This window comes from Cygnus olor, chromosome 1, assembly GCF_009769625.2.
Source record: "Cygnus olor isolate bCygOlo1 chromosome 1, bCygOlo1.pri.v2, whole genome shotgun sequence".
Taxonomy (NCBI): Eukaryota; Metazoa; Chordata; class Aves; order Anseriformes; family Anatidae; genus Cygnus; species Cygnus olor.
In genome coordinates, this window is record NC_049169.1 from 166,746,250 (window position 1) to 166,818,338 (window position 72,089).

The 72,089-nt window shown below is 36.1% G+C and overlaps 1 long non-coding RNA gene across 1 annotated transcript; it reads right to left on the reverse strand.

Annotated features, from left to right (window-relative positions):
- Positions 1–32,912: 32,912 nt before the first annotated feature.
- LOC121061553 lies at positions 32,913–46,158 on the reverse strand. Its single transcript, XR_005815152.1, has 2 exons — positions 45,871–46,158; positions 32,913–34,115 (listed from the first exon to the last, which is right to left on the reverse strand). It is a non-coding gene; the product is annotated as an uncharacterized LOC121061553 (long non-coding RNA).
- Positions 46,159–72,089: the final 25,931 nt, after the last annotated feature.

Here is a 72,089-nt window from a genome sequence, read left to right on the forward strand (position 1 = left end):
TTGTTGTTTTTTTTTTTTTTTTTGGTCCATGAGAACTGTTGAAATGCTTTAATATATGAATTTCGTCTTCATTATATTAATGTGAATTTATTGTGGCAACACTTTTCAGTATGCTTACCTTCTTTGGCAATGGACAAGAGAAATCTGCTTGCCCAGAAAACAGCCTTGTATAACATTGAGGATGAGGTGAAACCATAAGATGCATATAAAAGATGACAGATCAGTGAAAAATAATTTACTTTCTTAGGACAGTTTTTACAGTTTAGGACAGGGTATATTTACAGACAACCTCACCTTAAGCATAGAAAAAGTTCTAATAATTTACTTTCACACTGTGCATTTTAGATTACTTTTGATGCTTAACTTCTTAAAACTTAGATTTTTTAACTTTTGCTTTTTCTGTTGCAGTGTGAAGAAACTGTGTCTGTTTGGGACTTGCCTGCCAAGCTCTCTCTGGTGTATTTGACTTCACTTAAGATTTGGTAAATCCATACATGTAGTTGTCAACAATTCTGGGCAGAACTGATCAAACAGATACTCATTCTGGACAACAGAAGGAAACAAATTCTTCCTGGTTCATGCAAGGATGTGACAAATAATGACCAACATAAATTTGATGCTGCATTTTTATTTTCTTATCCCTTCTACTTTCTGATTGGTTGGTTGATCCATAAAATAATGTATTCATTTTCCCTCAGAGCTAGATGTTCTCTGGGAAGTCTAACTCCTTTGGAACTGGGCTGCCTTTGATACAGGCTAAGTAGGCTGTTGTCTATGGCAGAAGAAGCAAAAATCATTTTCTTACTTTCTCAAAGAAGTTTGTAAGGCTTATGAAGGGAAAGAAAAAGAAAAGAAAAAAGAAAAAATGAAAAGAAAATGGAATTTGATGGAGGAAACCATCCTGTGTTGTTTGTTTGTTTGATTGTTTTTTCTTTAGTGGTAAAGATCAAAATTCTGGGCTCTGTTTTCAATGCTGATCATGCATGCATTTTACCCAATGAGTCTAATGTAAAACGATACCTTAGATTGGAAACCAGTATTCAGACTTTCTACCACTCATAAAAGTAGAATCAAGCTTATTTTTTGTTGCTCTTTGTCTCTACCAACATAGTTAACATCACCATGGAAGTTACGTTATTTAAGATAAAAGTTTATAGAAGGTCACATAAAACATATATATAAGTATAGAAAGAAAAATTCAAGCTTAAAGTTTCTTGCTATGTGAATTATTAAAATCACATTGTTATTTTATTTAGCAATTTATGCACTAACTGTGGTCATTATGATATCACAGAAAATACAGAAGAGTGCATTTCTTATAAGCAGAATACATTATTTAATTATATTCAAGTAGAAAGCTACTGGTCTCTCATTATTGTTAATAATTACTAAAGTGTTGTCAGAAACTGCTTTTCAATCTATAAATATAGTAGGATATTGGGGCTCTGTCCTGCAAGGTTTACAGTTAGAAAAAGGTACAGGAAAGACAAGATTCCCTAAGTACTACAGTAGTAGGTAACTATTTCAGAATATTTCCCCTGCCTTCAATTTCTGTTGTTATTTGGTGTGTTTATTAGTGAATTTAGATTAGAAGAGTGACTACAAGAAGCTCTTGAGTAACTCTTCAGGATTTTAGTTTATATAGGATAGTTTTCTCAGTCCTCCAAACTTTTGTCTGTTCTTGATTCTGATAAACATTACAGGTTATTTGTCAACTGAATTAAGAACATAAAAAGGATATGCTTTATGTGAAAGTAGTTGTACTTATATGACAAAAAGACAATGAAGGAGAAGAAATAACTACCCAGGCAGATAGCAGCAGCAGATGGTAATTTCTACTGGGAAATGAATAAAAGGATTCAGAAATTATGTACAGTATTATGGTACTTTTAAAATCCTATAGCAACACTAACATCTTTCAAAAAATAGAAGTTGAACTGTATCTCAATGTTTTAACAGAGACAGGGCAGTTAACTGAAAACAACAAACAGTATATAGATAGCTTTGAATTAGTAATCAACCTGTCTGTCATCTACGCCAAACAAAATACTTGCTGGAGAAGGCAACAACTAGCTGCAAAATGGTTGAAACTAAAATAGAAAATTTGAATGGACATGTACTACACAAACTCTGTTGATGGAAACTCAGCACAATCAGGGACCAGTGCTGGAAGTGTACTATAGAGTCTCTAGGTCATGCTGGCTTTGCATTGGAAGTAGAACTCCCTCCTCCAAGTTACAGCAGCTCAGGGCTGATCCGACTTAAAGAAAACTGTTGTGGAGGCAAGCAGCACGCCTGTGAATGGCATAAACAGTGCTAGCAACCTGGCTGCTCCTTCTCTCTGCCAAGATTCTCCTTTGATTTTAGTGACAGAGAGAAAGTGTGGCAAAAAGGCTTCAACGCTGACTTTGAAAATACACTTTTTGGACCAACATGGACTTTTCAGTACAGGATATACCATCATGAAAAATAATGTCACTAAAAGCGCATGAAAGCTGGCCCTTAAAGAACAATCTTTCCAAGTGTGTGTGATACACCAACTGCTTTGTGTTCTTTTCCCTGTAGTTTACTTGAGGAAAGACAGTTATAATTAAAACAACTGCTGTGAACATCCTAAACTTTCTGTTGTTCAGAAATATTTCCTGTTAGTTTTCCAAGTTCAGAAATGGTGCTACTCTTATTTGCGATTGCATTGCCATATTCAGGATGTGACATTATCTTGCTCTATTCATTCTCAGTTGTGACCACCTTAAAATACATATATTCCTAACAAACACAAAAAGAAAGTATAAAAACAATCATTAAATCCTAAAAATCCAGGTCTGACTTTTAGTTCTGATTACAGTGTACCTACACTTTTACATGTTGGAATGTGTGCCTGAATATTTAATCTACTTTTATTAAAAAATAATAATAATAAAAAAGAAATAACTGTCAAATTCAGTGAATTTACTTCCAATACTGTATTCCTACACATCTTTTTAAAATGATTCTTCATATAGTGAGGACTTGGTTGTTTTATTTACACTGAAATAATCTTCCATTGCATGAAAATTGTAGTGTTTGTAGTCTCTTGAGTTCAGCTTAACTTTAATGCTGTTCCAGGTACACTAGCTTCACCTCACCTTCTTTGAGGTAGGAGTCATCTCATTGATTGTCTTGAGTAAAAGGAAATGGCTCATGCATCTTTTGTACATTATAACAAATGTCCTTTTGCATTATAATTGAATGGTGATTGTTGTGTTCAATCAATGAAAAAGGTTAAAGGAGCTTCTCTGCCAGCATTTTTAATGGAGAAGTCGATTAAGATTCAGTTAATCATTCTGGCTGCTTCAGAATTAAAGCAACAAAGACCATCAATGGCACTATAATTACCAGTCTTTCTGTAAGTTTACACTGCTATTTATGCAGCCATAAATTTTGTTATAATGCACAATGTGACCAGGTTAACTTGCTTTGTTTGTAATGCAAAATATTTCCCTTAATTGTACTGTGGATAAGAAATTGTTGTGATGAAGTATATAATTCAACCTAATAAAAGAATAAGAAAAAAGTTAAAAAGAGTCCCTTTGTAACATCTGACTGAGGTGAATCAGCCTGATAGCTTGTGTTAAATAGTTTAAAATCATGGATTTAACCTTGGGACATTAGAGACATATTTTACTTTATTGAACATGGAGACTAGCATCACTCCCAGGTGAGTAAAAAGGGTCAAATATATTATTCTAATCCCTGTTCCAAACAGAGAAAAGGTCATTATACAATACCTAATGCATGCTGCCAAAGAGTGAAAAATTCACACTGGGGACATGGGTGCAAATTATTTTAGACTTGGCCTTTAAAATGTTACTAAAACGAATGATTAACTGGCTTTGAACAAGAAAAAATCTTGAAATTGATCTCATTTATTAATTAGTTTGATCTTATAAAGGTCTTACTATAAATAGTTAGAAGACTAGAGAAATTGCTCATTTCAAATAAGAGTGAGTCTATCAAATAAATTTGTTTTCTTGTAACATTAGTACCTGTAAGTATGGTTATCCATTTCATTTACTTTTGCTGAAAGGAAGATGACAACATATCTTGATTTATCCAGGATTTTTACATGTCCAACACTTCAAGCTAATTAGAGGTGGTGTACCATTGTTACTCTTCCTTTTTTTTTTCCTTTCTTTTCCCTATTTTATACTCTCAAAAGAGACTGAAGTGTTTTTTCTTGTTTTTGTTTGTTTGTTTGTTTTGTTTTGTTTTTTTCTCCACAGAGATGGACTATTTTTGACAAAACTTCTCACTAACACTTAGAAACACACTTTCTTCACGCAGAAACACAATCTCCAGAGATGTGACAGTGTAAAAGAGAAAAAGAGTCCTTCAGCCTTCATAGTTAGGAAGAGGGCAAGATTGTTATTTTTATTTTTCCCAAACTCATATTTTCTTAAAAGCTCAACTTCCCTGAACCAAGTACTGTGTTGTATTTATTTATTTATTTATTTGTTTGTTTGTTTATTTTATGTTAGCTAGTAAAGCTGTTTGCAAAATTCCATCAATACCAGAAACAGGACTGTATTTCAGAAGTAGAAAGGGTAGCTTCCATGTGGAGAAGAATTGCAGACCCAACGTCAACTATAGGCTTCAGAGATTTAATTGCAAACAACCAAAAATGAAAAAGTCTTTCCCTGGGATTTGAAAAAAAAAAAAGTCTGTACTTCTTCTATAATCTTTTGTGATTCTTTATTTTTATTGATAGCATACTTTACATCTTGTAGCTGTCCTTACCTAAGATGTATTGTGTTGTCCATTAAATTTGTAGCTTGCTGTTGTCTTAGAATAACTTTTCCTTCCTTTTCAGCAGATCCTAAACTAGTATGAGAGGACTGTCTGACTAAAAGCAGTTATTGAATGTCAATTCAAATAAAATATAACATCACGAGAAAAAAAAAATTCAGTGTGCAACTCCTGAGCTTCCCATTTGCTACGTAGTTTATGCTTCTTGGAAAGCTGGGCTTGAAGGTGTAATCAAGGTATCAATATATACAAATCTGGACCTCCTACTGGCTAGAAAACTACATGAACACATGGTAGCAAGATATGGTTCTTTAATGTATATCTGTATCAAGCCAGCTCTTTCAGTAGCAGGAAGTTATGAAAACAGCTAAAGACAATTTAAAAATGTAACTCCTAAAATCTGTCTCCAAAGAGGTAAAGACAAACATGTAAATAAGCTGTTTATGAAACATTCATGTTTGAATTTAAAAGGCATATCAGTATACAGTGAGCATCACTGATATTAAAGTCAGAAGCTTAATCCTCTAAAGAAAACAAAACACATACAGTGCGTAGGCAGCCTGGCACAGTTCCCTCAGGTTTTATACATGTGTGTTAGGGTGCAGAAGCTATACTTAACTTAAAAATAAGATTGACTAACCTATTTGAGTGCTTACTGCCTTGTAAGCAGAGAAAAGAGTAGCGTGCCAGAATGGAAATCATACGGGCCGGGAATTCCCCTTCTGTTGACCACAGAAGGTATAGGCATAATCCATCAAGAACAGAATGCATGCCATACTTTGTTCATTAGCATTTAAAGAGGCTGTTTGGCATCAGACAACAAATACAGTTCTTGCAAGAACTTGGCAGCAGACTGTCAGTTAATGACAATCCACAGCTTTTTCAAGGAAATACTAAATGTTCCCAGGGCTATTTCTGAATTCTTTTCAGCATGAAACTTGAAGTGAGGATAACACATTTGTATAATGGTGACCAGCTTCCAAAAGAAAGCATCAGTTCTGAACCTGAAATCAAAACATATTTGTTGGCAACACATCAACAAATTTTGATGGAATAACAGGATATGTGATATCACATATCTTTACATTTATGCATTTCCTAAAATACACCAGTGTACTTAGCATCTCCATAGTCTGCAGTCTGGAATATACCTTATTCAGGACTTGAATATCAATGCAACCAGTGCAATAAAACAAAAAGAGAAAAAAAAATAAAAAACTAAAGTTTTTGTCTTTTTAAGTTAATTATCAACATACATTTTTCATTAATTGCTCTGCTGTTATCAGCATACCAAATTCCTTTCATTCTCTGTCACAATCTTCACATGTGCTTAGAATCATAGAATGGTTTAGGTTGGAAGAGACCTTAAAGATCATCTAATTCCAAGCCCTCTGCCATGGGCAGGGAAACCTTCCACTAGACCAGGCTGATCAAAGCCCCATCTAACTTGGCCTTAAACACTTCCAGAAATGGGGCATCCACAACTTCTTTGGGCAACCTGTTCCAGTGCCTCACCACCCTCATAGTAAAGAATTTCTTCCAAATATCTAATCTAAATCTACCTTCCTTTAGTTTAAAAACATTACTCTCTGTCCTATCAACACACTCCTTGATAAAATGTCCCTCTCATACTTTCTTGTAGGCCCCCTTTAAGTACTGGAAGGCAACCAATTCCTTATCCACTGAGTGGTCCATCCATCACATCCATGTCTCTACAATTTAGAGGCAAAGATATTATGGGGGAGAGTAACAAATGCTTTGCACACGTTCCCTTAAACTAAAAATAAATAAATATTTTTAAGATGGGATCCAATTCCAGTCATAGACAACTAAATTTCAATTTATATAGGTGAGTCTTTCTATATGAGACATCAATGGGACTCAGTAGCCTAAACATATGTATCTAGTACCATCTGAGATTCCCTACAGTAGCTGAGACATCCATGGAAGCCTGGCAGCTATGACACAAGATAATAAGGAATTAATATCCACTGGAATGGCCATGTGGGATGTGTACCTGAGGACATATTGAATAGAATTAAACATCCATGTTAAGGCAGAATAATCACAGAATGGCTTGGATTGGAAGGGACCTAAAAAGATCATCTAGTTCTAACCTCCCTGCCATGGGCAAGGACACCTCCCACAAGATTACATTGCCCAAAGCCCCATCCAACCTGCACTTGAACATGTCCAGGGAGGTGGCAGTGCCTCACCTGTTCCAATGTCTCACCAACAGCACACTGAAGAATTTCTTCCTTTTATATAAAGTCTAAATATCCCTCTTTTAATTTAGAACTGTTCTCCCTTGTCCTGTCCTGTTTTCCTTGATAAAGCATCCCTTCTCGTCTTTCCTGTAAGCCCCCTTTCAATACTGGAAGTCTACTATAATGTGTCCCTTTCTCTATAACAGTCTTCTCTTTAAATTAAACAACCCCAACCCTCTCAGCCTGTCTTCATAGGAGAGGTGTTCCAGCCCTCTGATCATCTTCAGAGCCTTCCTCGGGACCTGTTCTAATAGGTCCTCGTCTTATGCTGTGAGCCCCAGAACTGAACACATACTCTAGGTGGGTTTTCACGAGAGCAGAGTAGAGAGGGAGAATCACATCCCTCGACCTACTGGCCATGTTTCTTTTGATGCAGCCCAGGGTACAATTGAGTTTCTGAACTGCAAGCACACATTGTTGGTTCATGTTGAGGTTTTCACCCACCAATACCCTTAAGATGTTCTCCTCAGAGCTGTTCTCAACCCACTCATTGCCTGCCTTTATTCATATTTCTGATTGCCTCAATCCAGGTACAGGACCTTGCACTTGGCCTTGTACTTCATGAGGTTCACATGGGCCCACCTCTCAAGTCTGTCAAGGTGTCTCAGATGACATCCCTACAACATGTCACCACACCACTCAGCTTGGTGTCATCCACAAACTTGCTGAGGGTAACTCACTCAATCCTACTGTCCGTTTCACTGACAAAGATCTTAAATAATACCAATCACAATACATACCCCTGTTGTAGAAAGCAACAAAATTTGTAAGGCACAAATTTCCCCCAGTGAAGCCATGTTGGTTGTCATCAATTATCTCTCTGTTTTTTGTGTGTCTTAGCATAGTTTTCCAGGAGGATCTGCTCCATGATCTTGCTTGGCACAGAGGTGAGACTGACTGGCCTGTAGTTCCCAAGGTGTTCTTTTTCTCCCTTTATAAAAATGGGAGTTATATTTTCCTTCTTCCAGTCACTGGGAACTTCATCAGGCTTCCATGACTTTTCAGATATGATGGAGAGGGGCTTACCAACTTCACCTGCTAGTTCCCTCAGGACCCTTGAATGCGTCTATCCCATCAGATTCCATGAACTTGTTCAGCTTCAGGTTCCTGAAATGGTCTCGAACCTGATCTTCTCCTACAGTGGGTAGTTCTTCATTCTCCTAGGCTCTGCCTTTGCCTTCTGGGACTTAGGCTGTGTGGCTAGAGTACTTGCCAGTGAAGACTAAGGCAAAAAAGTCTGAGTACCTCAGCCTTCTCCATGTTGGTTGTAGCCAGGTCTGTTTCACGGGGTGGGTACAGTTTCTTTTCTCTTCCTATCTTGCTCCATGTAATTGAAGAAACCCTTCTTGTTACTTTTTAAATCTCTGGCCAAGTTCAGCTTCAGTTGTGTTTTAGTTTCCTGATCCCCTCGCTGCACTGCCAGGCCATATCCTATGATCTTCCCAGCATGTATATCCCTGCCCTTATCTATGCATTTTGGTTTTGTGTTTTAGTTTGTCCAAGAGGTCCTGACTTAGCCAAGCCAGTCTCCTGCCTCTTCTGCCCTACTTCTTTCATTTTGGGATTGAGAGCTCTTGTGCCCCAAGTGTGTTTAAATATCTCCCAGCTCTCGTTCAGTCCTTTATCTCTGAAGTCAGTTTCCCAAGGGATCCCCCACAGTAGTGCCATAACCAGCTGAGAGTTTGCCTTTCTGAGGTTTAGGGTCTTGACTCTACTTTTTGCCCATCCTGTATCACTCAAGTTTGAGAATTCTACAGGGCATGATCACTGCAGCCCAAGCTACCTCTGTTTGTCACAGAACAAATTACTAAACCCAGATGTAGGCCTAATGCATAGCTGTGATGTTATAAAGTTAGACTGCTTTATAAGTGTTGTATTGTGACCTACCATTGTAAAGGCAGGGACAATTTTCTATCTCAGAGGAATGATTTTGAATTTTAACTTTCTCTCCCAAAAATGATATAAAACTATTAGAGAGTGTCCAAGGGAGGGCTATGAAGATGGTGAAGAGTCTAGAGGGCAAGACATGTGAGGAGCAGCTGAGGTCCCTTGGTTTGTTCAGCCCAGAGCAGAGGAGGCTGAGGGGAGGCCTCATGCAGTCTGAAGCTCCCTCACGAGGGGAGCAGAGGGGCAGATGCTGAGCTCTGCTCTCTGGGGACAGCAACAGAACTTGAGGGAACAGCATGGAGCTGTGTCAGGAAGGGTCAGGCTGGATGTGGTGGTTTTACCGTGCTAGGCAGCTGAACACCACAACCGCTCTCTCACTCCCCCTCCTTAGATGAGGAGGGGAAGAAGTAAAGGAAAGAACAACTCACGGGTTGAGATAAGGATGATTTAATTAAAGGAAAAAAAGAAATAATTATTAAGGAAAGATTATTATTAATTAAACAATTTAACTAAACAATTTAACTAAACAATTAACAATTTAACTAAAGGGGAAAAAAAAGGGAAAGGGGAAAAGGGAGGGGGAAAGGGAAAACTAAACAAAACAAGTAAAGGTTATGTGGAAGTGCAGAGGAAAGAAATTACTCTCCACTTCCCACAAATGAGCGATGCTTGACCACATCCTTGAAGCAGGGCCTCAACGCATGTAGCCGGTGTTTGGGAGGAGGACAGATGTTTTCACGAGAGCACCCCCCCCCCCATTCTTCCTTTTTCCATCCTTTATTGCTGAGTGTGACATCATATGGTATGGAATATCCCTTTGTTTGGTTTAGGTCAGCTGCCCTGGTGATGTTTCTTTTCTCACATTTTTGCCCACCCCCTAGGAGGGTTAGAGAGAGTCTTGATGCTGTGCCAGCACTGCTCAGCAGCAGACACAACACTGGTGTGATACCACTGCTGTTTTAGCTACAAGTGCAGAGCACAGCACTGTATGGGCTGCTGCAGGGAAAGTCAACATCCCAGCCAGACCCAGTACACTGGATGTTAGGAAAAGGTTCTTCACTGAGAAGGTATTCAGGCACTGGAACAGGCTCCCAGGGAAGTGGTCACAACACCAAGAAAACCAAGCCTGACAGAGTTCAAGAAATGATTGCACAATGCTCCCAGACATATGTTTTGATTTTGGTTGGCCCTGTGTGGAGCCAGGATTTGGACTCAATGATCCTTGTGGGTCCCTTCCTGCTCAGGATATTTTATGATTCTATGACTCCATGATTCTAAGCTTCAAGATATCAATATAATTTTTTTTGCTTTGTTTTAAATTTCTACAACTTCATATTTAGCCTGCAGGGGCTGAAGTCCAGTTGCTAGTAACAGTGAGCTTCAGGAAGACTGAAAAACAGTTGTTGGGCTGAGGGTACTGGCTGGTGTGATTCCTACTGACCAGTCCAAAAGTCTAATGAGACTGGAAGAATGAGGAAAAGGTAAGTACTTAGGAGGCCTAGAAAGAGATGCTTTGTTTAAAGAACCACAGCTCCTATAGCAAGTAACCACTGGATACTCTGCAAGGTAACTTTTGAATATTCGTAGTTGAAGAAATATATTAAGCAGTAACATAAGCAAGAAACTGACAAAGGAGTTCTTATTAAGCTTGAATTGTAAGCTGCATTGCTGAAGTTGCATATTGATTGTAAACTGAAAATGTACTATTGTCAGTTTTGAAGATTTCTCTGACAGAATCTTTCCGGGGACACTATCAATAAATTATATTTGCACACAGTTGAAGATACTTTTACATTTCAGTAGTTGTGGAAAAGAAAAAAGTCTGAGGGTAACTGAAGTCCAGATCCAACATCGATTAAAATTTTCTATCACAAACTTCATTTACTGCATAAATGATTTAATAAATATACACTTTTGTCCTACAACACATGGACTTCATTGCTAAAGAGGGATGATATTTTACTGAATCTATTCAGTAATGTTCTCTCCTTCCACATTTTCTACAACATAAATATGGATTACTCACAGTTCAGAAAGTATGTTGACTGTGAAATTAAAAACTGATTGTAGGAGATACTAGTATAACCTTTCTAGTTGGTCTGCTTCATGCAGCAGAGTAGTTGAGGTAGCATTTTCACTTGTTGGAAGCTGGAATATAACTAAGAATCATCATTATATACACCAACATTTAGATTACTGGTATGAGATATTTTAGTCTGCTAATTTTTTCTGATGATGTTAATTGTGCTAGTCAGGTTTATCTACCACATGCTACAATCACACTTCCATTTTGCTATAGAGAAAACTCCTGTGGAGACCCACACTGCAGCAGCTATAGGACAGGATGCTCCAACTGAGAATTTAGAATCCCTATCAGCTCACAAGGGAAGACAAGTGTTCTACTACTGCATGAGAAGCCATGCCACTACAGCAACAAAGCAGAAAGAAAGTCATAGCAAAGTCATAGCGGAGAAAATATGATGTATGGGTTACTCAGCCAGCACTTAAATGGAAATTAACTGGGCTAGGATTTGTTCCTGATTCCACTACAGACTTCCTGTGCTGTCTTGGTAAACTGGTAGTTTTCCTTCTATCTCACAGAAATAGCAGATCTTCCCTTCTGCACACAGGTATGGAGAATAAAGATTTTAAAGACAGTGAGACACTTAGAAGTTACAATACTTCAGACCATGGATACTGATAACATAGAAAGACATCATGTACAATGCAAAAAAAAAAAAAAAAAAAATGCAATTAGAAATTTAGAGGTAATGTGTTCAAATCTATCCAGACAGAAATAGAGTGTCTCATTTGGAATGAGATGTTCTGCTCCGTTGCTCTCCACTGACTATAAAGAAACTGCAGTCAGACCTCAGATCTACACATATACGCTTAGATGAATCCAGCCCTCAGGCTGTAAGAGGAGCTTGAGCACAGTCCACATCCAAGAGTTGCCTTTCTGCAACATTTTGTTACTGCAAGGTTTCTTGTAAGTCAGCTTGCTGAGTAATGTGAGACCTGGTAAGACCTCAGTCTTGAGCAGCATTTTAAACTCTGGACTATGGAATTTGAGGATCTGTAGAGAGGAGTTTGGGAGAGGTATATTTGCCTTCATATGTTGGCAGTCAGAAAAAGCAGCACTGATAAGTTAACTTGTTATGGAACTAATGAAGTTCTATATGTATATATACATCCTTTTTAGCCCATGCCATTCACAATAAAATCATCCTTTCATGTTAATAAGAGTCCAATAGTGCACACATTGAAGTAAAAAAGAGTTGAAGTATATTATGTAGAATGACTGGCAATCATAGGCTGAGGTAGACTGATCATCCAATTAAATCATAGAATATTAAAAAGGTCAAAGTAATATACAGCTAGTCTAATTAATAGACAATGAAATAAAATTCTGATTCTCACACTCTTGAATATAAGCCCAGTCCTGAAAACAAATGACCTACTTTATTTATGAAATCAGTTCCTTTGACTTCAGGGTACTTCATAAGGGCATGTGGATCCTTGCCTATAGATTACCTTGAAGAATAAGTGCCTAAGTCTCTAGTTCTTCTATCCTGTCCAGGTAGTTTTACTAAAATATTTATTTATTTTTCGTTCTTTATCTGTATCATACAAGGAAGCTCATATCATCCTTTTTGTCTTCATGAACAGTAGATAAAGATTCAGCCCTTTAAAACTTCATTAATATGTTGTCCTAATGATATCAAAGGTATAGTATAATTCAAACGTCAGTTCTATGTCTGTCTTCTGTGGTTTATGTGGATTTCTATTAATATTTAATTTGGTTCATTACCTAATTTATTGTGTGTTGGTTAAAGGAATTCGAAGACAGAAGTGCTGTGTTAGCATAAAAGTCTCCTCACACTGAAGCAGGAACCAAATATGATGCATGCACAGTAATGCTGGGACTTTGTTTATAATAAACATTTAAATGACTGATTTTTTTCTCATAAATACTCTAAGTAGGATGATCTATGAGATTTCTAATTTATTCTTGTTTAAAATTTAACCATGCTTTTTAAAGCATATCAATTTTGTTAATACCATGTAATTAAAACATGTCAGTGCACAGCAAGTTTTAGGTCTAAATTAATGACTATGAGAATTATTTTAATTAAATAACCAATTATAGAAAAATCGCAAGCATGAGAGCTGACATTTAAATGAATTTCATTTAAATTGCTTCTTAACATTGTCCCATCTAGGACACTAATACAAAATGAACTATTGTATCAACATAGATTATCACTATTTTTGTATGCACATAATGTATTCATATTCAATCACTGGAACAGAGATGAATATTTTGTATTGATCTGAAATGTCTATGAACAAAATACAGCAGAATAAGCTGAAGCACAAACAAAAATCTCTTGTAGTTCTGTGACACAGTACAGCTGTATTTCTCTTGCTTGCACAAATATTTCATATTTCCATTCTTCATACACTTATAAATTTTCCATTTGATTGAAAGTGAATTTCTAAAATTACTTTGAATTCAAATGATGTTGAAATTCTAGCTCTCCTATAAACACATGTGTAGAATCATGATGGGCTATTCAGTTTCATCCTTTCAGATTTAAAGGGAAAAAAAAATAATCTTTCTTCTGTTAGAAGCATTTCCTGAAATGTATCTTGCTCACTTTTAACTGGAAAGTAAGAATGGCTTACATAGTTAACCATATTATTCTGCACTGCACAAATCGTTACTGCATTTGTCTAACAATCACATTCAATTTAGTCAGATGCATGGTGCAAACAGTGCCAGGAAACTCCTAAAGCTATTTTCAAAAAAATGACTAACAGTATAATACATTGCAAATCTGTTCTTCTCTACTGCAGCTTTAAAGATGTCACAGGAAAAGGGGGAAAAAAAAGGCTTCTGCATTTTTGTTCATTGATTAACCAGTAATGTTATGTATAAATAATGTATCTGACAGTATGGCAGCCCACTTGGGATATTGTGCCATTTACTACAAAATAGGATGCAACATGCAGCTGAGCAGCAAGAACAAATTAAACATCTTTCCTTGGTAACTTTAGCATTTTTATTAGGTGATAAACATCACAGTGAGAAGAAAAGCAGATGTAGATATTTCAGCAATATTAACCTTAATCTAAAGCTATCTATAGGCACGAAATAATATTTATACATTCCTAAAAAATGCTTAAATTGTGTCCAAAATATGCTGTACTGATCTCTTTATATTTTATGGGACTCCCATGGAAAACAGTTGATATGATCATGGTGTAAAACCAGGATTTTTTCCAGAATACTATAACTAAATTCAGTGAAGTGTTATGTACAATCTTATCTTGTTAACTCGTAACATAGGGATATCACTGCAATATGTACTGTAGAGCATTTGCAATGTTAATATAGGTGAGTATTTTAAAACTATTGCCCTCATGAAGTGTTGGTATTCTAAGTCTAATTAAATGATTATAACTAAAAATTTCACAGGCTTTCTGTGTTTAGGTTCAAAAATGTTTATGAAAAGATTTTATCAGTAGAATATTAAATTCCTTTAAAAGCTATGATTATATCATTTTGAAAGTTACCTAAATCAGCTCAAAGTGTCCTTGGGTCACTGAAAATACTTTAAATGAAATCAATGAGACCCCTAAGAAGAGCCATAGAAATTGCAAGGTAAAGAATGATTATATTGTAAGTAAGGAAAAAAAAATGCAAAGGAAATTTATTACATCTGATGAAGTATAGCTTCATAAGCGTATATTTATTGGTATGTTCACACTAGATCAGTTTTCATAAAATTATTTTCCACCCCAGGCAAGTACCTGTATTCACTGATTTTGATAGAAAAAAAAATAAATAATAATTAATTTTATTGAAATAAAAACTTTTAACATCAGTATTTTATAATTACTAATTTTGAATTATCACTAATAAATACATAGTAATGGTATTTATATTCTCAAATTAATCCAGAGGAGTTAGATAGCCAAACCTTAATGAAAATTAATATGAGTTTTTAGCCCAAGCCCCTTAGCCTGCTGTGGTATTTCCAATAATTGCATTAAATACCGTTAAATGGAACAATTAAGTATTATTCAACATGATTCAATACCATACACCTTGAATTTGTAACTATCATTTCAAAATCACATGATCACTACATCTTTCTGTGTATTGAGCTAAATACCCAATTTAGACTCTCTGTTCATTGTCCTCTTTACAAACTGCAAAAGCTGTAGCAGTTTATTTCACATCTACACAATAATTAATATAATATCCCTCATATTTAATAGTTACAATGGTTAATGTTTACACCTGAGGTAATTCCCATTGCACAGTGAGGAAGATTATCCACTTGATTAAAAATAATCTTTTCACCCCTGCACTTGATACTGTACCTCCCTGGGGAAGCTGACCATAATTCTTGCTTGCTGTACCTCATTCTACAAATGATGAGCCCATTTTCCATGGCCAATACAGAATGTAGCACTGGGGTTTAAACAGGACAGTACTGAATGACTTTTCTATACCAACTCCATCTGGAAACAAATCCCAGTTATTTACTTACTTCTTGCCATTAAAACCCAATGGCTGCCATGTATTTCCCAATATTATGGCCCATGAGATGATACAATTAGTATTTTTAATCTCAAAACAAGGAATAACTTCAGCTGGAGCAGAAATAATGAGAAGCAACAAATAGAAAATGGTTGCTGAAAGACTATTATACAGTTTCAGGTACTGAGATACCTGGAACAGGAAAGACCAGATAGCAGGGACTGAAGGGCCCAACAGCATGAGATTGATTCAGGTATCCAAAGGAGATAAGCACCTAAATTGACATCCACAACAGCTGGCACGTTTAGGCACCTAAATCCCATGCTATGCATCTCTGTTAATACTGACCCAAAAGCAGCACAGGTGACTAAGCATGTTAGGAAGTAATCATTAGTCTGCAAGCAAGCTCCTAATTGTGACTAACCAGTGCTGCAAAATTCCAAATGGTTTGTTGTACCTGGCTGCATATATTTCATTTTCCATTGTGTTAGACTAGAGATGCTACAACCACGTCAAAGGGACTCATGTTTAAATTGTTTCAAAGGAAAGACAGCTTCCTTCTCAACTGATAGAAACCCTGTGAGTCATATCTGTCTGCTTCAGAAACAATTGTGTTTTGACTTTGACTTGTAACTTTTTTTCTTTTTTTTTTTTTTTTTTTTTTTCCTGCCTAGTAGACCCAATAGCTCTGGGGGAGTAAGCTGGATTCTAGTCAGGCATGTATGTCATCAGTGAAGATATTCTATCTCCAAATTTCCCGCTGGAATGCCAAATGCTGCCTTTATTTGCACCTTCACAATCCCACTGGAGACAAAGTGTCTACTCAATTGTAATAATCTGGCCTGAGAGAACTCTACTGTTGGCAGTGACTTTCAGATCCCAGAACAAGGTTTTCATGTCTGGCAGTTAAAAAGAAAAACATTTTCGTGCTTAATTTGAGTAAAACTGATAGAAATTCACAGAGATAAAACAAATAATGAACTCTACCATTTGTTTTTGCAACATTTCTTTTCAGAACTAGAGCTCCTCCCTCATCAAAAAAAAAAAAAAAAAAAAAAAAAAAAAACAGCTCTGTAAATCACCTCAGGATGAACATTTGCCACATGGTGATTTTTAAATCTTTATGATTTGTACTTTATGTAAGCTTTTGAAAGTATTAAGAAAACTATGTATTGTGCTGCTATATACTCATCCAGAAAATTATCTTTGCCCACTGAAAGAACAACTTAATCTTAATAACAGATAAGAAAACTTTCATAATTTTCCATTATAGTTGACTATTATGGTAACAAATTAGAACAGATTTTCTGTTGAATAAAAGTGACCTCCTCAGTTTTATTACCCAGCTCTGCTATAAGTTCATATATACTGCAGCAGATGGATGCTATGTAAAAGTTAAAGAGAGAAAATACTAACAGCATTAACTTCTGCATGGGATTCTTACATTTAATAGTTTAGACCACAATGGGCAGAATTTCATGTACTTGTGCACTTCTGCATAAGTGCCAGGTGGTAGATAGATACGCAGTGATTTTAAATGAGAAAGCTTGACAATCTTGATAACCTCTAAAGAATGCCCGAACTAAACAGTGAGCACCAGTGTTTAGGTTCATCTTATGGAGACCGAAGATTGACAAGGGCAGTTTTATGGTCATATTTGAGCTATATTTGAGTTTGTGAGGGGAAAAAAAATCTTGCTATCTCCATTTTTATGCTATTCAGCTGATGTTACCTACATATTCACTGCTAATACACTACTACCTTGGCAGTTGTAACTGTCTACTATAGTATCCACAATACTTTGAACAGATTTTTAGTCAGCCATTCAGGGAGCAATTTCATAATTTATGGGTGAGGTGGAGAATAGACTTTAGTAAGGTACCCAGAACTAATACAGACAACTAAAGTGATAATGGGAAATATAAAAGATACTTATGTAAGTTCTCTCAAAGCTCTTAGGAAAGCATGCTTTGTTTTAAAATGGAATTGTCTACATTCAGGTTTCAGCTATATGATCTTTTTTCCATCTCTCCTGCTATATTAAGAATCCTCTTTACTTGCAAAGGTCTCTTCAACTTATGAGGAATATGCCCATTACATTCATGCTGAGTTTTACTCTTCTAGAGAAATAAAACAGCTTGAGATTTTTAAGTTTACCACTGTTTTACTTCTCTTTGTAGCTCCCCTCAGATCTCTCAGATTGTTATTGCAACTGTAAAATGTAACAGCAAAAGTGGACATTGTACTCCTCTATTATGCATTTTGTAATGAAGAAAAAAGTCTTCCCTCTCGTTGTCTGCCTGTTGAAATATTTGGGGATTGCAATCTCACACAAAGTTCATAACAACTTCTCTCCCTCATTTGGAAATTACTGTCTTGTCTTCCTGAAACATGACTGCTCATTGCGTACATGATCCTGTTTTATTGCAATATGGAGTAAAATATGTTCATTTGGGTCAATTACTGTCTTCTGCCTGAGGCACAACTATTTTTCAGCTGTTCCGATGAGGCCACAGAAAATTAGATTAAAAACTCTCAGATAAACCATCACACTGGATGGCAGCAATTGGTTGGTTTTCTTCTTTAATCCCTAAATCATATCAGTCATTGGACACTGTTTTCTTTTAGGTGTGAGCTTTCTACTCTATTTCTAGATGGCAAGTTTGCATTTGATTCCACTAGACAGAATTTGCTCTGTAGGAAATGATTACTATACTATGTAATTTTACAACAGTGTTTATATTATTACTGTCACTAGTAATATGTATAGATATATAGACTACTATACAGAGAACATATGGCAGAAGTTTGGGGCTAAGTGCAGTAGAAAACATACACCTTTTACTGCTTCCCATCTCAGTTAATGTTGAATTATTATTTATTTATTCATTATTATTGTATTAATTCCTTTTTCCTTTCAAATGTTGCAAGGAATAAGAATTCTGCCAAGAAAAGTTTAAACAATGAAAGCCAGATTCTGACATAATTATTTATTCACACTAAGTAAGGGTACTTGACTGTTAACTTGAACACATATTTTCATCTTAAGTGAAGACCTTGACAAAAAATTAAAAATTAAAGATTTTTCAGGATATAACTATATATTATATAACTATATGTTATAAAAATATTCTTGTAGCCTTTCCCACCTATCTGGATACCCAAAGCATAGATAAGTAGTAAGCAGTAGTCACTTCCAGGTGGAAATTCCAACTTTACCTTTTAGGGCTGAATTGCCCTCTGGATTATGACTATCATTTTCCATTTATGCTACTAGTAGCCTCTAGCTAGGTTCCCAGAATCATACAGGATAAAACAAGACTCCCATGCTTACACTTGAAAATTTTTCATAGGTGGCTGAAAAAAATATATATATATTTGTATGTGTTGTGTTTTTATATATATATATATATTTTAGCTTAACAACAAAAAAAATACATATTTAAAAGAAATTTTATTAATAATCCTAGAACAATCTTATATGGTTAAGGTATGCAGTCTCTGACAAAAATTAACGAAGTGCCCACAATTTCCACAGAAGCTATTAACTTCCACTAGCAATGATTTTTGACAGTAAAGATACTTGTTATGGATGCAGAAATATAAAGCAGGGTTGCAGCTCTTCCCATTGGTAATAAAGTATTCCATAAATAAACATTTGCTCTGTTTCTTTTTAGCAAAATTACCTTTACCGCTTGCATAGATTTTCCAATATATAGGTCAATCTGTCCTAACCTTTTCTGAAGGAAAATGAGAAATGTTCCCTATGAACAAGATAAGACTTCCTGTGTCTAACAGCACTATTTGCAAACACCAAATAGCAGCAGATTCAAGAACTGCAATATAAAGCTATCAATTAATTTTGTTGTAACTGTATGCACCTGTGAACAACTGCTTAATTAAAGAGGCAAACAGAAATATCTCACAATAATGCTTCAAATTACTTGCATTTATGTGACTCAATTAGTTGGAGTGGATAAATACAATTGGAAAGCTGCCATGCGGACTTCTGGAAATAAAAAAAAAAGATGGAACTGCAGAGATACAAAACCAAATGGGAGGATTCAGGCAGATAAAAACAGATTATTCTCAGAGGTTCATAGGCCTATACAAACAGAGAAGATAAAAGAAAAAGATTCTGTGTAAATATGTATAAATATCTATCATGGTTTTGGCTGGGATAGAGTTCATTTTCTTTATAGAGGATCATGCAATGCTGTGTTTTGGATTTTTGATGAAAATACTGGTGATAACATACTGATGGTTTTAGGTGTTGCAGAGCAACATTTGCACAGAGCCAAGGACCTTCAGCTTCTCAAACACTGCCCTGCCAGTGAGGGGGCTGGGAGTGCACTAGGAGCTGAGCAGGGGGACAGAACTGGGACAGTTGGCCCAAACTGGCCAAAGGGGTATGCCATAGCATATAGTGTCATGCTCACCAATAAAAGCTGGGGTAAAGAAGGGGGGGGGGGGGGACGGACGGACGATGAGAGGGGATGAATGGATGGATAGACATTGGTAGTGATGGTGTCTGTCTTCCCAAGAAATCATTACACATGATAAGCCCTGCTTTCCTGGAAGTGGCTGAACCCCTGCCTGACGATGGGAAGTAGCGGATTAATTCCTTGTTCTGCTTTGCTTACACCCACAGCTTTTGCTTTACCCAGTAAACCATCTTTATCTCAATCTGTGAGTTCTCTCACTTTTACCTTTCTGATAATCTCTCCCATCCCACCTGGGGAGAGTGAGCAAGCAGCTGTGTGGTGCTCAGCTGCCTGCTCAGGCTAAACCACAATAGGTCATTTACTGACACAGAGTTACTCTTTCAAAGACAGTAACATTAAGGGGATTGCCTGTTTTGGGCAGCATACTCATGGGTCCCTTTTCTGTCCTCTATTTCCCATCACAAAGCAGATATAGAGCAAGTGGACCAGGATTTTGGGGAATTAAACTAATCTAGAAGTTCTCCACAAGCATACCAATTGTGCTTCATCCTCTGAGACCAGGCAAAAGTGAAAGAATGTGAGTTGTGTATGGTACAGACACTAGATCCTTAGCACTGTATCTCTTAATCGAGTGTTTCTCTTGCTTTTCGCTGTTTCCTAACATAGGAATAGCCTAAGTCATCTAAAATTACACCAGACAGAGAAGGCCCTTGAATTCCTTCTTCCATTTTCATAAGCCTGTTTTGGGATAAGATTTAGCTCTATATATGTGTAAATCTGTTACAGAAAATGTCTTTTTCTCATCTTCATATTTAGTTCAGTGTTTTTCAGTATCATCTAGAAATGTCAAAGGGGATCAGAAAGGAGAGAGATTACACTTTAAAATGCTTCAAAATGTAGGGTTCAAAATCTATTTTAGATATTTTTAAAATAATTGTCTTTTCTTAGCTCCACTTCCCACACATTCTCTTCCTTAAAGAGTGGTCGAATATTCTTGATTTTGTATCTGAGTCAATGATTTGTACAGGTACATTGTAACTTAAGTGGGAATATTCTTCCAGGTGTAGCAGGGAACAGGTGGACAGAGCGGAGGAGATAACAGGACTGGCTGATAAATAAACAATAATAATAATAATAATTAATAATAATAATATAATAAATGAAATGTTTATTTTCTGTAGGAACAATTATTGTTAAGCCAGTTACCATTTTTGGACTTAGATTCAACAAAGTGATCAGGTTGTTTATTTTTTTTCTCTCTCTTTGGAATACCTACACATTAGTTTACAACAGACTGGTTTTCAATATTCAAATACATTCACAAGTTTCTCTCTTCAAAATTTGAGAAGTTAACACTGAAATGAATTTTATTAAGACACAGTGATTCATGGGTTAAAAGAATATCTGTTCATTGGAGGTAGAAGGGCACCAAGGGTAGAATTTTCATTACACTGCTCTTACAACCACTTTTGATTCCCCTCTATTTTCCTTTTTTTTTCTTTTTTTTTTTTTTTTTTTTTTTTTTGTAACTATAACCCGAAGGTCATAATAATAGCTTTGTTTTCATAAGGTCATAAAATATTCATATCTGACCCTATGTTTACTTCCCTTTCCCAAAAAGCAAACATGTAGGTAAAAGCACAGGATACAAATTCATTTGTTAGACAACGCAATCTGGCTCTAAAATCTACCTGCGACCTAGAAGACAAAACTCCTCACACCTCTAATTGAAGGCAACTACCCAGCCGACAGGCAAATATGCTTCAGAGAGCTCTTTTGCTGCTGTGATGATAGCATCTTGAGGTTGTTCCCAGGTGAAGGGAAGGGAGGTAAAAGTGAGAGTCAGAGAGTGTGACAGTTGTTCATCTATCTTGGAAACACTGAGGACCTTGGAAATATGAATTAAATTAGGCTATATTTTCATGAACACGTTAATCTAACTTAAGTATAAGAAGCTGCTATAGGAGATGATCACTCCATCCTTCTCTCTGTTGTCTCTTAATACCTTTTCCCTTGTGCCAACAGGTGAGGTCGTATGTTTACTTTGTAAACTAATCCAGAAACTGATTCAACAATCAACCTCTTAAATATTAACACTTTTCAGTATCAGTTCCTTTTGTTTAAATATTAATGGAGAGTTGGGGGTAGGAGGGGCCAAATATATAGACAGAGGAAGGGTTGAGAAAATTGCCACTGAAAGTGATAACTTCCAGGCTCAGATCATCTCAATGCTGTTGGTAAACCACAGCCTTATTCACCCACAGGGCTTTGAATGAAGCTCTGACTCAACAGTACTGAGCCAGCAATGTACTTTATGGGCAATGATGATATGGTGCTATGATATCACGAAAGAAAGTTGTCACTTTCAGCAATTAATGCAGTTCTTATGTCTGAGAAAACTGATGCAAACTGCATTGCAATTGTGATAGCACTGAGCATTTTGAAACAGGAGAAAAAAAGAGCTTATTTTAAATGATTAAGGCTAAAAAATCCGTGTCTTTCTTTTTCTTTCTCTCTCTTTCTTCTGAAGGAGTCAGGCTTCATAGTTATTAAATGAACTGAGGTTGCTTCTGCCCAAGCTTATTTTAAGTAAATCTAAAGATAAGGGAGATATTTCTAATCAAAATAATGTTCCATAAAAATGGAATACAACTTCCTAACTATTTTACAGTGGCAGGTGTCTGTTTTTTTTTTTTGTTGTTGTTGTTTTTTTTCTCCTTGCTAGGTAAGTATGTACTTCACATCAGTAACAAAGCAGAACTCCCATTTCAAAAAAAATATAATTTTAAAATGTTCATCTCTGTCTTCCAACATGGCATTTGTTACCTTTGGTTAGCTCCTCATGGTCAATGTAACTGTGAAAACATCTGCGTACTATCTGTACAAATGCTAACCAAACTGATGAGAGGCATCATAGGATTGCACAGTCTTGACATGGTAACCCATGAGAGCTCTGTAACATGTCATTGTGGCTATAAGTGCAAAGTTCAGGAAGGATTTTGAACTCATAGGACAATGACCCTGTCTGATGTCTCATTTGTGCTCCAGAGTAAACCCTAGGGACTGAAATGATACTATATTACTTCATTTCATTTTTTTTCATATGTCCTCAGCCCAGTTCCGGTGTCTGAACATCCAGGAATAATGATGAGTACAATGAATATGTCTTTAGGGTGAAGGTTGTGCTTGGTTCAAAAGTCTTGAAATTAATCTTCTCTCTCTCCCTCTCTCTCTCTCTCTCTCTTTCTTTCTTTTTCTCTCTCTCTTCTTCTTCCTCCTTTCCTTTCCTTTCCTTTCCTTTCCTTTCTTTCCTTTCCTTTCCTTTCCTTTCCTTTCCTTTCCTTTCCTTTCCTTTCCTTTCCTTTCCTTTCCTTTCCTTTCCTTTCCTTTCCTTTCCTTTCCTTTCCTTTCCTTTCCTTTCCTTTCCTTTCCTTTCCTTTCCTTTCCTTTCCTTTCCTTTCCTTTCCTTTCCTTTCCTTTCCTTTCCTTTCCTTTCCTTTCCTTTCCTTGCCCTGCCCTGCCTTTCTCTTCCTCTGTTTCTCTCTTTCTACCATAAATAAATTAGAATTTCTGCAAGAACATTTCACATATTCCCACCATTTATTGTTTCAACTAAATATTCACAGTCTTCTGCCCCAAATCTATTTAAATGGCATCATTATACTAGAGGTGAATACATGTAAGAGCAATAAATGAAAAATGCATAGCAAACTTCTCAGTTCCTCAAGAAAAACCTCTGTTAATTTTCCCCTCAAGTGCTAAGTAAAAATGTAGTTTGAATAGATCTGGCAATACAAAAAAATCTTAATTAAGACAGTTCAGTTGCAATGTATATTTTTCAAGAATATTTTCATTTCTTTTTATAAAATAGTATTTCAGACTAAGTTTTGAAATTGAAAATCAGTTTTGAATGGCAAAATATTGTTTGTTCAATGTTCTGTTTCCGGAAAGGTTTTGTGTTACAAAGGCATTTCACCATTATTCTCCCCAATTTCTTCATCTGAATAAAAAAAGAAGGAGAACAAAAAAACCTCGATGTGTTGTCATGCTGTGCTGGGATATGTTTTTTGAAGTCTTTGCATTGCCTTATTGGTCTTTATTATTTAAATGCCTGGTTTAAATTTATATGATGAATTGAAGTCTGGGGGGCGTACCCATATTAACTGTAATCCAGCCAGCACTTTGGAGTTTGCTGCTACCCATATTACTTTTGATTTGTGTGGCAAATCTCCAGGTTTGAAGTTTCATTGCAAGTGCCTGAAATCGGAGTAGGATGAGCGTTGTTATCTTCATTGTTTGGGAAACAAAAATGTACCTCTGATAATTTTTGTCTTTGATTACTGCTTCTTCAAAGGATTTAAAACAGAATGAAAGCCTTTGAAAATTTTAGAGATGAAGAGACATGAGAGTTTTTCTGTATGCACCAGATAAACAGATGTCTTAGCTTTCAAACTAAACCCAGAAAATATAATCACAAGCTTCATCAGAAGCAGATAACAATCTAGGTGCACAGTACTTTACATTTTACTAATGTGCAGTGGGAGAAATAATAATACTACTTCCTTCACTTGTCTAAATATTTGTTTCAGACTAACAGCTCAAAAAAACATGTTGGTAATAGCAAACAAAATATGATAAATTCCTTTGAGGGTAAAATATTCTCAGCATAATGTCATTATAAGCACAAGTAAACACACTGAAAAGTATTTGCAAATAAGTAAGACACTCATAGCGCTGAAGGTCTTAAATTGTGAATTCCCAAATTAATAGGTATCAGATGTCATGAGTGCTTTTCATCCTGTAGTAGAGTCTCATTGAAAAGTCCCAATAAACTTAAATTGAAGTTGTAATCATTCTGAGGATGGCTACATGACAGGACCCATTCTTAATATGTAGAAAAATGCCTGTTTGGAAGTATGTAAAACAGTTTAGAAATAGCTGATGATGCGTTTTACTAAGCCAGCTTCTGCAAAATAACTTCCATTATACCCTAAAATATGGTCAGCTTTAAATAACCCACGGAAGAATCATATAAGAAATGTAGGCTTTCTTGTATTCCTCTTGGTTCCATACACTTAGGATGTTAAACTAGTGCATACACCTTAGCTGTAGATAATGGGGAGGGTAGTGAAAGCCACAGAACCTGACTAAATTGAGCAGAAAGAAACCTAAAGGGATTCAGATTCATTTTATGGTTTCCTTCCACCAAAAGGAAAAAAGTGGTTTCTATAATTCCAAGACAAGTTCAAATGAGTTACCTCCATTTATGAAACGACATGTTCCCACGTCAGAAAACCAGTTTACTCTAAAATGAAGGCAAGATAAAGTATGAATAAGACACCAGCACATTGCTTTGAGCAAGCTTCTCTGATGCCCCCCTATGCATCAGTCATATTTTTCCTGAAATGGGTCCTTGTGGTTACATGTCTATTTTCACATGTGTATTTTTGGTTTGAATGCTCTGAAAGGATGTGATGACTTCTATTGCCATCAGCAAGATTAATGGTTTTATAACAAAACTGAGGGAAAAGCCTGAGGACAGTGAGGGTACTTGAGAATCAAAAGCCTTCTGGGACAATGTTGGAGGACTGCTGAGGGATAAGGGATAAAGAAGGGATAAAACATGGTGTGGTTTAGATGTTCAGGAAAGATCCGTTGAGTGAATTACTCTCAGACAGATGCTTAGTCTTTGCCTTTGGTAGAACTAGTTGTAGTGCATGTGTGAATGATCACTTGTCCAGCTCTTCGCTTGCATCTTTTGTTTTCCAGTAAATATGTATCTTTAGCCCTGATTCTGACCTTGATTTTCAGTCATGTAAACTAAGCAAAAGTCTAATTGCATTCATATCAATGGAGGAAAACAACTGCTATAAGTCAGAGCCCTACACTACATTTAGTCTTCTGTCATGCCTCAGTGTATTCAAGATTATTTTGATTCATAAAATAAATAAATCAGAAATTTTATAATGCAAATTATATCAGGTGTAGGCACAAAACTGAACATAAAGTTCTTTTTATGCTATCCTCCATGCCCTGTTTTCTGTTTGTTCTCCTTTTTTTGTTAGTATTCGTGTGTTCTAATTTACTTCTGACTCCCCGTAGATCCCACTGTCTGGTTTCTTTTGACACCAGCTTGGTCTAACATCAGTTGAATATAAAACTGAATTCTTAAGGGAGACCTTTTACAGTTAAAATAGCTAAACTTCATTTTAAGACTTTTTTTTATGTTTTGTTGTTGTTGTTTTGTTGTTGTTGTCATATTTTTTCTTAAGTTTAGTGGGGTTTTTTGTTTGTTTATTTGTTTTCAAGCAAATCTCCAGCCTGTATATAGAGAGGAATGGTAACAAATAACTATGCATATAAATTCCTAGTTATCGAAAATGAAACTATTATAGCAACATAAAATCAATGTTTGTCTAATTATTTTCCGCAGGCAGTACAGTACATTGCAACATAGTTTCTCATTAGATTAAATCAAAATTGTTCTTAAATACCATTTTACCAGCTGTTACTAAATAAAGGGTGAAACAGTTTGTAGTATCGTATATGTAGCTTTCTTGCACACACCTTTGCCAACATTACAACAGCTGTATAGAATGTTTAAAAGAAATAAACACCCTCAATGGTTATTATTCAGGTTTATTGAAATTCACCTCTCCTCCACTAAAGTACCATCCTATATTTGTGCTAGTATAAAGTGAACCCACTTCCAGCAAAAATACATCAGAAATTATAAACTAATTCTTACATTTTATTTCTTTTCAATAATTAAAAAAGTGGTGCAAATATTCTTACAAGCAGTCACACTTCTTAAATAATTACTTAGGAGGACAGCTTCATATTTATTTATTTATTTTCATAAATACAAATGCAATATAATATGCATAGAAACTGCTAGCGTATATTGCATGTATGTCAGAAACATATGTAGAAGTCTGTGAAGCTTGGGCCCTCTTGAGTTTCTGGGTTCTGTGACTCCCTAAACTAATCTCAGCCTTTTCGGCATAATTTATACTTGTTCCCTGATTTCATAGGGGCTTCTGTGAGCTGCAAATAGCAGAAACAGCCCAACCTGCTGCAAAATGACAATGTGGCTGTTGTCTGCTTCAGCTTAGAAGGCAATATAATTGTACAGCTACAGGAGGGGCATCCCATCAGTTTAAGAAAAATCTCAGCCCCAGGACAAGTTGAAGATTTTCTTCTATGTGCTAATTCCAGAACTAAACATGGAAACATGGATTCATCTTCTTGCTTTGTCTAGTTTTGCTTTCCTGTTTGTAAAGTAAGGATAATAATAATTTAGCTTCTTCCAAAGGTCCCGGTCTCCTTCCCCCCTCCCCTTTTGGAATAAAAGTATAGAGATGACTAGAAGGGAGGTGAGGGGAAGAAACCTACTAAAACCAGAGAGCTGAGGAGGAAGGAAACATAAGAAAAGCAGAGACCAGAGCGACAGTGGAGGTTCATTTGCCAAAGAAAGAACGTCAGGCAGAAACATTCTGCTTGTAAAAGAAATTAGCGTAACTGATGAGAGAAAATGAAACCTTAAAGAAATATGAAAAAAGAAATGAAGAAAGGGATATAGAGTAGAATGGATTGGGTTTTACACAATCAAATAAATGAAGAAGAACAATGTTTTTTGCAAACTCGTCCACATTTGATGACTAACAGAATCACAGATTGCGTTGCAATAATAGCAGTTTATGGTACAGAGAACATTATCAGCTAAGGTTGTGGGTGAAATCTTGTCCCTGATGAAGCTGAAGCCATAATTTTCTTTACCTGCAGTGGACCTATGATTTTGCCCTCTGGGAACTGGGAATTCTCATAAGAAAATTAGCTGTTTAAATTAAACTAAATTAATTAGGAGCTCAATGTGGAAAGGTATTTGAATATGCATGAAAAAAAAAAACTTAATTTGTCAAAAACATAAGGAGCAAAACAAATAAAAATTGAGTATTTAGCTCAAAATAAGTTTTGATGTGAAAGTATTATTATTTTAAAATTAAGATCATTTACATACATAACATATATTTAAGCAACATTCTATAAAAATAAATAAGACAAGTTCCCTGCCATGGAGAGACTTCATTTTTATTAAAAAATAAAAATAAAAAGACAAATAAATACACTGCAAGTAAAAACAAGTATGAGAGAAAAAAAAAAAAAAAACAACACAGAAATAGCATGTATAAAATCAACAAATATATATAGATGGTAGCAAACTGAATAATAAGTAGAAATATAATTTAGTGACTATGTTAGGTTACAAACAATTCCTCTTGCTTGTGCAAAATTGTGCAGAAAATCCCTGTCTTTATTTAAATTTCAAGTGCACTGGTGTCTCTGGAACTTGTATCACATGAGATAAATAATTATTAATATATTTAAAATTTTACCAACCCATCTAAGCTTACAAAATATTTTGAGATGACCTCTTTTATTTCTCTCCTGGTAGAATCAATTTCTTAAATAATACTTTTGAAGCTTACAAGAAAAGCTGATTCTTACACAAATAAATTATCTTATACTCCAACCTGGGCAGTGGTTTCTGTATGGGTACCAAATATTTGTATGCTTTTAAATTTCAAAATGTTCTTTTTTATTGAGTATTGAGATCTTTCAATTGATTTACCTTTCTAATTGCTAGGAAGATAACTGTATACCTCTCCTCCTGACCTGGAAGACAAGCAGGCATAAGAAGGTGGAGACTGAAACAAGATAAACGGTTTGAACATTACATATACAGTGGAAAAGGAAAGTAGAAGGCTGTCAGATCTTTAGATCATATGAGACTTTCTCCAAATGTAAGCTTTGTGATGTGGATTAATCCAGGCCAGAGGGTAGGCTGAAAGTTCAGAGTGAAGGCAGATTATGATTTAATGAATGGCTGAACCAACAGAGGGGAAAACACGTGAAACCATTACATACCAGTGAGGAATTTGTAATAAAATACTTCCATTAATTTAACTTTCAGACGAACTGGTTAGTGATAGATATAGGTTTTTGTACAACTGAACCCATATGCTTCCAGTATTATACCAATTACCTTAAAATATTATCTATATAATGTAAAAAGAAATAGTCTTTGAAAGATTAATAGCTTCAAGCAGTGGCTTGATTCAGCATAAACAGAGAATATTTAGATAATTTCACTGCACATTCATACTTCACAGAATTTATTTATTTATTTATTATCATTCTTAATGTCTCAAGATTCTTCCTTTACACTAAATCATCTGCAACATTAAGCCTCACCTTCTCAGCTACTGGATTTTTGGTGATGGTATTGCCATTTCAGTGTAGGGCACTCTTGAACAAAATCATACTGCAAAATTGTTTTACAACTGCACTTTAAATACTACCATTACAGTGATATAAATTATGCCTTTGCACTAGATGAAGGATAAAAAAAAATAACAACGGTTAAGAGATATTGAAGATATAAGGAGCATAGTGTTGAGTATATTTCACTCCCGCCTCCTCTCCCTCCCCCCCCCCCAAAAAAAAAAAATCCGTTTCACAATATTTGTGGCGGTAAATATCCTAAAACAGAAAAGTGATTATGTAGGTCCTCTGCTTCAAAATAATAATAAAAAATATCTGTATCTTCACATTATCTTCTCAAAAGTAGAACTGCTGGATCTGGTAAGAAATAATGTTACACTTATTCTGCAGTCAGCGTACCCTTACTTTCACTATTTCAAATCCAGTCTCCTTTATCCTCTCATGCCTCCTGTCAACCTGATCCTTATGCTTGTAATACCTTTCTTATTCCTAAGTGTATTCTTATTATCAATATCAAACTAGTAGTGTAATGAAAATAAAGAATTGCAAAGTTATCTAATTAACAAACATATTTCACTGCAAGTCCTGCAAGTAAGGTGGCCCTACTTGGAAATTTTGTGGTTTGTAGTCCTCAGTACGATTTGAAATTATACTCTTGACTGCAGTACTTTCTTGATTGGTTTGTTCAACGAAGGTGATTAACACCATAGGCTTGCAGCATGTCTATTTAATGTTTAATAAATAAATAAATAAACAACAACAAAAGAAAACATGCTTTATAGTATTACGCTCGTGTACATTCCAGCCCTTATTTAAGCATAGTTAATGTCCTACTTCTTAGCAGAAACATTTCTGGTTTGTTTTGTTATTCAGACTTCCAAAAATCTGTTTGTCACAGCAGAGGAATCTGATTCTGAGAGGAAGCTTTCTACTTCTTTTATTTTTTGTTTAACATTGTCTCGGAGAACAACTTTTTAGTTTGTATTCTAATTAGACACTCCTGAAGATCAAGAATTAGAGAGTTTGCTTCATCTTGAAACAGCTGGGTTCCCAGCTGGGTTTGTGTAATGACTTCACTAATTTCCTTTCTTTTAATGTGTTTGTTTTCTATTGGTTAGATGCATTGTTTGGAGTTAAAGTTCCTTTGTAAACAGTACTTGCTTCCGCTGTTTTAGTTATCCTGAAGTAGATTCTATAGCTCTGATTTATGAGCTAACTTATTTATCCAAGTCTGGCTTTATGATAACATGTAATCATTTTTAGGTTTTCTAGTTTTCAGCTGCTGTTAGTTTCAGGGATTTAAAAAGCATTCTTCCATGATATCATTAGGAGTTAACAGAATGTTTTCATATATAATAAGTATCTTTAGGCTAATTTGCTAGGAACTTTAGCACCCTCATTAGTAGCTTTCTGTGTATGGCTTTACAATTTTATACATTGTTTTTCAGAAATCCTGTCTTCTGAGTAAGGGGACTTTGTGTTTGGGGTTCAGAAAACATGATGGTTTAAACTTCTGAGCAAAGTAACACAGTAAATTTGTAAGGTTCTCAGATTGTCCTTAAATTTCTCTTTTATGAAATTGTGTTTTCTACTGCACTCCATACCAGAACTGGCTACATTATATGTTTTTGTATTTGTTGATCATTAGCAATGCCATAAGTTTTGCTATGATAAGTTTTTACTAGTGTTTGTGGGGTTTTTTGTTTGGTTTGGGTTGTTTGTTTTTTTGTTTGTTTTGTTTTCTTTGCAGGTGTCTGTCAGAGCAGAAATGTCTGCTTTTGAAAAGAAGGTTCCTTTTTCCTCTGTAGAGCTTGAATCTGCATCTTGAATATTACCCTGCAAAATACTTCAGAATGCTCTCCCAGTTTTATTTTTAACCATGTTAATTAAGTTACTATTCTCATTTCACAGAAGGGAATACTGAAAGAACAAAAACAGTGTTTTGCTAAGTAAATAGGAAAACTCTAAAGGTCTATTTTTCTTGCTTTTCTTCTTTGGTACTTTAATTTGCCCCCCTCTTTTTCCTCTCACACAATGCATCAGGATTCAGGTAATTGCACGTATTTACCTTTTAAGTAATTTGTATTATTTGGTCTCCAGAAGAGCTCCATCTTTTTCCCTGAAGTCAGAGAAGAATTCAGAGAAGACAATGAATGGAAAAGAAAGAATTTCAGGGGCCTGCTGACATTTCTTAAGCCACAATCAAAACAGCAGGTCTGAAATGCCTTTCAGAAAGAAGAATTACATAACACAAGTACACTGAGGCAGGATTACAGCCCTTTTGCTGAGAAATGTCCCTCATCCCTACCCACGACAATGCAGACACCTACTCGCCTCTTAACAGCACAGGCAGAGATGGACAAATGTGGAAGAAGGTTGACTTTAACACTACCTAGGTGAAAACTGTTTATACTCAGGTTTGAAGGCAAGTCCAGGCACTTTTGTGGTTTTGTCCCTATCAGCTTGTTGCTGTCTGTTCCAAACTTCAACTGCCTTCAGCTGCCCTTGCTTTTTTCTTACTTCCTCCTCCATATGCCAACACTCAGCTTTCATTTTGATCTGATGAAGGTAGATTTTTACCTGAAGAAGTTATTTTTGACTGGACACAAGGCAAAGCTGGGGAAAATCCCAAGACAAATAAAAAACCCTGTCATCCTTTTGTGGAACAAGCACAAAGGCCAGATTTGAATTGACTTAATTTAAATTCTGTGGACCATGAGTATGCTGAATCTCATGTGTCACTCTGGAAAGTTGACTGATTTCTCATAGCTACTATTTAGTATAATAACTGTATAGTAAAGTTTTTAGAGATCCCTCATGGCAATGTACTCTGCTACTGTATTAAATAAGTTTATCTGGAGATTATCAAAAACTCAAGAGTGAAATCATAGAGCTCCTTAATATACACTGCAGCCAACTATATTAAGTACAGAAACACTTTTTCTCCCACAATAAACCATATTTCTAAATGTTTAGAATGGTATATATTCATAGTGGCTACTGTAAAAGGCAGAATTCTACTGTGAGGTATTAATGTTCTATTTATAAATTATTGTTTTCTAAAATGCACAGTAGTAATTATTTTGTTCACAAAAACCAGATGTTCTTGTTTCAGGGTGGGGCTCTTCTGTTTTGTTTCTTTCCAAGCAAAAAAAAATATCAGCCTATGAAGCAATAATGCTATCTTAGGCAAGAAGGTGCAACAATTTCTTCACACAGATGCATTCGTTTTCATTTATCTGCTTTATGGACTAGCTCTACCGTGAATTGACGCAACTAAGGCTGACTCTGCTAAGAGACAGCATGGATCCAGCTGGATCTATTAGCTCAGACACAACTGCAACATGGTTAACCTGCTACCAAAGCCAGATTAGATCAAAACAATAGTAAAGCTGCTTTCATTTGGCGAAGGGAAACAAACTCTGGTGATTTAAAGCTGGTTCTGTGCTGGCCAGAATAGATGTTTCAACAGACCTGTACCCAAAACTTAGAGGTAGAACGGTAGAGTGATGGACACTGCATAAAGTTTGCTAGTGTTAATGTGAGTACATGAGAGTATTTGGTATATCTGCACTGCTAAATTAACCAAAGACGGAAGAGGATGCTTCAGTGCTGATCCTTCTTCATCCACACTGTTTAATTGCTAGTTTTTCCTGGCATTGTTTATAAGGTTTTAAGATTGGTATTAAAAAAAAAAAAAAAAAAAAAGGTCCTTTAGACCATGAGAGCACAGCTGATCACTTCAACCTGGCCCTTGGGTCATGCCCAGGCTGACTTTTATTTAGCAGTAGCCACTGCTTTATTACTCCCCTTAACTCAAGTTCAGCACAGCTGTGACAACATGAGCTGGCTCTTGTAAAAAGGGATTCAAGCCTCATCTTCCAGAACAGTGCCCCTTTATTACTCCTGTTAAATTGTTTGGTGTCTAAAATAGTGCACTGAGATAGTAAGAGAGAGTCAGTAAGACTACTTAGCTTCGTTGTTGGGACTCTGTCCTCATGGGAAAAAGATGTGTATCTGAGGTTATATTTTGAAAAATAGAAGATACTACATTGTATAGTATGTATAGAGTTTGTAACTTAAATGAGCTCTGAAAAAGGAAGGAATGCCTTGGAGACTTAACAAGAGAGTACCTAATTTCTAAGTGTTCTTTAAACACAATCTATGTGATAATGGGAACAGACTTGCCAAGTTTCATGCTTACGTACTGTTGCTGTTTATGCAAGGCATTTCTACATTTTTGACTCCCCCCTCCATCGGTTTGAGTTGGATTTTTGCTGTCCAAGAATATGTATTTGTACAATCACTAGACATTAATGTATTGTTTCAAATGCATGTCTCCATAGTTACTGTTTACAGTATCTCCTGCTTAGACTCTTGCGTCAATAAGCTTCTGCATTTGAAAATAATATGTTTCTATTTTTCAGAGAAAAATATTCCTCTCCACGCAGCTTGCTGAGTAGTTAAATATTAGGCTGATATCTTTGGCCATCTAAAAATTAAGCATCTATTAAGACATATCTCTTCAATTGTCTAAATGTGGTCACATAGTCTAAATTGGTTACCTAGGCTCCCTCTATAAACAATGGAGAGAAATAGTTGCAAAAATGATTCTTTCACGTTATTTTAGATAGTTACCTTAAGAAGTCTGGAATAAGATCCAAGAAGAGATGAACGCCTACACCTCCTCTCACAAGTGGCATCTAATTTTTTCATATCAAGAAACCAAAGCTGTGAAAGGTTTAACTGCGCAGGCTCTAAGATAATGTTTATCAAATATAGTCCTTACAGATGGCCCAAGCCTAGCAGAGCTCAGAGGTGGAGCAGTATTCAGAATTTCCCAGCCCTCTGTATGATGTTGTAAAATGAAGATGTTTCTGTCATTCTTATTACCTAGATGAAAACAAAACAAAGATTAGGAAAAAAATTAGTAGATAAATATTTCTCTGATTTTTGTCATTATTTTTTTCTTGTAGACTAAGAGCTCTCTGAAGAATAATTTCCAGCTGATATTAATTTATGTAATAGATCTAGAATACTATAATACTTCTGAAAAGTAAAACTAATGTCAGAACTCTCTCTGTCTCCTTCTTGTTCTTTCTTTGCATTTGCCCCATGACATGTCCTATATCTGGCATGTTGTACAGCTGGCATAAATGATAGTTGTCATCGTGGCTCAGTGACTTCTCCAGCACAAACTGATCTAATAATTTTTATTTCTATTTCTGTTCATTTTGTGGCTGTTCCTCTTAGGAGGAGACTCTCCATTAGATTGAATTACACTGTCTCAGAGACTTGTGGGCTTACTAAACTGGAAAACAGTTTAAAGAATAAAAAGGTTGCCTATTGTGTTGGGTCTTCTCCACTTCCCCTAGGCCCAACGACATAATCTCTTGAATATTTTGAAATTCAGAACATACAGCATTCATTTTCTCCCAAAGCATGTAACTGTTCTGAGACAACCACACCTCAGAGGCCATCTTATTAGAACACTGAAAAAGCTAATGCACTGAAAAACTAGCAGAAATAAAGAGAGCAGGGAATAACATCCTTGTGAATCATACAGAATAATCTTTCTATTTAATATCCACTAACGACTAACAGCCCTTTCTCAAGGACTGGTTTGCACTGTCATGAAAATATTTTATAATGTGGTTCCACTATTAAAACCTACTTGTGGATCTGCAACACTGAACAACCCTCACCTACCTGATCTCTGTCTATGGCATGTAGCCAAAGTCCTCCAGAGACTATGTAATGTATTTTGCACAGGAAAAAAATCAGAAAATTTTGACAATACATTTGTGATTGCTCTGTTACAATGTAAAATAGGTTTTCAGGAGGTATCATTCTAAAACACAAAAAGACCATACATGGGTCAAAATGCAAAACTCTTATTTGGAATATATTTTCAACCACCACTGTTTCCATGAAATAGAAGGAAAAAAAAATCAGAACCTAAAATGGCCCAAACCTGAAATGAAGAAGAACGCCTACTAAGGACACTAGTTATTAGATAAAATAAAGAAGTATCTATAGTATCAAGCACTTATGAATGAGTGCTTTAGTGAGCTGTCTATAGTCAGACTTTATTATATCCTCTGTCTCTGTCACAGTAAATCTTAAATTCATTACTGCATGGTAACATACCTCCAGCGGGGAGGGTTCTAGGTCACAATTTCCATGCATTGCATTGCACCAGTGTATGAAATTTGGCTTTACCTCTTCTATCCGTTCTTCTTTGGCATGAGAAAGTAATTGGATTAGGTCTCCCTTTTCCTAGTCAGGTGCTTTCCCCTTTTCTCTCTCATTATTTTCAAAAGAAAACAGTGTTAAAATCAAGTCCATGCCATGTGTATTTTACCTAGATTTATAAATGTTGTTTGTTTTTTTTTTTATATATATATTTTAGCTTTATGGAAATGTTAAAAAGAACATCTATCCCCAGTTTTCCTAAATATATTAGGATAATATGGATAATTAGGATATCAGGAGATGTGTTCTTTTAAGTGATTTTTACTTGAAGCTATTTAGAGGTCCATTAGCACAGCTTAGTCTAGAATATGTGGCTTCCAAACTCCAAGTCTTATGGCATTTTTGCCTCTTCAGGGTATCTGGTCAATCAAACAATTAGCCCAAAGCTGCACTGTATTTTTTAAGTGAGATGGGACTAGAATCCTTTTACCATGTTCACAAACCTAATCTTGATATACTAAACTCTCTCTCCACAGGACATCATTGTTAACAATGCAAAAACTCAAGTTCATTTTAAACATCATCTGTCTTAAAGCAAATAACAAATAGCTCTTTCCTAGCTTCCTAACTAAAAGTTTACTGGAAATGTTGCAGAATACAGCCACGTAGTATCTTTGAACACATGCTTTATGTTAGAGCATATAGGCTGCAACATTTTTCACTGTTCTGTGTTAAATCATGCATTCAGTTGTTTCCATTTATACCGCATCAAAGCAGTTGAAATCCAATTGAAAAGTTTCTTTAGACAGCCATTGTGCAGGAACATGATGTCAATATTAATAAAGGCTGAATTTCCCCTTGGCTCACTTCTTACAGATAAGCTTTTCAATAATACACTGCTTGCACCAAAGGTCTGATGGGACTGGGAATAGTAAAAAACACTAATAAAAATGTTGAATGTTTTTATATTAATTTCCCCAGGCAAACTGAAAAGCCTACTTAGAGTACGCCAATCAACATGGCGCTTATTAAATGTAACAAGAGTCCTGTTACAACTGATTTTTAAAGCCCCTAAATATGAATTAGAAAATAAAGACAAAAGACAATTACAGATGTATTTCTAGATTGAAGCCCTGGACACCTCACCTGACACTTACTAACATGACATTATGTTTGATCTTCAAAAAGACTCCATTTTTATCAGCCTACAGCTATATTTTACTACCTTTATTTATTGCAGTTAAGGATTTTATCCTTTTCATTTCCAGTCTTTTAATGTGCATTTCTATGTTTGATAAAAAAATACTTGCAATTATTAGAAATAAGTGAAGTCAGTAAATAGGGTAAAATGCCTACATAACTTTGAGTTGAGTAATATAAGGAAAATGAAATCATGTGAGCAAAAGTGATGATCACAGTTGGACCAATTAGACCAAACACTCATGATTTCTAATCAAACATGGATGACCGATCACCTGAAAAACATTTCATTCTGAGGATTGCATCTGTTTCACAAAAGCTCATCTCTTACACCTGAATTTAAGCAATATTTTCACCCTGTCAAGGTAGCGACAAATATATTAAATCTGTCTGTCTTCTGAGATTGCGAACCCCAATCTGAGATTTTGCCTTGGGCACAGCAATAAAAAATAAATTCAATTGTTAAGAATAGGTTGTGTTTGTTTGTTTGTTTGTTTGTTTTTTCTTTTTCTGCAGATGGAAAGAGAAAGGAAAAAGGTTGCAGGACCTTTTGCAGGACTGTAGCTTGTCTTTAAGCAACTGACTTAATTTAAATAACTGTGAAGCATTTAAACCTCCATGAAACTGAGACAATTCCTGTAATATTTCTGGCATTTATATTAATCAGTATGTATTAATTTGGAAAATTAGGTGCATTTTATTAAATAAAACAGAAAATGAGATTTTTTTTAATCCTTGTTAATTTTAAATATTTTGTTCAAAGCTGCACTGTAACATACATAAGAAAGCACAAGGCTATGGTTATCAAAGTCTGTTCTGTGAACTCAGTAGTTTGTTAAGTTTGTCACATGAAAAAGTAAATGTCATTTAAAAATGCTGACAACACACTAAATATGTTCCCATCACATTTTGATGAGCCTGCACTGAACTCCGTTGGGATCTTTCAGTTGATTTACTATTTATGTTGAATCATATGCTAAACAAACAACTGCTGTCTATGTCACAAAGTTACACAATTATTAACAGGACAAAAGGTGGTGTTTGTCTTAAAATGTTAATCCAGGCTGTGAAATATTTTGAAACCTTAGGTTAGGACAGCTTTATATTTTCTGTGGCCCATAGCTCTAAAATCTATACAATAACATCTTGCATCTATGGATAAATTCTGAAATAGACAGAAATAGGTGCTGTAGCTTCCTAGATGACTTAACAATTGATAAATGTTTGAGTTACTGCTCTAATTTCAGTATTTTATTTTATGAATAATATGCACATTTTAATCATAATTTACTTAAGAAGTTGCAGAGACATTCTGCCAAGTCTGTTTTGTTTGTTTGTTTGTTTGTTTTTCTGTAGACTTGCAGAGTCTAATTTGCGTGTATGATCCTTGTAATGCTGCTAGAGAGAAATATTTCCAATTGTTGTATTACAGGGAAAAAAATATTTCCCATACACACACTAGAGAATGAATACTATTGATATCAGCCAATACCAGATATTCCTCAGTGTAACAGCTAGCAAACTTAGTCACCATCTACCAATAGAATCAGGAAGAGGTTATTATTTTACATGTAAATTTGAAATTAATTAGCATGTGATAGAATATTCAGTCTATAGCTTGCATGAAGTAATTTCATTCTGTCTACTACATGGAGATATTAACAAAACAAACCAGTAAAGGTTGAAGGAGGTGATTCTCCCCCTCTACTCTGCTCTCATGAAACCTCACCTGGATCTCTGGGGCCTGCAGAATAGTAAAAACATAGACCTGTAAAGTGGGTTCAGAGGAGGGCCACAAAGATAATCAAAGTGCTGGAACACTTCTGCTACAAAGATAGGCTGAGGGAGTTGGGATTGTTCAACCTGGAGAAGAGAAGGCTTCAGAGAGACCTTAAGCCTCCCAGTACTTAAAGGGAGCCTACAGGGAAGACAGGGAGGGAGTTCAATTAAACGCACTATATTTCTGCATGGAGGATCCTGAGATCTTCTACTGATCAGAACTGGCTGTATCTCTAGTATTAATCCAGAAGGATCATAGAAAGGCTCAGAACAGTTTTGTTTACTTGTTTGTTTGTTTGTTAGTTAGTTAGTTTGTTTGTTTTTTAATCCACATAGGCACATTGTATGATTTGCCTGGCTGCAAACACTAGGGCAGTAATTTAGGGCAAGTCTAGTACTTCTGTGCAGTGTTCAGAGGGCTATGTTTCCTTCTCCAAATAACATTTTCAGATTTTCCAGGAAAATTGATTTTCCAAGAAAATTGAAAATCTCACCTCTTGGAGAGATAAAATGTGAGTTGACAAACTCGTTGGTATTTGGGTGAAATAGGTATTCAAGATAGACAGCAGTCTAACACGGACTGTTAGGATTTTAGTCAAAATTCTGGAGCACCTTTGGAGTGGAAAGAGTAGTGAGACAGCTCTGTCTTTATAATCTCTTTGTTAATGTTCCTGCTTTATGGTGTTCAGATGCCCAAACAAGTTTGCCTTAAATATGTTGAGGGTTTTTTGTTTGCTGATGCTTAATTTCCGTGGAAATTCTAAATCAATTTTAACAGTAATCAAAGCAAAACTAGGAATTTAGGATTTTCAAAGCCAAGAAAAAGGGCTATATTAGGAATACTTAACCAAAATGTAAGATAAACTTTTTGAGTGGGATGTCCTAGTTCTCTGTTACTATAGCAACCAGCTAATTATTCCTTCTCTTCCTCCCCTGCCCTTGTGTGCATGGAAACTTTCTTTTTTTGCATATAGTATCTATTCACCATGCAGGAACTATGTAGAGTTGGCATAATTGTTTGGTGGTTCCAGCTTTTTGTTCTGAACTATTTTTGCAAACTAAAGTTTCACTTAAATCTTCACAGTAAAGCAAATCACAGGGTTGCAGATGAAACAGTCAAATCATTTTCTTTAGGGACCAAATGCCCAGAATGCTTTTTAAGACAGTACCTGAACTAATAATGGAAATGACAATGATGTACCTCCTGATTTTACACAGAACTTCATTTCACTTCACGTTTGCAAAATCATTGATTGGCTTGAAACTGGTGGCTATGTGCCATTTTCAAAGATTTCTTTATAATTCTACTGCCTTGAGGACTTTAGGAGTTAGTATAATCAGAAAAAGCATTACTAATTATTTTATTTATTTATTTATTTAAGCTTGAGAGTTTGCTCATTCATTTACTCACTTTTTTGGGAAAAAAAAATCACCCTTTTACTCTCTGGCATGCATGTAGTGGAGGAAAGAGAAGGTGTTAGTACATTAGTGGACTCACCTTTCTCTGGCAATTAGCTGTTTTTTGCTATCTGCACAAAAATATGCCTGGTACAGTATAGCAGGCTACCTGTTATGGCAGCAGAATCTACATGGCATAGCATTTGGCCCTGCTGCTTTGCACTTTTCAAGACTCCCTTGAGAAAAGAGTGCAGATGTTCTTAATGAGATATATTTGGCATCCTATGTATACAAAAGGAAACAGAGAACTATGCAGTTTCCTGCTATCAATCAACAAGCAGTCCTGATAAAGCTACTGCAGAGAGATTGGCTTGCTCAGGCCTGCTTAATGTCATGGAAATACAAGCCATTTTATCACTGACTCATTGTGAGCGTCTCTTTAGAGGTCTTTTGGGACAAGACTTTTTATTTCTTTAATATTTTACAGCTAAACTTTATGAATATAATCAGATTTCTACTTAATCAGCTGTTGTGTTGACAGTTTTCATTTATTTTACTACTTGTTTTAAATCTTAGAAACTGCACAATATGACGAATAAATGTAAGAATTACACCCACTTAGACTAATTTAGAATTTAACATAAAATTTAGTAGTTTTCATAAATAAGTTCAAAATTATCTATCAGAAACAAGGGATTGTCATTCCTGTTCTTTAACTGGAAGTTCATATGCTTAACTGAGGGGTAGATGAGGAAAAGGAAAGGGAATCTTGACTGAAAAACTCCCTTTTCTTTCCTCCTCCAGGTTTCTGCTAATGGAAAGAGAAAGGGAAGAGCAGATAGATATCTTATTTATATAAGACCAATGTTTGTTGGACAACATCCCTCCTACTCAGATATCAGTGTGAAGTGAGAAAAAAAAAATGTTCATTTGACTGTTTAACAGCATTGTCTCTACTCAGAATCCACTACCAAAACTTAAAGTGATAGCATAAAGTAGTGGTGGAAAAGGCTAAGCCACCTTTTACTTGTTGAAAATGTGTATGCTTTATATACTCTTTGTCAAATCAAGATATTCAATCTCTCTATCTCTATTCAATGCCACACAGCGATACGGTGCCCTCTTTTACCTGGATGACCTATCTTTTCCATAGAGGGCTCTAGTTTTAGATCAGGGAGGGAGAAGTAAATGTCCTCCTTAGAAATTTACCTCAGATTTTTATTTTTACTTCACCGATCTTTCTTATAATGTGTTCCTGTGGTTTTGCTGGGTGAGATGATAGTTTAAGAATATCATGCTAAGTTAGTGACATTTCCTTGAAGTTGTCTGCCTCCCTGTACAGATAATGGAATGTTTCATCAGCTTCCCCACAGGAAATGAATCTTAACTTTTAACCTCGTTCTGTATGTGTGTGTGTTTTCCTGCTAGGACAAAGCAAAAAAAAAAAAAAAAAAAAAATCTTTCAAGTGCTTATTCAGTCTAAATATTATCTGACCTTCTGAAAAGTTTCACAACTTTCAGCTTCACAGAATCCAGACATGAAAGTAAAAAGGGTCTGACAACATTTGGGGGAGGAAAGACAATAACTGTTTCATGCTGCTCTTGCACAGAGGTGAAAAGCGATATCATGTTGAGTATATCACTAACTCTGCAGATAGCTTCAAGTGCTGCTTTTGGCTAAATGAATAGCAAATGAAATATCTACAAAATTATAACATAGGTATTGCTGTATCATTAGCAGCTTTCTGATATAAATGGAACTCCAGAAACAAAGGGAACAATTTGATTGATAAGAAGCTAATATAATTCAGAAGGTAACATACCTGCAATATAGACATGTCTTTGGTACATGATGACATATTTTATGACATATAGATTCTATCAGCAAGGGTCTTCCAATCAAACCAATATATTTTAAAATCTTTGCCATAGGTTAAAGAGAAGTCAGTGGTTCAGTGAAGAGATTACTGATGAGATTGCATGTGTATTGGTGAGACTAGGTTACCAGAGTAGTTTCTTATAACCTTAAATCTATTGATCCAAGGATTTATGCAGTCATAGATGATTCAAAAAACATAAATTGCATTTACTCAGATGAGACATACTTATTCCTAGATAAGTGCAAGTGCACTTAAAATGGCTTAAATTAAAAATCCCTTTGGTCGGTTTATTTCATGTTTGCCCTGAACTGAAGTTATTCCATAACAGTGAATGAAAGTCATTATTACAGACTTAAAGTTGTCTTGATGGATTTCTCCCCCTCTTTCTCCATTGAAACATTGCATTGGTTTTTCTCCAGGTATATTATTTTCATTGATGAATTGATAGAAGCTACAACTGGACCTGTAATCCCACGTTACAATTCTGGGCAAGAGAGAGAACAGTCATGTGGTCTGAGAGTATTGATACTTAGGTGTTCTGTTCCCATCTTGCTTTTAATAATTCTGTGTTTATAGAAACATTCTCATTTTTCATCTGGGTTTTGACACTATAGCTAGCTACAGTATCCTTATCAAAAAACAAGGTGTTAATTAATGACATCTAGTCACTAACTCTATAGGATGCATCTTTCTTCCCATGTTTTAATTTCTGTATTAGAAAACTTATTTTGTTGCTTGTTTCAGTAAATTTTGCAGTGTCTTATTTAGTCTGATTTTTTATTTCTTGGTTTATAATTCTTCACCTCTTAGGAGTTTTAATATTTTTTCTGATTTTGCCTCAGCATTTTGCTATCTGCATTTTCTTGACATCCCTCTTAACATAGATATTCATGTCAGTATGTCAAGACCATCTTTCTCCAAATTCATCCCCCTTCCCAAAGCAATACCAAGTGTCCTCTCCATTTTTGTTCCTTAACTCTCTAGACCCATTGATTCTACCAAAATTTTACTGAGTTTTATTCAGAAGAATTCTCCTAATGAAATCCATAACTTGTTTTAAAATCACAGAATCACAGAATGGTTTGCCATTCTATGTCTTGGGTAGTGATACTTTCAATTAGACCAGGTTACCCAAAATCCCATCCAACCTGACCTACAGCACTTCCAGGGATAGGGCATCCACAACTTCTCTGGGCAACCTGTTCCAGTAGCTCACCACCCTCATAGTGTAGAATTTCTTCCTTATATCAAATTTAAGCCTATCCTCTTTTACTTTAAAAACATTACCCCTTGTCCTGTCACCGTACGGCCTGATGAAGAGCTCCCCTCCCCCATCTTAACTGTAGGCCCTCTTTCAATACTAGAAGGCCACTGTAAGGTCACCCTAAGCCTTCTTATATTTAAGTTAAACAACCTCAAACCCCTCAGCCTGTGTTCATAGGAGAGGTACTCCAGCCCTCTGATCATCTTTGTAGCCCTCCTCTGGACCTGCTCTAACAGGTCCATGTCTTTCCTATTCTGCAGGGCCCAGAGCTCCAGGTGAGGTCTCATGAGAGCAGAGTAGAGGGGGAGAATCATCTCCCTAGAACAGCTAGCTACAATTCTGTTGATGCAGCCCATAATATGATTGGATTTCTGGGCTGCAAGTGCACAGCCAAAAACTGTGCATACTACACGCAGAACAGAAAGAAGCCAGTAACATTAAGAATGGAAGCTTGCAATGGCAAGGACTAGCAGAAGGAAGAGACTTCCCCCTGAAGCCTGAGGAGCCTTTGCAGAACTGCTTTATTGCAGACTGAAGAGGAAAGATCCGTCACATCAGGTGAAACACTGGCGTTGACTAAGACAGACTACTCTTCTCCATTTAACAACCAGCGCAACCAAGAAAAGATGATTAGTGACAGTCATAGGTGACTTTCTTCTGAGAGGTAAAGAGCCACCCATTTGCAGACTTGACCCACTCCCAAGAGTGCTTTGTTGCTTACTATGGGATCATATTAGGGGCATTGGCAAGAAACTACCAAGCCTTGTACAGCCCACACATTACCACCCACTGCTACTACTTCATGTTGGCACCAATGACACAGTCAAGGGAAAACAGGCATATCATGAATGACTTCAGAGCCCTTGGAGCAGATATAAGAGCCTGGAGCACGCATGTTCTTCTCTTCAATCCTATCAGTCAAAAGAAAAGGCATTGAAAGGACCAGTCAAACCCAATGAATCAATGCATGGCTGCAGGACTGGTGTTATAGACAGGGATTTGGTTTTTTAGACCATGGGACTCTCTTTGTGAAACCTAGTCTCCTGGGGTCAGGTGGTGTCCATCCGTCAGAGGAGGGAATGAGCATCTTCAGCTACAGGCTTGCCAAGCTCGTGAAGAAAGCTTTAAACTAATGCTACTGGAGGAGGGGAGCATTGAAGGTAGTGTCAGCAGTGGCTGCCCAAAGATAGTAAAAGCAGCAGAGGTTAGTGGGAGAGCACCCTGGTAGAGAATCCTGGCTACAATTGGTGTTCCCCAGGCCTCAGTCTTGGGACCAGTTTTGTTTAACCTTTTTATCAATGATCTTGATTAGGGGATCAAGTGCACCCTCAGTAAGTCTGCAGACAATATCAAGTTGGGCAGGAGATTTGACCTGCTTTAGGGTAAGAAGACTCTATGGAGGGATCTGGATAGGCTGGATCAATGGGCTGAGGCCAACTGTATGGCATTCAACAAAGCTAAATACTGGGTACTACACTTGGGTCACAACAACACAATGCAGCAATATAAGCTCAGAGAAGAGAAATAGCTCAGCAGAAAAGGACCCGGGGATGCTGTTCAACAGCCATCAGAACATGAACTGGCAGCGTGCCCAGGTGGCCAAGAAGGAAAGGAAGTGATTGTCCCCATGTACGCAGAACTGGCGAGACCACACACCTTGAATACTGTGTACAGTTTGGGCCCCTTGCTAGAAGAAGGAAAATGAGTTGCTGGAAGGCATTCAGAGAAGAGCAACAAAGATGGTGAAGCAACTAGAAAGCAAAACACATGAGGAACAGCTGAGGGCACAGGGGTTGTTTAGCCTGGAGAAAAGAAGGCTTAGGGGAGACCTTATTACTCTCTGCAACTACCTGAAAAGTGGTTGATGTGAGGTGAGCGTTGGTCTCTTTTCTGAGGTGACAAGTGATAGTATGTGAGGAAATGGCCTTATGTTGTGCTAGGTTTAGGTTAGACATCAGGAAGAACTTCTTCACATAAAGAGTGGTTAGGCATTGGAACTGGCTGTCCCATGAAGTGGTAGAGTCACCATCCTTGGGAATATTTAAGAGATCTGTAGATGTAGTGCTTAGCAATATGGTTTAGTGGTGGATTTGGTAGTGTTAGGTGATGATTGGACTTGATCTTTTGAGTCTTTTCCAACCTAAATGATTCTATAATTCTGTGATGGCTGGCTCGTGTCAAGCTTTACATCCACCTGTACATCCAAGTCCTCCTCCATAGTCCTGTTCTCTATCCACTCATGGCCTAGCCTGCATTCATATTTGGAATTGCCCTGCCCCAGGTGCAGGACTTTGCACTTGGTCTTGTTGAACTGCATGACGTTCACACAGGCCCACCTGTCACTTGCTGAGGGTGCAGTCGATCCTAGTGTCCATATTGTCAACATAGATGTTAAATAATTCTGGTCCCAGTACAGATCCCTGAGGAACACCACTTGTCACTGACCTCCACCTGGACATAGAACTGTTGACTGCAACTCTTTAAGTGCAACCATCTAGGCAAATTCTTTATCTACAGAGTGATCCATCCATCAAATTTGTATCTCTTCATTTCAGACAAGGTTGTCACATGGGACAGTGACAAATGTTTTACACAAGTCCAGGTAGATGATGTCAGTTGCTCTCTCCTTATCGACCAATGCTGCAGCCCTGTTGTAGAAGGCTACCAAATTTGTCAGGCATGATTTGCCCTTAGTGAAGCCATGCTGGCTGTCCTTTATGACCTCTTTGTTTTCCATGTGCCTTAGCATTGCTTCTAGGAGGATCTGCTCCATGATCTTGTTGGGCACAGAGGTGAGACTGACTGGCCTGTAGTTCCCAAGGTCTTCCTTTTTTCCCCTTTTTAAAAATGGCGGTTATGTTTCCCCTCTTCCAGTCACTTGAAACTTCATCAGACTGCCATGAATTTTCAAATATGATGGAGAGGGGCTTACCAACTTCATCTGCCAGTTCCCTCAGGACCTTTGGATGCATCTATCTCATCAGGTCCAATGGACTTGTTCACCTTCAGGTTCCTTAGATGGTCTCAGACCTGATCTTCTCCTACAGCGGGTGACACTTCATTCTCCCAGTCCACTCCCTTTGCCTTCTGTGTCTTGTGTGGTAAATGCATGATAACTGAACATCTCACAGAAATTTCAGTTGGAAACTGGAGTGCTTGGTATGCAACCAGATTTACTTTACAACGTTTCCTCAACTGATTTCCAGATCAGATATAGACTGATTTGTGCTGCAGTCAAAAAATAAAAAAATAAATAAAGATCACAAGGCAAATAGGTAGTTCTTTTGAAGACTTTGGCTTCTATGTTAGGCTCAGTTTGTCATTTTATATAATGTCATTTTATAACAATGTCCATGTGAGATGTTAAGATGGAAGTTGCTATAAGAATATAAGGTATTAATAGTAATTGCACTTTTATTGATAGTATGATTCTCCATTTGTCAAAAGAGGATTAATGGTGTTAAAGCAAATTCAATACTATTCTAATATGCATACCAGATACATCAGTTTTCTCTTGCTTCTTTGGTCTTTTTTGTGTCATTTTGTTGGTTTCTATTTTTCTACCGTTTCCTGGGATTAAGCTGAATATATTAAGCACTTTAGAAAATAAACATTCATGTACATTTCTTCCACCATGGTGCTATTCCCCAGTCGCTGCTAAGAACTGTGATTTATTTTTGGAAATTAAACACTAATGAAAATATTATGTTTTCCAGTAATGTAAGATAACATATGTAACTATCTAAACATGGACCAGATGAGACATATCTTAGAGAAACAACAAACGGGAATGAAAAAAATGGTAGATTTGTTGATTAGTTTTCTATTTTTCAGAAATGTATGGTGACATTCTGAACATGGAGGTCAACATCAAAATATTCTTGTGTTCACTGGTGATGCATTACAGATACAAAATTTAACAGTAACATTTAATTTACTCCAATAAGACAAATATACTAATGTGAGTATTAATAATCCATTCAGAAATAATCTGAAGATGCTCTCCTGTGAAAGCTGGAGGAAACAAATGTGGTCATAAAATGTATGTTATGGTCTCTTGCGCAGGAGAACTGCCTTCATTATTAATATCAGAAAGCGTGCAAATCTGAAACATTTTTAGAAGCTGGTCTTCTGATGTTCATGATTGTCAGGACATATTTTTCTGTTTGAACTTGAAGTTTATCTGCATGAAGCCAGTTCCCAGAATATTTTTGGTGAATTATCAACCATTGAAAGTAAAGAAACAAATTCTCATTTTAAAAGTTATTCTATCTGTATGTATTAAAAAACGTTTTTAAAAAAAAAAGTCATTAAAATTTTAGAGCTCTGTTCTAAGTGATACACAGTTGACACATTGAGCAAGAGACAAGAAGAGCACTGGAGTCATTTCTGTTCAAACTATACTGACAGACAGGCTAGGTAACCCCAGAACAGAAAACAACCGAAGGAAGTGGTGTAAAAATGCTGCCTTTCTACGGAAGTGTTTCCACAACTAAGGTAATTCTGTTACACAAATGTTAGTTATATTATCCTTCAACTAGTTTCAAAAAAATAGACTAGCCTTAATAGACTGATATGAAGCTTGGGATCTATTCTTCACATAAAACCATACATCTTTCACATCTTTCAACTGCCCTGACCTCGGGGTAGATCCTCTTGGCTAAGTAGGAGATGAACAGCAAATTGGATTTCAATATCACAATTTGGAATGCAAAAGCTTACATTTTAACTAAATCCCTCTTTGGTCACTAATGTCCTTATTAGGTTATGGCCCTGCACATACTGGACAGTTAGAGCCATAAATTAGATAAACTGCTTTTTCTAACTACTGTAAAAGATTTAGGTTTTGGGTGACTAATTTCAGAACCAAGTATGCACAGTTTACTATGAGCTATTTGTCAGGTTTCCAGAGTTCTACCACTTTACAACCATTCTTTTGGGGGGAAAAATGCAGAAGGAATTATTCAGTGTGTAAAAGTATATTTTTCACTCTCTATTGATTCCATCTGATTTTATATGAATAGCCATACTTTCTAATTAAAGAAAGTGACAACTGTTACAGTGTTCTCATATGTGCCATACATCTTAGATCTACATGATTTGAAATTGAAAGTATTCACAACATTAAACTTTACTTATCTTTTTGTAACAGCAGGAAAAAATATTTTGAAAAAAAAAAATTAGTACAGAAAGGACATAGTTGCACATTTTCCTTTCCTAGTAAGTGACTAGTCAGTAATTCATTCACTTCTTTAATATTAATAGTTAAAAGATTAATCATGATGAACTAACTTATTATTAGTGTCCACATTATATGCGCATCCATAGATACGGATCTCAATATGGCAATTAACTAATGTACCATTATTTTAAAGTTAATTATTGTAACATTAGAAGTAACTATGAAGAGGGGATTCAGGATTTTTTCTATTTTTTTTTCTTTAAAGACAATTTTGTATTTTCTCATATTAGAAAATGATATAGGGAAAGAAAAAGCATGGATTGGAGCTACTTCATTTTATTTTCCCAGTTTCATCCATTTTAGGTTTGTGTTAATAATTTTTTAAATGACAAACACCATAGCCTAATCTTTCTACCTAGAAGTAACAGCTGTCAACTCTGAAAATGAATAGTTCTCAACTTCTTCAAAGTTGTTATGAACAAAATAAATTAAAAAAAAAATCAAAATTATATATTATACTGCCTCCCAAACTAGAGTGTTGCAGTAGAAGGATACAGGCTCTTTAGGAAGGCCAGGTTGGAAAGACAAGGGAAGTTGCTCTCTATGTGACAGTGTAGTGGGTTTACATGGCAAGGTTTGGGTAGCTATAGGGGGGTGGCTTCTGCAAGAAGAATCCAAAAGCTACCCCATGTTTGATAAGGGGCCTGCCGCTGGCCAGAGCCGAGCCAGTAAGTGATGTTGTTTGTGCCTCTGGGAGAGCAGATTTAAGAAGGGGGGGGACACACAACACACAGCGGAACTGCTGCTGAACAGCAGGTGGGAGAGAGAGAGTGAGAACCAGCCCTGCAGACCCCAAGATCAGTGCAGAAGGAGGGCAGGAGGTGCTCCAGGCACCAGAGCACAAGTTCCCCTGTGGCCTGTGGAGAGGTCCCTGGTGGAGCAGGCTGTCCCCCTGCAGCCCATGGTGAACCATGGTGAAGCAGATCTTCACGCTGCAGCCCATGGAGGAACACCTGGTGGAGCAAGTGAATTTGCTCTGAAGGAGGCTGCAGCCTATGGAGAAACACTGCCAGAGCAGACTCTGGGCTGGACCTGTAGCCCATGGTGACGCAGCAGCAGGTGACCTGGCAGGAGCTGCTGCCCATAGGGACCTCGCTTGGGAGCAGGGGAAGAGAGTGACTGAGAAGGAGCAGCGGAGACAAAGTACTATAGACTGACCACAGCCCCCATTCTCCCATTCCCCTGCACCGCTGGGGGGAAGGAGGTGGAAGAGGGTGGAGGGGGGGATGGTGTTTTTGGTTTCTTTCCGTTGTTTCTTGCTTATCTAGCTTGTTAGTAATAGGCAATAAATTTTACTATCTCCCTACTCTGAGTCTGTTTTGCCCTTCACAATAATTGTTAAGCGATCTTCCTGTCCTTACCTCAAACCTTGAGCCCTTTGAATCATATTTTCTCCCCCGTTCCTTTTGAGAAGGGAGAGTGAGAGAGTGGTTGTGGTAGAGGTCGGCCGCCCACCCGAGTAAAACCACCACAAACAGAGCAGCTGGAGTGCACGGGGCTCTGCCGGGGGATGGATGGGGAGCTGACAGAGAATGTATGTGATAAGATGAAAGGGAGGAGAGGTAAAGGTGACGTTATAGTGGTATCTGCTATAGGCCACATGAGTAGGCAGAACTACTAGATGAGGCCCTCTACAGACAGATAGGAGCAGCCTCATGTTCACAAATCTTGGTCCTCATGGAGGACTTCAACCACCTTAGATTTTCTGTTGGAGACAGCACATGAGGGCACAGGCAATACAGTAGGTTTCTATAGTGTGTTGATGATAACATCCTCCTCCATGTGACAAAGGAGCCAATAAGGAGAGGTGTTCTGCTGGACCTCATTCTCACCAACAGGACAGGCTGGTGGGGAATGTGAAGGTGAAAGGCAGCCTTGGCTGCACTGACCATGAGATGGTGGAGTTCAGGATTCTGAGAGCAAGAAGGAGAGTGAAAAGGAAGCTCACAAACCTGAGCTTCAGAAGAGTAGACTTTGGCCTCTTTAAAGATCTGCTTGGAAGAGTCCCATGGGATAAGGCCTCGGAGAGAAGAGGAGCCCAAGAATATTGGCTAGTATTCAGAAGTCACTTCCTCCAAGCTCAAGAGAGGGCCATACCAAGAAATAGGAAACCAGGTAAAAATGCCAGGAGGATTGTGTGGACAAAAAAGAATTCCTGGACAAACTCAAACACAAAAAGAAGGCATATGCTAAACACAAAAGAAGATGGAGGACAGGACAGGTAAACTGGAAGGAATACAGAAATGCTGTCCAAGCATCCATGGACGAAATCAGGAAAGCAAATGTAATTCAGTCTAGTCAGGGATGTCAGCAAGAAGAGCTTCTATATGTGCATAAATGACAAAAGGAACACTAAGGAAAATGTGAGACCATTGCTGAATGAGACATGGAACCTGATTACACAGAACAGGGGAAAGGCTGAGGCACCTTCTTTGCCTCAGTCTTTAGTAGCAAAACTGGTCTTCAGGAATCCCACATCACAGTTGCCAGGCTGACTGGCTGGAGCAATAAAAATGTAGCCTTGGTGGAGGAGGATCAGGTCAGGGAATACTTACCAAACTGGATATGCATAAGTCCTGCAGCCCTGATAGGATGCACCCAAGAGTGCTGAGATAGCTGGCAAACTCCTTGAAACTCCTAATGTTGATGCTTAAAGAATTTAAGAATTTAGAGGAATATTTAAAATCTAAAAGATTTCTAAAAGACCATGATGGTAAACGTTTCCATACTCATATATTAAATATGACATAGAAAACTTGTCAAGGGAAGTATCTATATCAAAGATTACATCAACCAACTGTTGAAGAAAAAAAAAATCCCCATCTGACAGTTGTGATGATACTGATCAGTAACCAAGACTGCAGACTGTTGGCTGATGCTGAAGTTAAATGTGTGTGACAGAAATAGCACCAGTGATGGATGGCTTTGGATCCGCTGAACTGACAAAATGCTACAATGCTTAGGATGCTTAGTTGACAGTAAAACAAGCAACATAGGGACATGATATTTGAAGTCTTTACATGACATAATATGAAATGATGGTCAGGACTGAAATTTGACTATTTGACATTAACAGTGTTAATTTATATGTAAGAATTTGTCTACCAGTGTTGTGATACAGGTCATTTGTTGAAATATCAACATGGAGTACAAAATAGCATATTGAAGTCAAACCTGATGCAGCTACACAAATTTCTGAAAACTCATACTTTTGCACAAGCGACTAAGTACTTATTTGTGCTTGTGTCATCCTCTCTAGATTTCATTTCAAAGTAGGTGTTATTAAGGAAGTCATGTCACACATACTCAGGGGACACTTAAATTCATGTTATAATTCCTTTTTTTTCTACCTTTACATAAATTAGAGGATATGAAAAGGAAAAAAAAAAAAAAAAAAAAAAAAAAGAACAGATAAGCCAGGAAAAGCTGGCAGCTCATAGAACATCATGAAGTGTGCAGGTTACTTTCATACACCATCACCATTTCTGTCCATCCTTAGTGTTTCCATTCTCTCAGTACTACATAGCTGCCTATGAAACTTTTTCCCATTACAATATGTACACACTATGAGGTCTCGGTAACTTCTTAAACTGCAGCAAACTCCCGATGTTTGTTGTTCTGGTACAGAATCAGCACAATCGGTGTTACCTGCGTGATCATTGACTGTAATGGTAAATCACTGTCACTATGAAAGCCCAGTCAATAGTATAATCTTATTTGGATTTCATCATTTATTTTTTGGCATCAGTCTATTATTTGTCACTCTAATATCCTACCTCTGTTCTGAAGAATGAGATTCACTCACACAACTTTAGCTGGAGTTAAATGACAGAATTGCCTATACTTTGTCCAAAGTAAACAGAGGCAGACATGTCCAGAAGATTCAATCCTTCTCACTTAGGCGTCTACCTTAGAATGAAACAAGTTGCTTCTGGAGATGCCTAGCTCACTCTTCAAGATCTGAAACCTATTTGATTGAAAATCACTGTAAATAATTTTACTTAATATTTATTTTCTACCAAGCAGCCAAATTTTTTTTCTCATTCCTAAATAGGTATAAAAATGGGTGTTAGATTCAGATTTTTATTTCTTCATCGTATTTCTGAATATTTTTATTATGCTTATATTTCAGTGGTTAATCTGTACCCTTCCCAAATTTCATGGTGGGATTTGTAGCTGTCATCCTTACCCTAATGTTGATTAAAATTAGCAAGAAGCAGTTCTGACCTATTGATTGCAAAAAGAAACTGAATGAAGATATATACTGTTCACTAGGTGTAAGGACTGGTAGTGCTAATAGTACAAGTGAGGAAATTAATTTTTAAGTTTAAATCTCAGCTTTTGAAAGAAAAACAAAGAAAAAAGTTCAAAGAGCAAAGTAATAGGAACTACAGATCATTCTATCAAGTATTAGATGGAAAAAGGAGGTGAAAGAAGAGAAAGGGAGATCAGTAATTGGAAAACTAATAGAAAAACAGATCCAATGTGCCTGCATTGATTTTTGTGATTACTGTTTATTAAAATGCAGTGGATACAGATTATCTTCCTTTCAAATGCTCCGTATTTATTATTGCTTCATTTGCCTTGAAATGATAACTGCAGGCACTTAAATAAATGGATTCCAACATTGCCTAGTCTCATTGTACCATCCTTGCCTACGATAACTACCCCTATAGAAATGTTATTTTGAAACTTCTTCAAGCAGTGCATCTCCATTAATCACAAAATCTTTCTTTGCATGTCTTCTGCAGTACTTGTACTGCCTACATTTTATTTCTTATCCTAATGATAGGAGAGTATTTTGTAGTGTGAAAAAAATGCTGTTCTTTTGGAAACAAGTTTTATTATGATTTTTCTTTTGTATAATTTGTAATTGGAATTTGGCATTCTAAGGAATTATGGGATTACAGGCTATGCCATAGACTTCATAGGTGATCTTTTGCCTAAATTAATCTAGGTTATGGCCATCTAAATAAATTAAAGGTGACCTGGCACATTCCTGGGAACTGAGGCCCTCTGGCATGGAATGTCCATATCTATGCTAATAAGATTTTATTTATTTTTTTTTCCACGGGCAGGCTATTCATTTGCAAACTGTCTATTCAGAATGGTCCCTAAAATTAGAGAATCACAGAATCACAAAATGATTGCGGTTGGAAGGGATCTCTGGAAGTAAAACACCCTGCTCAAGCAGGGACACCTACAGCAGGTTGCCCAGGACCAGGTCCACATGGCCTTTGAAGATCTCCAAGGAAGAAGACAAGATCTCCAAGGAAGAGACTCCACAGCTTCTCTGGGCATCCTATTCCAATGGTCCATCACCTACACAGCAAAGAAGTGCTTCCTGATGTTGAAAGAGAACCTCTTGTGTTCCAGACTGTGCCCATCACTTCTTGTTCTATCAGTGTGCATCACTGAAAACAGCCTGGCTCCATCTTCTTTGCACCGTCCCTTCAGGTATTTACAGACATTGATAAAAGATGCCTCTTGAAGTGCACTTCTTCTAGGCCTACCGGTCCAAATTCTCTCAGCCTCTCCTCATAGGACAGATGCTCCAGTCCCTTGAACATCTTGGTATTCCACCACTGGACTCTTTCCAATATGTTCAGATCTCTAACTATCTAACCCCAAACCATAACCATAGAATCATAGAATCATAAAAGTTGGAAAAGACTCCCAAAATCATCTGGTCCGACCATTTTTATAGTGTACTAGTTGGATAGCCAAAATCTTGCCAGAAACTACTCTAACAGTGTGTAGGAACATTTCCAGGTGTTTCTTAATTTACTATTAGAGGCATATGTTTAAAATTCCTGCACCAAATTTCTGAAGTTATCATGATACAGATGGGTATATATTACAATTCTAAGGAATTATATGAAATGAAAGATAGGTATGTAAATGCCTATGAAAAGCTCACTAACTGCCTTGTTGCATAGCCTAATTGTATCTTTAGATGGTTATGTGCACTTTAAAATGTCTGCCTGTAAAATACAATTTATTGTTCCTCCCTTGTTTGTCTTGCAGCTCTTGGAGAATGACTACACTGGAGTCCGTAGCTATGGGATAGAAATCGACGTGCTTATGCAGACTCTGAGTCAGGTTTTACAGACAATGCTGAGCTCTGTACTATAGTGATACACCAGCTAGTCTATTTAAAGCTTGCATAGGTATGTCTGTGGGTGACTTTAATGGTTTTTTATCATACCTATAGAATCAGAATTGACTGTCTGGGGTAAAGAAGGTAGGTACAATTCCTTTATTCACACAAACTATGAATTTATAGTACAGCACCTATTGTGTCAGAATTATTCTCTCCCATCTGTAAAGCAGTTTTTTATTTCACATGGTTATGGAATACTGAGTGTTGCTATTGACTAAATACTTTCAATAAGTTAATTGCAGGTGTAAATCCACTTAGAAAAGCCTACAGTGTCTGTTTGGAAATTTCCCATTTTTTAATCACAACTTAAATATTATCATCTTTCACCAGCAAGAGCTAAAAACAACCTTTGTTTTTAGTAATAATCCCATAATTGCTGTATTGTTATAATCTGTATTTTTGCTATGTATGAAGGTTTTTTGGTTTTTCCCTAATAAATTATACTTATTTATAATTTACTTAAAAAGTTCCTTTGCTCATTATAATTCTAAAAGTGTTTTTCCTTACATGTTCCCACCCTTATGACTTCAAATTCTTAATTCAGGAATGCGGTTAGACTACTTCTCTGAAGGCTTGAAAAGCACTGAGGAATGCCTGATGGATATATCAAATACCAGAGTTTGATATATGAATTAAGATATATAGAGAGATCTCCATAATGAACACAAATGCCATTGACCTCCCTTTCAGAGTGAACTATCATGCTTACAAACTTCTTATGGTTGTACTGTTGCATTTTTTTGAAGTAGTAATTTCATAATTCTCAAAGATACTGCACTAGCTACTCTATAACAGCATAAAAATACCATGGAGTGTCTTTATTAGATAGGAATAGGTATATGATTTTACAAAGTAGTTGGCACGCTTTTTTTTTATTGTTATTGTTGTTTTTTTCAAATTAGAAGAAAAAAAATAAACACGCAAATTTGCTATAAAAACAGAAATGAAGTAATGCTGTGTACCTTCTCCTGCTTACTAGTACAGACCATCTTGTGCACATTGTCCATGGCAATGTCAGTCTTACTGTTTTCAAGCTTTTCAGTAATTCTGTCTTTCTCTGCCTTCTGCATATAAAGTAAGATGGCATTGGGCATTTTTCATACTTCTTTTGTGCCAGTTCAGGGTATACTTTATCAAAAATGTTCAGAACTCAAGTGCTTAGTTTACAGGACTATCAGAGTGAAGAATGGTGCAGCTGTAGTACTTAGGATGAGCAACCATGTTGTGTCCATACCATGTCATACTTTGTTCCAGAGTTCCTCTGGGCCTCACGCAGTGTTTCTCTTGGTCTGTCACTAAGCAGTATATTTGGGTCTTGGCAACTTAAACTGTTTGAAACTAAGTTTGCAAAGGCTTTGATGCAGCTCAGCAAAGAGGTTGTCATCCCTTAGCAGGAATCTGAGGAAATGGTTGTTGAGCATTGTGGGATATAGCATGAGAGGATCTAGAGGATCTAGAGGATGCAAGGTTTTCCAGGGTAAAGCTGAAGAACATCTGTGGCTGGAGAGAGCTACATATGAGACTGTCTTTTGGGAGAAATACTTGAGATTAAATATGCCCTCAACTCTGCTTAGGTATTGTTTTGGAAAGAGCTAGTCAGAGCAGTCCAGAAGACAGACAACAAGCTAACAGCTAACAGTGAAGACACAGAGTGGAGACATCCTTTATTCAAGTTTTTGTCCTAGATCTGTTTTGCTTAGTAAGTAGCCATACATCTTAGACTGCAAGTGCAGGGTCAAGCATTAAATACTGGGACCAAGCTAATATTCTTTGCCAATAATATTTCAGTGAAGGCCTGCATTTGAACTCTGAAATCTGTCTAAGGAGAAAGATGTGGCTTACTCACCTGTCAGAATGCTCCCAGGCCTGCTTCTGTTCTGTGAATAAGGTCAGTGATGCTGTGCTGAGTCCTCCACTGTCTTCTATCAGCTCTTGCAGCAATGTTACATCATTAATGTTAGACAGGCCCTTCCTAAAAGGCCTGACATCATGTAAAACAGTGGTTGTTGAGATATGAAGGATGCCTGCAGTTAGTCTAAGAGCAATTGTGATCTTGCAACATTTGAATTACAGGGTACTTGGATGAGCAATGTAAACGTGTAACGTCAGGTGTCAGGGTATATCATGCTTTTAATACATAGGGGAGGACAATTTTCTCTCATATATGACTCAGAAAAACAAAAAGAGGTACTACCCAAAGTTCATACAGTCTGATACACATTTATCAGCTGTACTGACCGTATTAGGCCTGCATTCTCATAACTCCTAGGAAAGTAAGACTAGAGAAATATGCCACAGGGAATTATTTCTTTGAATTAACAAAGTCTTGAAGTTCTTTTTTGTTGTTGCTTTGGGAAAGGTTTGTTTGCTTTTGCTTGGTTGGTTGGTTTTGTTTATTTGTTTGTTTTCTTGTTGTTTTTGTTGTTGTTCCAAGAGAAATACAGCCAATCTATTCAGCCTAAGTAATTCCACAAAGAGCAAAAAAGGATCAAGGAAACAAAGGAATCAGTCATTGACTCAAAAAGTTCATTGTATTTAATGCCCTTTTTTTTTTTTTCTTTTGATGATGATTCTAGGAAATATTATCCTGTAAAACTAGTTCTTTGCATTTCTTTTCAGAAAAGAAGTGTTTTAGTTACACTTGGGTGTCCTTTTTAAACAACAACAAAAATCTTTTCTACAATTCCCAATTGCTTGCCTCTTCTCTTTCTAACACTAAGCTATTTGTCTTTTGTTAAATAAAAACCTAGGTCTGTGAGAACTACTTTAAAATAAACAAAACCCACAATATACACCTGACAAGCTTTTCATGGTATGTGTTGTAAGCAAATCCAACCATATGCAAACACCTGAACCTCATTTTGAAGTTCTCAAAGGTCATTTAAATGAATGCACAATTAAGGTATTTTTATGAGTTTGATTATATCTCTCTTGCGTATGTTTTTGAGGACTGAAGAGTGGGGTCATAAAATATTGCTTCAAAGATAATTCCCTAATTCTGGGAATGTCATCATAGCTTTTACAACAAATGAGTAATGAAGAAGAAGAAAAATGGCAATGTAAGCAACTTGGAACATAAATTTAATTTAAAACTCATAGTTTATGAGTTCTTCAACCACATTTGAATGGCCAAAGGAAGGAATCCTTATCTATTTCTTATCAGGATTTTGCCTGTGTTTGTGATCTGTGGTGTAAGTTCCTTGGGGCAAGCATGTTTGTGTATTGGCTAGTACTGTAATAATTTACTCTGGATTTAGAGCATTCAAGCAATGTTTTTAAGCAAAAATAATAAATGTAGTCCTACCTTGATATAGACAGATATGTACAATTGGGTTTACCCCAAAATAAAAATACATTTTCTGTGTAATGTCTAACTAATAATTGCTTCTAAACTATAGCCTGGAGTGGGTGAGAAAACCTCAAGAACATTTCTTTGCGTTTTTTTTGTTTTCCTTGATGTCATTCCACCACTTACCTATACAGGTATGAAAATCTGTCATTTTTCATTTTGAGAACAATGTTATGAATGGAAAATATAAGTAAGTAGCACAGTTTTCTCTGTATCAATCTCTTCTTCCATCCTATTTTAAAGAGGATTGTTTTTAATGATGATTGGGAGGGGTTTTTGCAAAGCACCGGAATGAACACTTTCATAACGTCATAATGCCCTTTTTTTATTTTTATTTTTTTTGTTTGAGGGGTATGTTGGCAGCAAGATTCCACTGATTAAAAGTATCTGTTTAAAATTGGTCAGATGAATACTGCGCTAAATATGGATAAATTTTCACTGTAAGTACAAGAGATACTGGTGTAACTGTTCACACTGAAATAAAATCACATCAATCCCAACTTTCCTGGCTGTTTGAAGAGGAAAAGAAACTTCCATGTATATTTTGACCTTACTACTATGTAGTAATTTCTTTTGAAAATGTTCTTCTCCATTAAAAATGCAAACACACATTCACAGTGTATTGCAAATTATTCTTTTAAAGTATCATTATAGCAAAATGTTCTGCAAACACTGCATATCCACACAGGAGGACAGCACATAGTCATTAGTTTACCGTCACATTTCCCCTTCTATTACTGAATTCCAGATACTTCATATGGACAAAAGTCTTAGAGAATACATGAATTATAATGAACTTCTGCTTCATTTCTAAAACATTCAGATTTCTTCCTGATCTAAAAAAAAAAAAGTGAAATGTGGTAGTTTGTTGTAAAACACGGTCTGAGTTGCAGTCTTGTGCTCAAAAAGAGATACGTTCTCCTCTTACATGCCTAGCATGTACTGAGTATCTATTAAAGTGCTTAACAGCTCATATCAGGTGACAAGTTCTGAGTTCTGCCTCCAAGAATGCCTGTGTATTTTACATTAATACTCCACTTTCTTTATTTGGATATTTCTTCACTCAATAAAGAATAGAAGGAAAACTCCTCTCTGGGTACATTGCTTCCTTCTGAAATCAATGACAGATTTGAAGCCCAAACTGGAGTTAGGAGCTGAAACAATCTGTTTTAACCTACATAACAGAGGAGCATCGGAATAATAAATAAATAAATAAATACTAAAAAAAAGTCCTAATTATTCATGAAAGTTGGGGTCTTAGAATTAGGTATCTGTTGCAACTCTTAGGTTCAGGCTGAAAAAAAAAAAAAAAAAAAAAAAAAGTAAGCTCCTGTCTATCTTGCTGTAGAAATACTTTGTTGTAACTGAGTCCTAAGTTTCTTCCTGGGAACTGTGTGTTCCAAGATTGCTTTAGTTCTTAGGCCAGGCAAACAGGTTTGAGTGGACTATAAATCTAAAAAATTCTAGCTATTATAGGGGAGGATTACACTGTCTGAAGTTGCAGCAGGATATTATAATTTAGTGGTCCTAATGTTACAGAATTCTTTTGTATGCTTGTTGCTCCCTACATGTTACTCTCTTACTGAATGCAGGGAATTAATAGTTGCATGAATTCCTAAAACTTTGTACAGACATCAGAAATAGCATGAATGAGTAATTTATTTCTTCTGGTATAGTACTTAGGAGTTTGGTTGTTGTAGGGTTTTTGTTGTTGGTTGGTTGACTGGTTTTCGGCATTTACCATCATTTGCAGAAAATTAATAATATTAATTATAATATTAAATTTGGATATGTCTTCTAATAACATGATTTTATACTTCTATATTTAAATGTTCTTAGTTTGGTTTGTTCATTTCCTCTGTTTTATTAAACGAATTTTCCATATTCTTTAATGTTGTCTTTTTCACAAGCTGAAAAATCATGTCTGGCTTCTGACAGTAATTATGTTCCTAATGGATCTTTCTCAAATTATCAATTTCATCATGAGGTGGGATTTTTCATTCATTTATGTTTTTAAAATTTCAGAATAGTAGTAAATAAAATGCTAACAACATTTCATTTAACATTCACTTTGTGTAGGTTTTAACAGCTTTGTTGAGCTTTGTGGAACTTATAGAATGGTTTAGATTGGAAGGTACCTTAAAGATCACTTAATTCCAGCCCCCATGCCATGGGCAGGGACAAATGGAGTTCTTCCTAGTGACAGAATAGTAGGAAACCTTGAAATAAAATAGTCTAGGGTAACAACTACTTAAAAAAAAATAAGTGAGCAAATTGAAAAGCAGAATTTAAAACCCAAACAGAACTGTAACTGTGACAATGTAAAAGATCATGTTTGTCATTTTTCAGTCTATTTTCATATGGCAGATTTTAGGTTGAAAGAATTTTGCTCTATCCTAATCCTGGAAATGAATCAAGAAAAGTTTTCCATTAGATTCTGTATGGCTGAACTTTTGGTTATTGTACATTATCGTTTATAAAACAGGTGCTCTAAACTATGCTTTTGATGTCTTTGCATTTTAAAATTCTATGGAAGAGGAAATATTTTATCTACCTCTGACTGGTTTTATGTAAATATCTTTAGTGTTTACATATACACACAACATAGTCACAAGATTCATTGTAACTGCAAGATTGGGCTGGATTATGAGGTTGTCTAGCAAGTCTCTGCTTATCATGAAATACACTGAAGTCAATTGTCATATAGAGAAGTATGCAAACTATAATGAGGTCCAAGAGGAGAGATAAAGAAGGAGAAAATGCAAGCAGCCTTTGCATTCAATCTTCTTGCATTGTGGAAAATTAAAAGCAGAAAGTACTGGAGGTTTAGTAGCTAGGAAGGAATTTAAGGTGGTTGTTTTGTTGTTGTTGTTTGTTGTTGTTGTTGTTTTTTAGGGTTTTTTTTTTTTTTTTTTTTTTTTTTTTGAGAATATTGGATTATATCAAGGCCATGGAGAGGACTTTTTATTTCAGTTGTCACATAGCTCCTCAAAGGAAGGCAAAGAAACTTCTTGTCTTTTGTGTGGGTGACAGGAAAGAAACAGATTAAAAATGGAATAGGAAGGCATCAATGAAGAAAATGTAGATCAAATCAGAACCTCAAGAACAAATCAAAACAATGACCAAAAGGATGGAGGAAAAGACATTTTTTTCTGTTGCTTATATGTTGAGGTAACAAGCAAGAAGAAATGGAAATTCTCATCGAAAGGAAGAAATTTAGCACAACTGAACCAAATGAAAGCTGTTAGAATGGTTCATATAATTGGAATACTTAAATCACTGGTTAAAACCTGTTTGAGAGGGGTAAAATAGATAAAAGAGGAAGATGCTATGATATTGTCACCCCAGAATCAAAAGACATTGAACACAAGAGGCATGGGTCTGTTCTCAGATATCTGTGACTGGGAGGCACAGAAAAATCTGCTTTCTGGGATTTTCTGTAATGTGTGGAGGGAAGAGAAAAAAAAATAGTATCATCATGGAGAATTTCATTTTGGAAGGCTTGTATAAAAGAATTTCAAACACTGGAATAGGCTTGCCAGAAAGGTAGTGGAATCTCCATCCTCAGAGATATTTAAAGCTCAAGTGGGCATAGTCTTTGGAAACCTGCTTTTGGTGATATTGCTTTGAGCAAGGGAACTGGACTAGGTGATCTCCAGAGATGCCTTCTGATCTCAGCTACCATGTGATTCTGTGAAAATCAATGAAATCCAGCAGTTCAAAGTTACTACCAATAAAAGCTTAATAACCAAACATGATAGAGGAAGTGGAAATGGCAGAAGCACCTGGATACACAGTCTTGTAGCAAAATAACGCATATAAGTGAGACACCTATAGGATATTATTTCAAAACCAGGAAACAATACATTAAAAGGTACCAATGCCTGCATCTCTAGTAGATATGAGAAAGTATTAGTATTATTTTACATGCGTAACTCAGTTTTGGTCCTATTTAAGGAAAATAACCACAGTGCACAGAAGAACTCTTAAAACAAGATTAGCTTTGCTAAAACTGATTAAGTTTTCTATTAAAAATGCCAACAGAATAAGCTCTACCATGGGAAAACCCAAAGCTAAAGAAAACAGACATAAATTCAGTTTAGAAATATGGATCAGACTTGTAACCAGTGTAAAGATAAAAGAATAAATAAATAAAAAAAAAAAAAAAAAAAAAAGGAAAACAGCTAATGTATTATTTGTGGTATTTGCTGGCAATAGCATGGGCCTGGACCTCAGGACTCCCTTTCAGTAACTAAATATACAGGGAACATCGGAACCATGAAACAAAATACACTGTCACTGTAATATCCAGCAAAAGACAATTTTACTTTGGATGTGAGTATGATGGGTAAAAATGGCTTAAACACTAGGCTGGTTTAGAAACTTCTTATTTTGGCTTAAGCTTGTTTTATTTCTTATTATGGTAAGTTTTTTGACATACATGCAGGTAGGCAAGGACAAGACCAAACAGCAATATATATATGCTGAATTTTTGCAAAAAAAAATATTTTCACAAAATTGAGTATGAGCACAGCTCACAGCATAAAAGCAGAGAAAATTAATTAAACTAAAAATTATTTAACAATTTATATAATATCAGAATCTAATCTATTAGAAGACCAAAATCTAATTTATTAGAAGGCCAAAATATTTGTTTCTACAGTGAATAAAGAATAACTTTGGATAATTTTGGCTAGCTGGAAAAAATAAGGTAATATATTATAAATAATACAAAAAATTATAAAAACATAATTTATATAGGCAAAATAATATGGGATGAGAACATTAATATGGCAAAAATATTGTGTTATTGCTACATGGAGGTAATAAAATTGTTGAAAATCGTGACAAAAACCCTACAAAACCTGTACTTCCAGTTTCACACCTTTGGTGCTGACATGCTAGAAAAAGCAAGAGCACTTAGGTGAAAGAATTTCTTAATCACAGAGACTTTATTCTCAAAAGAGTTCAGAAGTCACAAGTCTTTGAGAAAAACATTATTTGAAGATCTGTTGTCCGTCACTGTAACTTTGTGCTGAGAATTTTGTTGATATTCCAGACTGGGATGAGTCCTCATGAAACTTGCTTACCCTGCTTCTGTGTAACAACAGGCTGATGTAATCTCAGACCCCATCTAAGAAACTCTGGCGTCCATGATGCTAAATATTGAGTTAAATATTTTTCTTACTGAAATCATTCTGATTTACAAAGAATGTACACAGAAGTTCTATTACTCCAAACACAGTACAATTAAACAACAGGAGAGCATTTCCTTTCTCACAATTCTATGCCAGCTTTCCAGACAGCATATCACTCAAAAAGCTCTCCCTGTTTTGTTTCTTTCATGACTACAGTGTTTTCTTTGTTTTTATTTTCTCTTGGTTCTATTTTTTGGCTTGTCTTCCAGCTTTTTCTCTCTTATAGATGCAGGTCTACATGCAAATCAGTTACATTCCCTTGAATTTGTATTCAGTGTAATCATGGGGTGATAACTTTTACGGTTTCATTAATTATAAGTAAGATGTTAAATTGCTTCCTCATGTTTCCCTGTATCCATTTTCCCATATTTCCATATTTACCATCTCCTTTGACCTCAAGGACCTCTGTTGTTGCCCATATGTCAAAAATGCTTGGTCAAAGTTTCCTAATTTCAACATATATTGCAAGATTAATAAGCAAATGGTACAATAAGCAAAGAATAGAACATCACTCTCTTTTTTTTTTTTTTCCTAGTCAAATAATGTTTTCATATATAGGTGGTAAGAACCAGGAATTAGAAGAAGTTATTCAACATTCTCACATGCTTTAGTTAGTACCAAAACATTTTTGATATATTACTTTACTGACATAGAGATTGGCAGAGTAGCACATAATTATGAAGACCAGAAACTTATAAAGAAAATTTGGATTGCTTGGCAAGCTGAACCCATTCAAGTTACATGCAAATTATGCATCTAGGTCACATCTAAACTGTAGAAAACTATATTCTGGAAATCAGTAGCTCAGGAAACAATGAGAGGTGTCATAATATCACAGTTTCCTGCATGATAACATGACAAAAAGAATTGTTTTAGCTTTTTAAAGATACAAACAGGAAAAGTGATGTTTAGGTCCAAAAAGATTATAGTGTTCAAATTAGGTATCAGTCTGAGAACGCAACTCATACTTTTACCACAGAACGATTAACCAGAAGAACAAAACAGCAAGAGTAGTAGTTAATTTTTTTTTATTTTCATTATTTTTTGTCATCTAAAATTTTAAGGCAACATGGCTTACTCAAAATATGATTTCTTCAAACACCAGGTTTCTATAATTAAACTAAATAGAATAATTAATAAAATAGTTAATAATAAGGTTATCAAAAGGTTATAAAGATTGTGATAAAGTTATAAAGTTAACATTTTCAACTTCTGTAAAGAAAACTTATTGATTTTGTAAACTTCTGGGTTCAGCCTGGTGCACTGAGAACAAATGTATGAAAGGCTCAGTCATAAGGTGGTGGCCATGTTGTGAACAAAGATTTCTACTCTCATTTCTATAAGCCCCGTGATCTACTTACTATATCATATAATCATATAATCATATAATCTACTAGTATAATCATAGGGTAGTGCAGTCACTGGGGACAGGCATGTTATCCAGTTGAGGTAAAGCTCCTGAAGGGCTTAGGGGAGTTTGGCTGAGTATTCTGTATAGAAGTGGAAAAGGATTATAAAAAAATGCAATATGTACCTGAATGCAGAAAGAAATATATGCTTTTTTCTTTTTTCCATGATTAGGAGTTGTAGATGTCCTTCACAGCATTGTAAATCACCACTGCCTACCTAGCCAATCCTACACATGTAAGGGAATAGTAGTGATGACATTATCATACTTATCCAGCACCCATCAGGCATGTCAGCAGCCTGAAATACATAATTTCTGGACAGTGATAATTTCTCTTCTGAACACATCGATATGACTGTATCTTTCTTTTGTTTGAATTGATCCAAGTTTTTTTTCTAATTTAAAGACGGAAAAGGGAAAGGGAAAGGGAAAGGAAAAAGGAAAGGAAAAGGAAAAGGAAAGGAAAAGGAAAAAAAAAAAAGGAAAAGGAAAAGGAAAGGAAAAGGAAAAGTCATAAGTGATGTACACCTTTTGATGTGAGGGGGATATATCCCACTTCAGTGAGGTGTTTAATTCCAAAGAAGGTGTTCTGTCTCTAGACCCAAAATATTTTAGTTTTTCCTACTCTGAATGCCACAACTTGTTTTAGAAGTCTGTATGTTAATTTACTGATGTACCAGAACTGTGTCAGTATTAAATATTACTGGGGATAAAAGAAAAAAAAAGTACTACAACTAGTTAATTTTGACATAATATGAAATAAACTGTTATACTTTCATAGTTTTATAGCTACAAAGTATTGCTGACTTTTTTTTAAAAAAAATAAACTTATGAAGCAGATGTCCTGTGGGAACAATCTGTTATGGTCTGGCAGCAGATTCTCTTTCACTGGCTTGAGATATTGTAACTGAAACATGTACATAAAGTTTAACTATATACGTAATTATGGTAAATAGTGTTTTATCACATTTCTACTTATTAAATATCCTCTCAAGATTTAACTATTCAATCTCTTTGTATTGCTGCTCATTGCTCTACCACTATTGTACCACTATCTTTTATATTACATACTATATAATACCTCATTTTAACAATATTTTTCAGTCTTTGTATTGCTATAGAATCTTTTTTAAAATGTTATCATCTTTATAGATATGAATAGATATTTCTAAATCATGCTTTTTAAGAAGAAAAGCCTAATGGCTAAACATGATTACAAACTGTAAAGTTGGTGGTTACGCTTCAGACATCTTCATTGGTCATTAAAATCATCAACCTCAGAATCACACACAACAGATATGGGGCAAATTAAATACTTAACATCTATAGAAGACAGGTATCAGAGCAGAAGTTGTCAATGTGAAGAGAGACTAAAGTTCAAGTGTAACCTTTCAAAGAGGTGGTCTATGCTTTACTCAGAGCATAGGAGGGACTTCTCAATTTGGAACTATTCAGGAGAGGTCAGATTTTTCTTGCAAATAGCTTGCTGGGGGATGGATGAAAATATACACCCTTTTAGCTAAAGCAGTGACCATGGACAAAACAGATCCATTTTAACTGAAATGGGCAAAGAGGAACTAGGCATGGTTTATCTAATCCAAACTAGGGTAAGATAAGGGAGGTCTGAAGACTTTGTTGGCATGTAGAACTTGGCATTAGTATACCTAGACTGTAAATACCATCATGTTTTGGAGTATGACTGTCACTATATGGTTTCTACATTGTCTGCACTGCAGTACGTGGTCCCGGGGTTGGCATATCCTTCCCCAAAATCAGCACTATAGAATCATCAAAGAATACTCAAATGGTCTGGATTCAAAGGCACCCTTAAGGATCATCTAGTTCCAGCTTTCCTGCCATGGGCAGGGACACCTCCCATCAGACCAGGTTGCTCAAAGCCCCATCCAACCTGGCCTTGAACACTTCCAGGGATAGGGCATCCACAGCATCTCTGGGCAACCTGTTTCGGTGCCTCACCACCCTCTGAGTAAAGAATCTCTTCTGAATATCTAATCTAAATCTACTCTTTTAGTTTAAAGCCATTACTCCTTTGCCTATCACTAAGGTCTCTGACAAAAAGTCCCTCTCCTGTTTTCTTTTAGGCCCCCTTTAACAGCAGTATTATTTAACAGCAGTAGTATTAACACCAGACTGACCCACAAAATTTCATAAGAAATGTCAGAATCTGGAGTTCCTCAGCACAGCACAGGCAGAGTGTTGCTTGTGTTTGCTGCTTCCACGGACTGTGTATTATCACTTTCATGCATCTTGCCTCACATTACAGTAAAATTGAAACTAAAAAAGGAAATATTTATTTAGTGAGATTTAGGTCAGGCTTTTGATTACTGTAAATGGTTACAACCAAAACATGTAAAATGCAATCCTAGTTGATACTAGAGCTTCCTAATTACTTAGCTCATCTTATCTAGAATTCCTAAAATATCTCTCAGCCTTTACAGCTGTGAATCCTAAAGCCTATAGAGCATGGGTTTTCAAATATCCATTTCAGACACAACTTTCATTGTTTTTTCTTTTAGTTTTGAGTGCCAGTGACCTCTTTCTCACAGGGTAATCTCAACACCCCATCAGCTCCAGCTTTATATTTCTTTAGTGTTTTTCTTTCATCATAGAGTTGTATTCTAGGTTATAAAACAGTCTAATTTTTCCTTAATTACTTGCATCTCCACTGTAAACTTTGGAAACAAATAAAAATGACCTTGATCATTCTAAATGAATCCAGTTCTCTTTACTTACATCACTGGCCTAACAAACTGTGAGCTATATAAATCCCTGGCTCTGGGTGCTCCATTATTTAGAGACTATTACTCTTTTGTTCCTATTTAGCCCACTGGCTTATCTTCCTCCACCAATCCTGGTTGTTTAGCTCAGTGGTTTGCAATCTGTGGTGCACAGAACCCCGGGGTTTCTCCACAAACTGGTTCCAAAGGGTCTGTGAAAAGTAATTACGGAAAACAAGCCTATCATTTTGTGTGCTGGCTTTAATTTGCTAGCTAAGGATCCCATAATTTCAGTGGACCTTTTTTTAGGGAAATCATGTTTTTAAAAAGCCTTACTGAAGTTACTTATACTTTACATTAAACATTATGCAAAACATCTGTTTTTTTTTTTTTTTTTTTCTGTTAATCATTATCTCTTGGACTTTACTAATTTTGTATAAAGATTATACATAATGTACTGATAATGAAGGTGGCAGTCTCAAGAATAAGTTGCTTTTCACAGTCATACTTAACAAAAAGTATCCACCAAAAACAATTCCACATTCCTCTATTGGGACTATTTTACATCTAATTATAATTCCATCTGAACTGCTAATAAATATAGTTTTGTAAATAGTTCTTAGATACCTATTTGTTCATATCTCAGATAATATGAGTTCTCAGGCATGTGCCTACTTTATTTACTGTCTAGTCTTTTCTTAATAAATTGTTTGTAATAAAATCTTTGTACTTTCACATACATCTTTAGTCCTGGTAAATTATACTGGCAAGCCTCTAAATGTGTCATGATACATCTCAAAAGAATAAATTACATAAAGTTTTTAAAAAATGAATTTAACCATTATGCATAATTGCTTAAAGTTGCATACCCCTTTCAGCCTTCATTTGACCTGTTATGAGAAGACTATATTGAAATAGTTCCAGAATTGGAGGTTACCCAAAGTTGAGCACAAGAGTTGAGAAAAGAGAGAGAGAGAAAGAGACAGAGAGAAAGAAAGTTTAAATTTGGTGAATTAGAAAAATCAGTAACATTGTCCATATCCACTGGAATACATTTAATTCTCATAAGTGCTGAGTTGTGAAACATCTTTATAGTAAAAGTCATATCAGTACAGTTGCAGCTTCACACTATGGAGAAAACAGCAAGGTCTCAACCAAGCTATGAGTATGTCAGAGAACAGTCTCTCTGACCACATATCTGATCACATATGCTGAAAGTCTGTTTTAGTTTTTCTCTACTCCATAAGCAAATCTTGTCCTGTACTTTGAAACAGGAGCTATTTTACCATGTGAGATTTAATACAGTATTTGAATGTTCCTTAGAAAATTTTAGACATAACCAGAAACCTCTTCTCTGCAGTCTCCTCAATATATGCCCCAATACAAAAGTGGCAAAATGGGTCATGTTTACTTGTGGCAACAGAGACCAGGACAGGCTTTCAGTCAAGCCTGTGATAGTCATCCCTGACAAGAACTTTTTGCCCTCTGAAATTTGCCTTCTCCAAGGCTAAATAATTTTTAAAACTGCCAGCTTTGACACCTGGGCTCTGCTGCTTCAAACCATGGGTTGTGCTAACTTTGCAATTAAGACTCTTATGCTGCAGGAGTTGTCAATTAATGCTAAGTAGTTTTGTAAGACACTGACATCCCAAAAGTAATAGTTTGGCTTGACAGGTTTTGATAGGGACGTGGCAGCCCTGTTTAGCTTGTCTGTTTCCTAATTCTTATTGCTCCAGGGAGAATGGTGGTAAAGACTGTCTTCATGGCAGGACTGGGTATACTGTATTCTACTTTCTTTTACTAGTAAATGATTAGGGTCCTAGATTTTGAATAGTATTTTTGTCTTTCAGATAAAATTATTCCACAAATTGAAATAATTCAATTGTTTCTCTGGTTTCTAAATAACTTTTTCTTGACTTGAACATTCCCAAGAAGTTAGTGACTGTAGCACTAGGTTACAGCCTGAATAGGCATACAGAAAGAAAAGCAAGAACTTCTTTTGCTTTCCCACAGTTTTAACTAGTACATTTTCTACATTTCCCCTAGTAGGGAAAAATAAATAAGGTTTTATAGGAAACATTAATTTCTTTTGGCTTCTTTCAATTTAGAATTGAATTAGTGAGAGTTCTCACTTTGAATTTATTTGTAAGTAATTCAGATCTCCCTGCTTGTATGGTTCTGCAAAATTTGGTCATACGTATTATCTACAGAATACACACATACATAAACATATATCATAGAATCATAGAATGGTGTGGGTTGGAAGGGACCTTAAGATCATCTAGTTGCAACCCCTCTGCCATGGGCAGGGACACCTCCCATCAGACCAGGTTGCTCAAAGCCCCATCCAACCTGGCCTTGAACACTTCCAGGGATAGGGCATCCACAGCATCTCTGGGCAACCTGTTTCGGTGCCTCACCACCCTCTGAGTAAAGAATCTCTTCTGAATATCTAATCTAAATCTACTCTCTTTTAGTTTAAAGCCATTACTCCTTTGCCTATCACTAAGGTCTCTGACAAAAAGTCCCTCTCCTGCTTTCCTGTAGGCCCCTTTTAGGTATTGAAAGGTTGTTATAAGGTCTCTCTATATATTGTGTGTGTTCTGAAAGTTGTGCTTGCTAAAACTAAGGGAAAAAGTAACAAGTTCTAATGATTTTGCAGGCAAGTATCTTAAGATTTCTGAATATTAAAACAAACAGTATCTTGAAAAAGAAGGCTTTCATCTTGTCATATTAGCTATAGCAAGACATTTCAAGACAAGCAGATGATTACTTCCTTTAATAGAAATTTCTGTAGTGAAAGGTACTGCAGAGCCGTCATATAACATCTTTGATTTTCTAACCTTGTTTTAATGACAGAAAGTACAGTTATCATTTCCTTTCAGACAAAGGAGTATAGGGAGTTAAAACTGTTGCATACACTACTCTGCTCAGATTGTGAAAATGGGGAGAACAAAGGTTTTATTTAAAAAAAAAAAAAAAGTTTAAGCGCAGTAGTATAATAGCAAATGATAAATATTCTTTAAAATTTTAAGCTGTCTTGTAATATTTTATAACAAGGATAAAACCTGATGCATAATTCCTCCAATCAGTTTTAAACTTTTAAACAAAATGTTGACTGTTAGCAAAAGAAACCAATAACTTGTTATTTAATTAAGTTCATCCTTCCAACTAGTCATACGGAAATTATTAAAGCTATTGCAGAAAATATTGTATGCCTATATGGCAAAAGCAACAAGAGATTAGTCTGGTTTTTATTATCTTCATATGAGTCTAACAAGCAAACCTCAACAGTTTTTTATCAGACTCATAATCCATTTGAGTTATTCAAGATGACTTGCAGGAAACAGAAACGTTTTTTTCCTCTGCAAATTTTTCTAACTTAGCTCCTAAACATACTGTTTCTAATTCCTGCACTATTTTGTATGATTTTGTGAACTGTACTCATTGGTTTGTGCCTCAAACAATACTCAACATACCTTCTTATATGACTGTTGTTCTTATTCTTATTACAGCATCATCAGACACATTTTAACTTCTTAAGTATATTAAAAACCCAGCCTGACTTCACTGAGGTCCTGTAAGAAAGGTAATATTCAAACGTACTTATTATGGAGTTTATGAGTATCTTGTATTTTACATATGCATTAATGTACTACAAGGTTAATTGCTTTTATTAATCTTTTTGTAAAACCATGTTTTCCCTTATATTAAAAATAAGTCATCATATTTCATTTCCATTAGTACATCACAGAAACAGAACTTTAGGCTTCTTAAAAGACTAATTAATTTCTGTTTGCATATTTCCATGGCCATTGTTGCTAAAAGCACTAAATAAACAACAAATGCTATCACAGATGTTTAAAAGGGATGTAATTGTATATCAAATTATTTAGGTTTTAGTGTATTTTCCCTGGAACCCAAGTGGTAGACTTTCTCATTTTTATTTTATTATTATTTTTTTTTAATAGAGATTTTCCTGCTTCACAGAAATTCCAGGATTTCAGAAGGCATATTTAAGTTAAAATATGCAGTCTTGAGATACAAAGTCTGTATTTCCTGTTTCTCTGACACAATAAACATTGTCTACAGTGAATAAACATTTTTACTGGAAGAGGCTTGGAGAATTGAATGACCACTTTTGTCATCATGGTAAATCCTGGAAGGGAAATGCCCAGACCAAATACCACCAGAAAAAAAGTTAATTCTCAGAAAATATTTATGGGTTATTCTGTCATTTCTCCGACAGTTTGGCTCAGATCATTTTTGTGAATAGGAAGCTGTAACTTCAAAACTAGGTGGGAATGATTTCAAACTAAGTGTGTCCTTAGAAAATGTTTACATTGCTGTAATATGGCTAGTTGAATCTCATTTCTCTGTGCAGCAACACATCTAAGGTTTCAGTACTTCTTATTTTTATATTCCCCCCCCCCACCCCACCCCGAAGTGGCATTTCTAGATTATGGTTTTGGAGAAGAAAGAAAAAAGAGCCATTTTAGTGTTCAGCTTCATAATATAGGTAAGCTGATTTAATTGCTGGACTCTACTGAAGGTGGGGGTGGCAAAGACACATTTCATTTTCCCACTTTCTGCTTTTTTTCCCATCTCCTTTTTCTCAGTATTTACTGGACACTTCATTGATCTGCATCAGGGAGTTGGACTGGCAGAAAATTAACCCTATTGAAAAGGAAACAGAACAGAGGGCAGACAGGCAGGATGAGGGAGAGAGGGAGGGAGAGAGGGGAGGGAGAGAGGGGAGGGAGTGAGGGAAAGAAGGAAGGAAGGAAGGAAGGAAGGAAGGAAGGAAGGAAGGGAAGGAGGGAGGAAAGAATGGAGGAAGGAAGGAAGGAAGGAAGGAGGAGGAAGGAAGGAAGGAAGGAAGGAAGGAAGGAAGGAAGGAAGGAAAATCTCAAGAGGGCATGATAGCTCTTGAGATGATTCACTGCCTTAACTGAACTAATCCAGTTGTTAGTTAAGTAGGCAAGTGGAGTAGATATGGTGGAAGAGGCAGGACTGTTGGTGGGAGCTTATAAGACCTGTTTTGAAGCCATAG